Source organism: Peromyscus californicus, unplaced genomic scaffold (assembly GCF_007827085.1).
Source record: "Peromyscus californicus insignis strain IS unplaced genomic scaffold, ASM782708v3 Scaffold_4__1_contigs__length_199733344, whole genome shotgun sequence".
Classification (NCBI taxonomy): domain Eukaryota; kingdom Metazoa; phylum Chordata; class Mammalia; order Rodentia; family Cricetidae; genus Peromyscus; species Peromyscus californicus.
In genome coordinates this window covers 55,770,081-55,838,812 of record NW_026294562.1, presented here as the reverse complement: position 1 = coordinate 55,838,812, position 68,732 = coordinate 55,770,081, and the positions used below count along the sequence as shown (strand labels likewise).

At 49.2% G+C, this 68,732-nt stretch overlaps 4 protein-coding genes, 2 long non-coding RNA genes and 1 other non-coding gene across 8 annotated transcripts; 4 read left to right on the top strand and 3 right to left on the bottom strand.

The window, feature by feature from the left end:
• Positions 1-4,429: 4,429 nt before the first annotated feature.
• LOC128094961 (uncharacterized) lies at positions 4,430-12,252 on the bottom strand. Of its 2 annotated transcripts, XR_008213120.1 has the most exons (3): positions 10,072-12,252; positions 6,809-7,049; positions 4,430-5,272 (listed from the first exon to the last, which is right to left on the bottom strand). It is a non-coding gene; the product is annotated as an uncharacterized LOC128094961 (long non-coding RNA). The 2 variants fall into 2 exon arrangements; XR_008213119.1 differs by having other exon boundaries at positions 6,809-12,252.
• A 13,908-nt stretch (positions 12,253-26,160) lies between these two features.
• Slc29a2 (solute carrier family 29 member 2) lies at positions 26,161-34,498 on the top strand. Its single transcript, XM_052712767.1, has 12 exons — positions 26,161-26,968; positions 27,218-27,299; positions 28,505-28,665; positions 28,821-28,960; positions 29,515-29,649; positions 29,864-29,961; positions 30,521-30,605; positions 31,391-31,533; positions 31,729-31,834; positions 31,918-32,003; positions 32,766-32,965; positions 33,477-34,498. The coding sequence occupies exons 1-12, from the start codon at positions 26,940-26,942 to the stop codon at positions 33,586-33,588; spliced, it is 1,377 nt and encodes a 458-aa protein (XP_052568727.1). The 5' UTR covers positions 26,161-26,939; the 3' UTR covers positions 33,589-34,498.
• Positions 34,499-41,722: 7,224 nt separating this feature from the next.
• On the bottom strand, positions 41,723-46,091 carry LOC128124585 (uncharacterized). Its single transcript, XR_008222904.1, has 2 exons — positions 45,842-46,091; positions 41,723-43,331 (listed from the first exon to the last, which is right to left on the bottom strand). It is a non-coding gene; the product is annotated as an uncharacterized LOC128124585 (long non-coding RNA).
• Positions 45,673-45,754, bottom strand: Trnas-gcu (transfer RNA serine (anticodon GCU)). The gene has a single exon. It is a non-coding gene; the product is annotated as a tRNA-Ser (tRNA).
• A 123-nt stretch (positions 46,092-46,214) lies between the features above and the next one.
• Positions 46,215-48,527, top strand: B4gat1 (beta-1,4-glucuronyltransferase 1). The gene is made up of 2 exons (XM_052761029.1): positions 46,215-47,393; positions 47,674-48,527. The coding sequence occupies exons 1-2, from the start codon at positions 46,338-46,340 to the stop codon at positions 47,863-47,865; spliced, it is 1,248 nt and encodes a 415-aa protein (XP_052616989.1). The 5' UTR covers positions 46,215-46,337; the 3' UTR covers positions 47,866-48,527.
• Positions 48,528-48,650: 123 nt separating this feature from the next.
• Positions 48,651-57,452, top strand: Brms1 (BRMS1 transcriptional repressor and anoikis regulator). Its single transcript, XM_052761030.1, has 10 exons — positions 48,651-48,883; positions 53,138-53,276; positions 53,399-53,489; positions 53,637-53,764; positions 53,909-53,988; positions 54,068-54,164; positions 54,728-54,820; positions 55,855-55,919; positions 56,366-56,405; positions 56,770-57,452. The coding sequence occupies exons 2-10, from the start codon at positions 53,138-53,140 to the stop codon at positions 56,775-56,777; spliced, it is 741 nt and encodes a 246-aa protein (XP_052616990.1). The 5' UTR covers positions 48,651-48,883; the 3' UTR covers positions 56,778-57,452.
• Positions 57,453-57,577: 125 nt separating this feature from the next.
• On the top strand, positions 57,578-64,274 carry Rin1 (Ras and Rab interactor 1). The gene is made up of 10 exons (XM_052761028.1): positions 57,578-58,448; positions 58,590-58,770; positions 58,869-58,983; positions 59,073-59,145; positions 59,255-59,346; positions 59,465-60,205; positions 60,403-60,708; positions 60,991-61,122; positions 61,243-61,394; positions 62,232-64,274. The coding sequence occupies exons 1-10, from the start codon at positions 58,294-58,296 to the stop codon at positions 62,679-62,681; spliced, it is 2,397 nt and encodes a 798-aa protein (XP_052616988.1). The 5' UTR covers positions 57,578-58,293; the 3' UTR covers positions 62,682-64,274.
• The last annotated feature ends 4,458 nt before the right edge of the window (positions 64,275-68,732 follow it).

Below are 68,732 nucleotides of genomic sequence, written 5' to 3'. Positions count from 1 at the left end.
CTATAAATTCAACTTCTGGTCAGTTGAGCCCATTACTCCCCATATCTTGTTTTGTCAAGTCCAGGATACATAGATTGATTGTCCCAGACTTATAAGTTCAACTTCTGGTCACTTCTAAAACTGCTGGACAGCAGATACCTTTGGAGGAGGGGAGGGGGAAGCATCTCTCAAGATGGCTACTGATTTTTCCCTTTCAAAGGAAACAGCATAGAAAATAAAACAGAATTGAGTCTTCCTCCTCCTAGTTTAAGATCTCAACAGGAAGAGCTGTGAAGAGCTAGAAGAAGCTAAAAACAGTGGTATTGTCTGGATGAGTCCATGTATTGGATGCTTAATCCCAGAGGTGTTTGAGCTGTGGGAATTATGGGAAGTGTTAATATTCTGACCTGCTCCTTGAAATCCCTCCCCTTGGTGCAGCCCTGAGTCCTGATGTGAAAGCCTCACTTTAAGGAAAACCCCTCCCCTTCCTGTCTCTCTTTCCTCTCCGACATGAGGTGCACACACCTCTGTTTTTCCTCTTCCTCTCTCCTTTCTGTCTTTCTGTCTCTTTATCTTATGTTTATCATACCATTGACACTTACTCTGGATTCCAATGGACATCTGCCTTAAGTTCTGAAAAGGCAGATTCTATAATTATACATTATTAAAAATAATGGCTGTAATGGGCATACTGGTACAAATTAAGACTGATACACAACCTAAGTCAGAAGCTCATTTTTTAGTAAAAGGGGGACCTGTAGGGCCCTGGCCCCCGTTTTGGGTAACTGTTGCCTTGTTTGCTGACCGTGACCTTGATATCCTCCCTATGCTAATTCCCTGCCGGGTTTCAACCTCCTGAATGCTTAAGGGAAGTTCCTTGTCTGTGTATCCTACATAAGGGTGTTAACAGCTTAGATGCAAGATTGTAAAACATCGATAGCAAACTTCTGCCCTCCGGGGTTCTCCCATTGTGCTGTAAGCCTGTATTTAAGACCTTCTCCCAGCTGGGCAGTGGTGGCACACGCCTTTAATCCCAGCACTCGGGAGGCAGAGGCAGGTGGATCTCTGTGAGTTCTGGGCTACAGAGTGAGTTCCAGAAAAGGCACAAAGCTACACAGTGAAACCCTGTCTCAAAAAAACCAAAAAGAAAGAAAGAAAGAAAGAAAGAAAGAAAGAAAGAAAGAAAGAAAGAAAGAAAGAAAGAAAGGAGAAAAAAAAAGACTGATAATACCCTAGCTTACGTTTCCAGTAAAATGAAGCAATTTTTTTTGCACGTTACAACATAAAACATGTTACCAGGATGCCATACAATCCTACAGGACAAGCAATTGTTGAGAGATCTAACCTCACCCTAAAAGAGATGCTTGTTAAACAGAAGGGGGATATGAGGACACCCAGAGATAGACTGCATAATACCCTACTAACTTAAAAAAAATCTTTTTAAGTGCTAATGAAACAGGAACAAAACTGAGTTATGGGAAGAACTGCTGAATCAAGTCAGCCCATGTACTATAAATATTTTAGCATCAAAGTAGTCCAGGGAAAGTGTTGAGTTAGGGCCGAGGTTGTGCTTATGTTTCCACGGGAGATAATAAATAAATCTGCCATGAGCAAAAGACATCTCCAAGATGCTGCAGATGCAGGAATGTCTCTGCCAAAGTTGAGACACAGGAGACCTTTACAACAAACAACTAATCCTCCCACCTAGGGACAGCTTAAGAGTTTGTGTGATAAAGGAGAGATGGTACTTCGCATGACTCACAAGCCTCCGAATGCTACAAACTTATTTCTAGCCATGCTTTCCGTGGTAACAGTGCAGATAAAAGGGATGGATCATAATTATTGGGCTTATATCCCCAATCCTCCAATTAACATAGCAGTAAGTTGGGGAGATATGAATATTCCTGTAATGGTTAATGAATCATCTTGGCTACCTGGTCCTTATGACAACCGAGGTTCCGCTCAGCCAATGAAAGAGGGTAAAGTGATTGACAATTAAAGTGTTGGAGTACAAGGAATACCTATTTGCATGGAAAATGGAATTCAATGCCAAAAAATAACCTCTCAAGTATGACTATCCATAGTCAACACTACCCAAGATTATCATAATAAGATTTATATGCTTCATGCATCCAGTTTTAAAGGACAAGAGATTAATGCTACTAGTTCCATAAATCTACTGTTCTGTGAGATGAGAGTTACCAACAAGGAATCTGACTGGGTACACTGGCAACAGTGTAAGAGAGAAACCCCGAATGCTAATTAATACCTCCCAAGGAGACCTCATTGATTGGAACCCTTATGGCTCCCCTCAAGGGAAATATTCTCACTCAGAGTTAAGATGGAAATGGTATAATATAAATGGAACTGTGAAAACCAGTGCTTCTATTGATGAACCTATTCAGTGGCATAGAGTTGGAATGGCAAGTCCTCTCCTGCAATTTGATGACTCAGTTCAGACTAACTTGTGGAAATTAGCAAATGCCTTCCACCCTCTTAAGGCATGGGAAGGAAAATTAAACATTAAGGATGGTAAGTACACTCTGTCTTTTAGACTAAATCAAAGCCATCCTTTTATGGCATGTGTACCATTATCTTACCTGCTATTAAAGGGGCCTGTACAATGGCACCCTAATAATTACAGCATCATTGTGAACGGTGTACCCTTCATACCTGTGTTAATTCTAGTATGTTTTTAAATATGACCTTTGAATGTTTATATATTCTTAGAGCAAGGCCAGCAATCTGGATATCAGTGAAGTCGTCAAGGCCATGGCAAGACTCTCCTGTGATGATCCTGGTACAGAAGTTCGTTAAAAGAATACTAAAAAGAACACATCATATGGTTGGACTGGTGATTGATTGATTTATTATGGGAGTCGTTGCATTGATGGCTACAGCAGCAACCACTGGAGTGACACTTTATAAAGAAATCCAAACTGCTGAATTCATTAGAGGCTGGCATAGACATTCAGAAGAACTTTGGATGGCTACAGCAGCAACCACTGGAGTGACACTTTATAAAGAAATCCAAACTGCTGAATTCATTAGAGGCTGGCATAGACATTCAGAAGAACTTTGGATTGAACAAAATAAGATTGATAATGAGATAGTAAATGAATTAGCTGAAATAAGGCAAGCTGTTGTATTGTTAGGGGATCAGTTAGAAATTTTGAAGGAGTAGATGAAATTAAAATGGGATTGGAATGTTTCTTGTTTTTGTATCACACACTTAAGATTTAGTGAAAGCAAGTATGATTGGGAAAAATTAGGATGCATTTGTTGGGTCACCCTAGTTCTTCTCAAATAGTTTTTGATTTACAGAAAGAAATTAAAGAAACATTTGCAAAAAAGTTACCCGATATGACAGGAATAGACATTATGGAGAATCTAGCAGACCATAGCCTCATTCAATCCCATGAATCACTTTAATAGATTTCTTATCCTAGTAGGTGTTGCCCTTGATCTAGCAATAGTAACTTTATTGGCTTTAAAATGTGTTTTGGTATACTTGGGTAAGACTGTAAGACAAACAGATAGAAAGATGGCTATATTTGCTGTAAGGCTGCATAACCTACAAGATAATTGATTATATATATATATATATATATATATATATACATATAGAGAGAGAGAGAGAGAGAGAGAGAGAGAGAGAGAGAGAGAGAGAGAGAGAGAGAAAGGGGGATCGGTGGCTGCATTCCTGCTGAGCTACACCTGACCTGGCTCCAGAGCATAGCTCCTAGCCCTAATCCATCCTTTGTTTAACCAATACCTTTTGTTGCTCTAGCCACCCTTTGTGATTCTTGTCTGAGAGTCTCCTAAGGTTACAAAACCTATGCAAAACTTGGTTCAGGAAACCTAGAAACCCATGGTACTTGAGAAATCGAGGAATTTGCACTTGGCATTGTATCTTTGGGAGCTCCTTTCAGGTTGTTTTGAGCATATGGAAATTAACTGGCTAAACTGTAAATAGAGAGGAAATAAAAATGCTCTAGGCAAAGGGAAAGTGCTTCAGTCCTTAGAGGCTGGACCCCCCACCCCTTGCAGCCACCAAAGGCTAAATTCATTCTTAAGGTGCCTCTGAGTCTTCTTTCCATGGACCTGCATGTACCCACACACCCATGCCACAGCAAACAATGACAAGGAGGAAAATCTGGGAAGGAGGAACAAACAGTGAGAAAAGGAGGAGAGGAGGATGTCAGGGGCCAGCCACCCAGCTACACAGCCAGCCACAGAGTAAAAAGTAAAGAGAGGTATGTAGAACAGGGAAAAGTAAAATTCTAGAGGCAAAAGATAGATGGGACAATTTAAGAAAAGCTGGATAGAAATAAGCCAAGCTAAGGCCAGTGTGTTGGTTATGCCGTGGCGCTGCCCCTCGTGGCTGGTCACCGCCCGCGGCGGCCATGCCCGCGGAGGAGCGTGCTGATTAAAAGAATCATAGCCATGGTTACCTTTTTAGAGCTTTATTGGGGGGGGGTAGAGACAGAGAAAGACAGAGAGAGAGAGAAAGAGAGAGAGAGAGAGAGAGAGAGAGAGAGAGAAGGGGGGAGAAGAGGGAGAGAGGGGGACCGACGGGGGAAGGAGCGCAAAGGAGAGGGGACAGAGAGCCCACAGAGGGCCCACCCGCTTTTTAGGCTGGGAAGCCGGGGAAGGCTGATGACGTAATTAAAGGACGTAAATAAGGACCAAATCCTTACATCCCAGACTTTCCCTTATTATAAAAAAAGCAGGTAGATGGGACTAGGGGAGTCGTTCCTCTCAAAAACTGCTTCCAGCTGACTTTTGGATGTTGGTTGGCTCTTGGGGGAATGGAGAAGGGGAGTCTTCCGAGGTAGACAGGCGTTGTGGGATGCTGTCTGTCATCCGTTTGCTCTGGAGACATGTATCCCTCTTGGCTGTGGCTGGGAACTTTCTGTTTGACAAGATGCTGGTGACACAGAAAAAACTTAGAGAGATAAAAGAATCATTATTATTTTATGTTGACATTTATCTGAGGTAGATCGGCCTGTCCCTATGGATTTTGAAACATGTTAAGCTTTATCAGAGACAGATTATTTTAAAGTACCTGTTTCCTTTACTGGTTCAGCATCTAGGAGACAGGTGATCAATTGTTAAAAGCATCTCATAGTAATAGATGTTTACATTAAAGTCTTTTTGTAGCACCCAGACGCTTTTGGGTCTGGGGGTGTAAATACCTTTTAGCTGTTACAGTTTCTTATTTGATGATCTCTGGACTCCGGTTCTGTGGTGGTCCTGTACCATTAGCTGAACAGTGAGTTAGAACAGGGAACTGGGAAGAGAAAAGCTTGTGGTGTATGAGAAAAAAAAACTTTTTTTTTTTTGAATTAGGGACAAGGCAAAGATTAGGGCTCTGTCTGAATGCACATGAGAAACACAGGCAGTGGATCTGGAGTGAAGCAATGAGCTCTTATTTTAGGTGGAAATCTTTTTTCATTAAGTAACTCTGAAAGTGCAATTAAATCTGGTGAGGTGGTAAGGCTGTCCTCTGTACCCGACAATAAAGGAGAGGTGGCATCCCAAAACTCCCAGGACTGAGTCAGTGGCTCTGGTGTCCAGAAGGAAAGAAGCAGATCACTTCCCTGCTGCGTTCTGGGTCCCCTGCCATGTCTGTAGCCAAGCCTAGGTCTGCTGAAGGTCTTAGCTTGATGTACCCATACGTCTTGGCGCCTGGGGGCAGTCAGCTGACTCTGTCTTTCTAGGCGGCACTTTTAACAAGGCTGTCAATGGCCTGGCAGGGCATTCGCTAGCCCGTGGCCTTTTCCTCACTTAAAACAGGGACCCAACAGCTTTTGGGAGTCAGCGAGTGCCAGCACTTGGCAATTTTGTTTTTGGACGTTTATCTTTTCCCTGGCACACCTTAAATGCCACAGATGACTCTTTTGCCTGTGGGGTCAGGAGCCTTGCTCTCCAGATGCTTAAGTTTTAGTCGGGGAGGTCTGGGGAACAAGAGATGAATTTTACTCTATGTCCTGAATATTTTTTTTTCCTGCTGATTGATGGCTTAAGAACAGCTTTTGGAAGATCTGCCAGTAGGCAGACTATAAACCGATCCTTTCCGGAAGACTTGTCTGAGGCTATAAGCTGGCTTTTTTTTTTTTTTTTTTTTTTTGGCTTAAGAGCCATCCTGACTACTGTAAACTTATTTGTATGGATCTTAGCCGCTTTTAGACTCATCTGTGCTTCTCAAGGCAGTTTGAGAATGAGTGGGTGGAGTTAAGGTGAGTTAGGGCGAGTCCTAGAAGCTGCCCAAGCCCGCCCATTTGAGCCCGCCCACCGCCGGCGGAAGTCAGACAGAATAGGTTGCATGTGGCAGATGCAGAAGTGGGGAGGGAGAAGGGTTTCAGAACTTTAGCAGAAAGCTTGGAGATAAAGGAACTCTTATTTGCCCGTTCTCTGGCAGAAGTTCCCGTGACTCTGTTATGCGGCCAGATTTACGCTGTTATGAGGCCAGGTTTACCGGTGCCCGCCCCATCCACCAATATATCCGCCCTTTTGTCGCATGGCTGTAGCCGAGAGAAAAAATTAAAAATTAAAATAACAAACTGGGATCAGACTACAATCTTGGGCGTCCCCATGGAGTGGAGAGAGATCCATGAATCAGCTCAAGTTCACCATCCTCTTCATCAAGGGATGTGAAGGGCTGCAACTGCACCACAGTTGATCCACCCGGTAGACCAAGACAGCATTTACTTTCTCATCAGAAATGAAAATGTGCCGTTGCTGGTGCAGCTCGAGGACAACCCCCGGGGTGTCTGTCGCAAAGAACATAGCTCAGACAACAGCCGCGCAAGAACAGCGGACTTACTGTGGTGAAGAATCATGGCGGTGGCGGTGTGGGGGTCCAGCGGAGGCGGCGAGGTACGCGCGCACGCACTCGCGGTCTCACGGTCTCTCTGGATGGGGGAAGAGGCGGCAAGCAGCAGCAGTCAGCAGGTCCTTGGTGTTCAGTGGTGTATCCGAGTCACGGCACCAATGTTGGTTGTGCCGCGGCGCTGCCCCTCATGGCTGGTCACGGCCCGCAGCAGCCATGCCCGCGGAGGAGCGTGCTGATTAAAAGAATCATAGCCATTGTTACCTTTTTAGAGCTTTATTGGGGGGGGTAGAGACAGAGAAAGACAGAGAGAGAGAGAGAGAGAGAAGGGGGGAGAGGGAGAGAGGGGGACCAACGGGGGGAAGGAGCACAAAGGAGAGGGGACAGAGAGAGCCCACAGAAGGCCCAACCACTTTTTAGGCTGGGAAGCCGGCGAAGGCTGATGACGTAATCAAAGGACGTAAATAAGGACCAAAACGTTACACAGTGGGCATTCATAAGAAAGAATAAGTCTCCATATGATTTATTTGGGAGCTGGGTGGTGGGCCACCAAAGAGCCAAAGAGTAAAATAACCAACTACAGCGATTACATCTTTATATAACTGCTTGCCCTACAGGATTATGTGGTATACCTGTAATATGATTTATGTTGTAATATGCAAAAAGCTGTTTCATTTTACTAGAAACTTATGCTGGAGTATAGTCAATCTTAATTTGTACAGGTATTCCTCTGGTGGCTATAACTTCTAATAAATGTGTGATTACAGAATCAGCCTTTTCAGAACTCACAGCTGCCCATTGAAATCCTGAATATGTATCTATGGTATGGTGTATATGTTTTAATTTTTCAAACTCTGCAAAATAAGACACATCCAGTTGCCAAATTTCATTTCTATGAGTACTCATAGGACTACTTCCTGCAGGTAGTGGAGTTTGGTTATACAAAGAACAAGTAGGACATTTCCTTATAATTTCATCAGCTTGTTACCAAGTGACAGAATAATTTTTCTTTAAACCCCTGCTGAAGCACAATTCTAATTAACCTTATCAATTAAAATCAGGAGTCAGGCCAGGCAGTGGTGGCACACGCCTTTAATCCCAGCACTCTGGAGGCAGAGCCAGGCAGATCTCTGTGAGTTCGAGGCCAGCCTGGGCTACAGAGTGAGTTCCAGGACAGGCACCAAGGTTACACAGAGAAACCCTGTCTTGAAAAAACAAAAACAAAATCAAAAAAACAAAAAACAAAAAAAAAAAAAATCAAGAGTCAGATATCAGGGTCGCTGGGCGGTGGTGGCGCACGCCTTTAATCCCAGCACTTGGGAGGCAGAGCCAGGCGGATCTCTGTGAATTCGAGGCCAGCCTGGACTACCAAGTGAGTTCCAGGAAAGGCACAAAGCTACACAGAGAAACCCTGTCTCGAAAAACAAAAAAACAAAACAAAACAAAAAATAATAATAATAATAATTACATTAATAATGTCTAGTCCATAGCATTTGATGAATTCAAAGAAAAATACTCCATTATCTATCCTATCTTGGTGAGTTGAAATTTGTACCTAATTCACTTTATATCCTAACTTGCATTACCAACCCAAAGCTATCTTTTTATATCTCTCAACCTTATACACTTTACACCTCTTTTGTGAGTTTCTTTTCTGAATTTGTTAACAAGGAAATTATAACTATCTAGTCTTCATCTCCATTAGAGACCTGAGAAGGATATACTATTACCTGAATAAACAGGAAGTGCAGGGCAAACAACTTCCAAAACTATGAAATGGCAGAAACAGAATGGCCTCTGTACCATTAGGGCATCCATATTTGGCCTGCAGGCTTATAATATCTGACAGACTTTTCTGTGAAGCAGGAATTTTAAAGACTGTCCTACCTTGTCTTGGCAAGTTTCAGTATTCACTTTCTTTTTTGTCCTGCTTGTCCAATTTGGACAGCATACTGTCAGCAGTTGAGGCAAGGGCACTTTCTTGCTCAGTGGCTAACTTTTGCCACCACAAAAAAAGTAAACTCCATATGGAGTTCCTTCAATGCCCATCATCTTCTCTGAACTAGATTGGTGCTGCCAGGAGCAGACATGTCTCATAAAAACATGTCTCATGTTGTCATTAAAAAAGAAACTTATGGGGAGCTGGAGAGATGGCTCAGAGGTTGAGAGCACTGGCTGCTCTTCCAGAGGTTCTGAGTTCAATTCCCAGCAACCACATGGTGGCTCACAACCATTCGTAATGAGCTCTGGTGCCCTTTTCTGGCCTGCAGGCATACATGCATGTAGAACACTATACATAATAAATAAATAAAATCTTAAAAAAAAGAACCTTATGTTATTAAAACATCTTAAATGCCATATTGTGTAGATCTCTGAAGTGTTTGAAGACCATCTGTCTATCTAAAATATATCTCTGTTTGACCTTGAAAACATATCTAACATGACTACAAGTTTGATTATAATAGGTAACTGACTATTAACCTGCATTCTTTATTATCCTAAATAGTTTGTAATAATAACTTTCAAGGACTAGAAATTTACATTACATTGTTAAATGAGCTGCATAGGTACAATACCTTGAAAAAGAGTAGAAACGTAATATACAGTATGTTCTAACAAAAATACCTTAAATTTGTATCAATATACACAAATACCTTAAACAAGAGTAGAAACATATGTACAGTATAACAAAAATACTTTAAATTTGTATCAATAAACAAACATTCATATCAATGTAAAATATTTAAAACTACTAGTTGCTTTTTTGGATTAAAAGTAGATTCAATAATTTACCCTTTTATCCTATTATTTCTACATCCCCATTTTTTTTTTCAGAACAAAATTTCTGAATCTAATATCCTTTGCTCAGTCTTTTTCCTGACCATTATCAATAACAACTTGTAACCAACAGCCCTAAATGATGACAAATATCCATAACCCATTGAACAACCAAAAACTACCCACCCCACCTCTTGGGAATATGGGCATCGTGTTCTTAAAATTACTTCTTTTTGTCTGGTGGTAATGGCACCTTTAGAGGACCCTGAAAAAAATGGGATAATTGTCAAGTCCTGGGAGAGCTAGCTGTATCATCTGTTGTCCAGTCTGTGTGATGGGAAAGTGCAGGGCTTGTCTCAAGTCCTGGCTGGAGTAGTCTATGAGGCTGGACCATCTCAGCCCACCACCTAAAATTGTCCTGAGCAGTTTGTAGTTCAAACCCAATCTTCGGGTGGTGTTTGTCAGCTTAGTGGCATTACCATAGTCCCAGTGGAATCCTGGTTGTGGGGCCCCATTCTCCTTTTGAAGACTTCAAAGGTCACTGTTAGGCATGGTCATGGTTCACTGCGGAAAACATAAACATTTTAAATGTCATATGCACCAGATCTCAAAGAGGTTAAAGGACCATAATTTGTTATATACAGAGTACAAAAATTTAATTCCTATTTACCTGACTGAGATTCAAACCCCCAATCATGTATAGGAAGCTAGAAGAAGTCTTTTTCTAGAATTAGTACTCTATATGACCATTAACATCATGACAAAAAGTTTAAACTATATATATTAATTTTATAAATTTTGAGATAATATTTATACCTTAAGAAAAGTTTTAAAGAGTCAAAATAAAACTAAAGGATTGTGAGATTAGTGGCAATAGAACAGTCCCTTATTTTGGTTTTTCTTCTGTCCCACATCAGGTGGCTCTTCTGACATGAGACAGAGATTTTGGATTTTCCTTTAACAAGGATGCTTGGGTTTAGAGGACAACTCCAAAGCCCACTTTAATTTTTAATTGAATTGGGACTATAAAAAGACCATTTGTATAATGTGTCTGTAGAGACAGCAGAAACAAATGTTTAGGAAGATTTATGAAATTTTATCCTGTTGGAGATGTGATATACCAATAGGCCAATTTACTCTTTTTCTTGGGACATTTTCTCTGGATGATTCATCTCTTCAGATGTCTCATTTGTCTGGTGGTCTTCAGATTCCTTAGTTGGATGCCTTCATTCTCCTGGAAAGACAAAAACAAAGCCCTGCCCCAACCCTAACTTTGGGGAGTTTGGGGCTTGTGGACATTGCTGTAGAGAGGCTGCAACAGGAAAATCCCAGACTTGCTCAGAGGGCTTAGAGAAGAGAGGGAAAACCTAGCTGATGGTGATATGACTCCACCAGGTGCAGCTCCTGTATGCAGCTCCAGCGGGTGCTAGTGGCTGCAAAGCCATGGGCAAGCAGCTATCTCATGAATTAGTGCCCCAAAAGTTGGACACCAGATGAAGTGTAATTCTAATTAATCTTACCAATAAAAACTAGGAGTCAGATATCAGAGTAATAACCAGAAAGATTAGAGAAGCAGAACAGCCACCAGTGACTTCCTACCTCTTCTGTTCCTCTGACCAAAAGGGCCAAGATCCTCTCTCTGTCCCACCTTATCACTTCCTGTCTCCTTGCTGTACAGACCTCCACACCTTTATGGTTAACTAGTGGCTAGCCCAGCCCTCTGACTCCAAGCAAACTTTGTCAGAACACAAACAAAATATCATACAACACCTTGCTATTAACATGGTGTTTCTTATGAAATTCTGAGGCTTCTAGCACATTTCCTATGAATAGCCAATCAATTTCATCATTACCTCATGCAAGAGGGCCTGGTAGACCCTGTGCGGGACCTGAAAGGTGTTATATACAAGGGATGATTTCTATTTCTGATTATTTCTTGTAATTGAATAAATAACAAAGTTAATCCTGAATCACCTGGAACAAGTCCAGCAGTTTCAATATGTAAAACAACTCTTTCTGCATATTGAGAGTCAATAACTATATTAAGAGGTTCTGGAAAATCTAATAATACCATGAGAATAGCATATAATTCTGACTTTTGAACAAAACCGTAAGGGCTTTGAGCCACTTTACTTAAATTTTCTCACTTATAACCTGCCTTTCTTGATTGTTTGCATCAGTATAGAATGTAGGGGCTCCAAAAACTGGTGTTCCCCATACAATGTGAGGAGGGATCCAGTTAGTTCTCTTTATGAACTGAAGTCTCTTGTTTGGGGGATATTTGTTGCTAATCTCTCCCAAAAAATTACTGCAAGCTCTTTGCCAATATTCATTTTCTGCCATAATGAGGAAATTTCAGCATTAGCAAAATGTACCACAATTTCTGCTGTCTATTCCTGGTAATTGACAAATTGATTTTCCTTTTAGAATTTATTCAGAAAAGTTTTCTACATAAGTCTTTAATTTGTGCTCTGTTTGTATTGTAAAAATATCCATTCTAAGATACTACCTTCTCTCTGCCTAAGAATTCCTGTAGGAGCCGGACGGTGGTGGCGCACGCCTTTAATCCCAGCACTCGGGAGGCAGAGCCAGGCAGATCTCTGTGAGTTCGAGGCCAGCCTGGTCTCCAAAGCGAGTTCCAGGAAAGGCACAAAGCTACACAGAGAAACCCTGTCTCGAAAAACAAAAAAAAAAACAAAAAAAAAAAAAAAAAAAGAATTCCTGTAGAACATACAATAACTAGGATACAATCAAGCTCTGGATCCAAACGATCCACATGTGCATCCTGTAATTTATTTTCTACCAAAGCCAAATCTCTCTCAGCCTCAGCTGATAATTTTCATGGAATATTTAAATCCTTATCATCTTGGAAGGTTTGAAATAAATTACTTAGTTCTTGAGTTGTCAATCCAATTGTAGGCTGTAGCCAGTTAATATCTCAGCAATTTTTGAAAATCATTAAGAGTTCATAATTGATCTCTTTTGGTTTGTATTTTCTGTGGTTGAATTTTTTGTAAACCTATCTTATATCCTAGATAATTAATAGAATCTCCTCTTTGTATTTTTTCAGGAGCAATTTTTAATCCCCAACAAGGCAAAATTTACATCTTCAAACATTTTCTCTAAAGTATCTGCATTTGAATCAACTAATAAGATATCATCCATATGATGGTAAATTATAGATTGAGGGAACTGATTACGAGTTAGTTCTAATGACTGTTGTACAAAATATTGACATAAGGTGGGACTGTTTTCCATTCTCCATTTTCCAGATTTCTTTTTAATGATAAATATAGGAGAATTCCAAGGACTGGTTGATTCTTCAATATGTTGAGCATTTAGCTGCTCCTGTACCAACTATTGTAATGTCTGTAAATTTCCTGATGCTAAAGGCCATTATTCCACCCAGACACTTTACCAATTAATCATTTTAAAGGTAGGGCTGTTGGTACCTTTGAATGATCAGCAGCTGTTGTGCCTTGTTTTCATACAACCTGAGGGTCAGTGACTGTTTTTGATAATACCTTTTAATATTTTTCTCAGAAACATATATTAGTTTATGGTTTGTTTCTGATGGTCATCCTTTAATGGTAAGATTGATTTTCAAATAATCTTGGGCCATTCCTCTTCAGCTTCATAATGCAATGATGAAGTAGGTTCTGCTCTAAACTCCTCTGTCTGTGTGTGAATATTTTTCTCTGGTTCATTAGTAGGTTTTTCTAAGGATTGGATCTTACCAGTCAATTTTTCGTATTTGGCACTGACAACAAACAATTTTTTAAGAATAAAACATGAATTACAAGACTGATAATGATTATAATTGACATTATGTCAATCCCAACTCCATTGATTATCCCTTCATTTAATTGTTCCATTTTCTTTCTTTCTTTTTTTTTTTTTTTTTTGAGACCAGTTTCTCTGTGTAGTTTTGGTGCCTGTCCTGGAGCTCAGTCTGTAGACCAGGCTGGCCTCAAACTCACAGAGATCTACCTGCCTCTGCCTCCCCAGTGCTGGGATTAAAGGTGTGTGCCACCACCGCCCGGCTAATTGTTCCATTTCCAAGCCATCCATTGTGGAGCTATATAGAGACCTAACTCCCTGCATAATACTGTTTCTCATTTTTAATGTGGGGAAAAACTTTAGAAAAAAAAACTAATACCCTGCTCCCTTAAGAATTCCCAGGTGTCTCACCAAATCTGCTGATGATGACAGTGAAGTGTGAGGCTGACTGTCGCTGCATAGCGTGGTTAGCCGGAGAACACAGGTGGTGTATGGCCGGGCTGATGGCAGCTGCAGGTGCTTGTGTGTAGCTGGGGTCTGAGAGTGTGTGGCAGTAGCAGCAGTAAAAGCTGGACTGGGTGTTGAGGCAACCGACCAGCTGTGGCAGCAGCCCCTCTATAGGAAGCCTGCAACCCAGGGAGTGAGGGAGTCAGCTGCCTGAAAAGCAGACACAGGGGGATGTATGGGAAGTGAGGGCACAGGGCCACCTGAAGGACACAGCCAGCTGATGGTGGGCAGCTAACCCAGAGGTATTTGGAGCCCAGGGACCTGTGATGCTTGGGGCCTGTGGAGTTTGGGGCCAGAGATGGGTGGCAGCTGGAGGCTGTTGTGGAGAGACTGTAACAGGAAAATCCCAGACTTGCTCAGAGGGCCTGGGCCAAGGAGGAAAAACCAACCAGTGGCAGCTCTGATGGCTGCAAAATTTTGTGCCCCAAGTTGGACCCTAGATGAAGTGTTTATCTAATTATTCTTTATCAATAAAAACTTGGGAGTCAGATATCAGGGTAAGAGCCTGAATTATCAGAGTAGTGGTGAAGTGACCAGTGACCTCCTCTCTCTCTCTCTCTCTCTCTGTCCCTTTCCTTGATTCAATGAATGCTGAGACCCTCTCTAAGCCCCACCCTACTACTTCCTGTCTCTCTATCTGTCCACAGTCCTCCAAACCCTCTGTGATTATTAATTTTCGTCATGTAGTAGCTCTGCCATCTGATTCAAAGCAAATTTTATTGACAGTCTTGGGAGCATCAGAATGTGATCAAAATATCACATAACAGCCTGGGCCTCTCCGCAAGCACTCGTAGTCAGCTGCTGCTCACAGGGACTCTGGAAAGTGGACTCAACAACTTCCCAGAGCTGAGACAGTAAATGTGGCTCCTACTGGCGTGAGGCTACACTCTCAGGGAAACAGGGTGGGACCAGCTGCCAGAGATGCAAGGCAGAGGGCCTTGCCTCTGTCTAACAGTTTAAGCTTTGGCTCCTGTGGTCAAAGAATGCTACATATGGGTTTGGGAGGGTATGTGGGGGGTGGTAGGGGAATGAAGGAGTGGGGAGGTTGGGGGGTGGAGGGTGGGGAGCCAGATCCAAGCTGAGAAAACCTCTGAACAGATTACAATGTGCTTGAAAATGAGCTTAGGTGCTAAAGAAAGAAAAAAAAATGGATATAGACTGTCACAAAAATAGATAGATAGATAGATAGATAGATAGATAGATAGATAGATAGATAGATAGATAGATTAAAAATAATAAAGTATTTAAAGAATGAATAAAGTAATATAAAAAATAAGCCACTTAAGGATGGGAGAGACACTGGGCGCCTGCATCCTGAATGTTGCTTTGTTGACTTTGAATTTTTTAAGTACTGCTGAGTGAGCAGCAGCTGCTGAGAGACATTATTTTGTGGAAGGAACTACTGAATTAAACCAGCCTATATCTTTTAGGGATGTCTTGGATGCAGAATGGGAGTCAGGAAATGTGTTGCCTTTGGGGAGGGGCTGTGCTTTTGTTTCCACAGGAAATGAAAAGCTATGGATCCCTTCAAAGCTAATCAAGATCAGATTTGACCTCCTGAGGATCTTGGCTGCAGATGTGAGGGAGGAAGCCAGGAAAACTACAGGACAGGTGACATATATGCCAATCCCTCTACATGGGAACAGCTCTGAGGGATGAAACGTGATAAATCCTGTTGGCTACAAGGTCCTCATAACAGTTTGGTTATACAGTCTAAATGGACTTATAAAATTGACAGATGTCTTTTACCTGCTCAAACATAAAACAAATCATCTTTAGCTGACTTGTGCACACCACATATTCCATACTTGTATTAATACAAATGTGTATGTTACCTTTAAAAGTCTGTATGTTCAGAACAAAAGGACCGGACACAAATAAAGATAAGTAGCCCAGGTGACCCAGCCTCTCAGAGTGCCTCAGTTACAGTTTCCTCAAAAATCTACATCCAGAACAATTTCAAAGCTGCTAGCTGAGATGGTCCAGCTTCACAGACTACTCCAGCCAAGACTTCAGATAAGCTCTACACTTTCTTATCACACAGAGACTAAACAAAAAAATAATACAGCCAGCTAGCTCTCCCAGAACTTGACAATTATGTCAGTTTTCTAAGAGTCCCCTGGAGATGCTGTTGCCCCCAGACAACAGGAAGCAACCTAAAGAATACAATACCCTCATTCCCACAAGGTGGGGTGGGTGGTTCCCGGTAATTCAGTGGATGTTTGTCATTGTTTAGGGGGGTTGGCTACAGGTTGCTATTGGTCATGGTCAGGGAGGAAACTGAACAATGGAGGTTAGATTCAGGGATCTTCTTCCGAAAAAAGGGGGAGGGGAGGGATAGAGCAAAGGGTAGATTATTGAATCTACTTTTAAACTAAAAAAAAAAACAACTACTAGTCTCATATTTCACATTGGTATTGATTCTTGTATACTGATACAAATTTTTGGGGTTTTTTGTTTTGTTTTGTTTTTCTTTTTTTTTTTTTTTTTTTGGTTTTTTGAGACAGGGTTTCTCTGTGTAGCTTTGCGCCTTTTCCTGGATCTCGCTCTGTAGACCAGGCTGGCCTCGAACTCACAAAGATCCACCTGCCTCTGCCTCCCGAGTGCTGGGATTAAAGGCGTGCGCCACCACCGCCCGGCTTGTTTTCGAGACAGGGTTTCTCTGTGTAGCTTTGGCACCTTTCCTGGAACCCACTCTGTAGCCCAGGCTGGCCTCAAACTCACAGAGATCCACCTGCCACTCAAAAACCAAAAAAAAAAAAAAAAAAAGAAAGAAAAAGAAACACACCTTAAAATAATATTCCACAGCAACAAACTGCCAAGGTTCCACCCACAGCCCTGGGGCTGCCCACCTGCCAGCACATAGCTTTCAAAATACACCTTTAGACACTAGGAGGATAGATGTGTGTCACCCAGCACATCATAAAAATCACAGATGGACAACACCAGGAGGGAACCCCAATCTAAGCTGCAGACTTTGGGTAACACTGACTGACAGGGCAGTGCAAGTTCACTGATCAAAACCGAGGCACCACTGATCACAGGAAAGACTGCTGTGGGCAGTGCTCTCACTCGGGGTGAGAAGTGGGGGGGATTCTTTGTATATTTCCATTCTGTTGTGAACCCCAAGTTCTACAGAAATGGAAAGCTTGGGCTGGGAAGAGGACTCTGTGGTTAAAGCATTTGCTATGCGAATGTGAAGCTGAAGTTGGGGTCCCCAGCACCCACATAAACACTGTTTGGATGTGGCAGCCCACATGTAACTCAAGCCCTCAGAAGGCAGAGAAGGGATCCCTGGGGCAAGCTGGCTAGTGAGACTAGCTAAATTGGTGAGTTCTGGGTTTGACTGAGAGACCCTAACTCAAAGAATAAGGAGAGTTATTGAGAAAGAGTCCTGACTTCAACCTTGAACCTCCATATACATGGGCACATGCATGCATGCATCCCCACACATACATGTACACCCACACATATGTATATGAGAAAAAAAAAAGCAAAGCTTCCTAATTCTGAAAACAAGCTAACTGCTAGGAAAGAGACCAGTTCTGAGAGAATGAAGGAAATTACACAGGCATGAGGCTTATTTTTATTTTCATAGTTTTTTATGTGTATGAATGTTTTCTCTGCAAAACAGGAGGGAAGAAGAAGGCATTGGTCCCACTGGAAGTGGAATCTATGAAGATGTGAGCTGTCTGCTGCGAATGCTGGAAAAGGAATGAACCTTAATCCTCTGCAAGAGCAGCAAGTGCTCTTTCTTCTTTCTTTTTTTTCAAGACAGGGTTTCTCTGTGTAGCCCTGGTTTTCCTGAAACTCCTTCTGTAGACCAGGCTGGCCTCAAACTCAGAGCTCTGCCTGCCTCTGCGTCCTGAGTGCTGGGATTAAGGGTGTGTGCTACAACAAGTTCTCTACCTCCATCATTCCAGCCCCACAGGCATGGGATTTTTGGAGGAATTGACCAGGGTTCAGTTCTCAGTACTCTCATCAGGCAGTTCACAACCATTCATAACTCCAGTTCCATGGGATCTGTCAGTGTTCTATTACTGTGAAGAGACACCATGACCAAGGCAACTCTTATAAAAGGAAGCATTTAATTAGAGCTCGCTTACAGTTTCAGAGGTTTAGTCCATTGTCATCATGGTGAGAAGCATGGTAGCATGCAGGCAGACATGGTGCTGGAGACGGAGCTGAAAGTTATACAGTTTGATCCACAGGTAGCAGGAAGAGAAAGACATTGGGCCTGGTTTGGGCTTTTGAAATCTCAAAGCCCACTCTAAGTGACACACTTTCTCCAACAAGGCCACACCTATTCCAACAAGGTCACACCTGCTGTGGGATAGTCTTTCTGTATGCTGTGAATATGTGTTGCTACCATTTGTTAATAAAGAAGCTGCTCTGGCCTATTGTAAGACAGGTTAGAGCCAGGCGGGGAAATCCAAGCAAAGATACAGGATGAAGAAGGGTGGAGTCAGAGCAGACGCCATCCAGCCTCCCAAGGAGTAAGACGCCAGCAGGCCTGTAATGCCATGGCCACATGGCTATATATAGTTTAATAGAAATGGGTTAATTTAAGATGTAATAGCTAGCAATAAACCTGAGCCATAGATGAAACAGTTTGTTATTAATATTAAGCCTCTGAATGTTTTATGAGCTGCTGCAGGCTGGGCGAGACACAGAAAAGTCTTCAGTCTACACACACCTCCTAATCCTTCTCAAGTAGTGCCACACCCCAATGACTAAGAATTAAAATATGCCTGGCGGTGGTGGCGCACCCCTTTAATCTCAGCACTCAGGATGCAGAGCCAAGTGGATCTCTGTGAGTTTGAGGCCAGCCTGGTCTACAGAGCGAGATCCAGGACAGGCATCAAAGCTACACAGAGAAACCCTGCCTCAAAATACCAAAAAAGAAAAAAAAAATCAAATATATGAGCACTTGAGGGAGGGGGCATTCTTTTTCAAATCACCACAGGATCTGACACCTTCTCTGGTCTCCATAGGCAGTGCATACACATATACACATACATACACACAGGCAAAACATTCATACACATAAAATAAAAATAAAATCTTAAAAAAAGAAGGTATTACCAAGTGCAGCCTAGACCTATTCTGATAATCCAAGAAGATCATGAGTTCAAGATTAACCCAGACCACATTGTGAATTCTAGGCCAGCTTGGGCTAGAGTGACATCCGGTCTTTTTTGGGTGTTTGTTTGTTTGTTTTGGGAGTGGTTTTCGAGACAGGGTTTCTTTGTGTATCCTTGGCTGTTCTGGAACTAGCTCTGTAGTCCAGGCTAGACTGAAATTCACAGAGATCCATCACCTGCCTCTGCTCCCCAAGTGCTGGGATTAAAGATGTATGCCGCCACTGCCCAGTGAGATCCTGTCTTTAAAAAAAAAAAACAAAAAACAATGCAAGCTGGTTGGTGGTGGCACATGCCTTTAATCCTAGCACTTGTGAGGCAGAGGCAGGTGGATCTCAGTGAGTTCGAGGCCAGCCTGGTCTACAAAGTGAGATCCAGGACAGCCAGGACTGTTACACAGAGAAACTCTGTCTTGAAAAAACCAAAAACAAAATAAAAAAACAAAAAACACAAAAACAAAAACAAACAAAAAAATAATGCAAAAAAACAAGCAAGCAGAATGTACGACAATGAACTGTAAGGTAAATTAGTTACTTCAGTTAACAGTGTGTCACAGGGCTCATTCACTGTCATGGATGAACCACATTAATGCAGGATTTAAAAAAGGGAAGTTGCAGCTGATATGTATAACTCGTCCTATTTGCTCAAGAATTCTGTAAATCTAAAACTGTACTAAATATAAAACCAACTACTTATTATTATTATTATTATTATTATTATTATTATTATTATTGGTTTTTCGAGACAGGGTTCCTCTGTGTAGCTTTGGTGCCTGTCCTGGATCTCACTCTGTAGACCAGGCTGGCCTCGGACTCACAGAGATCCGCGTGCACTACCACCACTCGGCTCAACTATTTATTTTTAAAAACCCTGCAGATAGTTTTCTGAGCCTGGGCTGTTGTGGGAGCCTGTTTTCAGGTTCCTCGTGGCTTTACCCAGCAGGTCCGCATAGAGAGGATGATTGGACCACGGGTCTGAGTGCAGGTGTCTGGGATGGTCTGCACTTGGCTGTGCTGGGGGAGGAGGTCTTTTGCTCCACCCCTTGGCGTTTCTATAAATACCCTGGGGCAGAGACAGTCAGGGCCCGTTGGAATAGGTTCCAGGCACTCTCGAGGCTATCCTTTATTTTCTATGTTTATCTCCACAATCTAAATCCTTCTAATATTTCCTGCTGCTTGAACTCAAGAAAACTCTGGGGAACTGTGGGGTTGGTGGGTAATGTCCCGCAGGCTGTAAGTCCATTTGACATGCTGACACAATGTATTATTTGTAAGGTTTCAGTATACACAGCATTTTCCAGTACCTCAGGCACTAAGTGTCTGCAGAGGGAGACAGCTGCACTGTCACTTGGCATTTTGCCAAGCCTTGGTCATCATTTCGGAATAGCACATTACCAAAACACACTACTGGCCTCTAAGAGTCAGCTTTGGGGCCTCTGTTGAGTGTGTGTAACTGGTTTTATAGAGGGGCTGAGCATGTGACTCTTCCTGTGTTTGAGCACTAATCTATTCCCATAGTTATTATTTTATTACTAAGTTCTATCCTTTCTTGCCTTCTATAATACCCTTAGGATATCACAGTGCCATCAAAATGCTTCATGCCTGGGTTTCTTTACACACACAATTTCACCACAGAATAGAAACATAGGTTGTTAATAGAAATATTGGTTGTTAATTACAAGGATCCCCCAGTCTGAGCTGAGAACCTGAAGTGAAATCCAACCCCAGGGAGACTCTGCCTTCTTCTCCTAGCCAAAGGGATCTATTTGTATGTCCCACAGTGAGCCAGCACTCCTGTCCCCAGTCCTGGAACAGGCTGTTCTTTCTCTGAAAGGCCTCATCCTCTTCCACCCCAGTCCAAACAAGCAGAGTGCACTGCTCCCTAGACCTCCATTCGACACTTTCGCCTTGGGGACTGTGCCAGGGCTATGTCCCCAACCCCTGTCCCACTATCAAGTAGGAAAATGGCATCTGCAGCAAAACCTTAGCCAGCTGGTTAGGGACTCCGGCCCACGTGACGTGGGCCTGTAAGGCCACAGGCAAGCGACTTTTTTCGTGAATTCGTGCCCCACAATTTGGATACCCGATGTTGTTCGAATCTTAGATGGTCTTTTAATAAAAAACCCAGAGCCAGATTGTGAGACCAAAATGAGCCATCTTAGAAATAAGACCAAAATGCTTTCACCCTAAAATTAAGGCCTAAGATTTCTCCTTTACTCAGTCCCTTGCATATGTTTTCAGGGTTGAGCTTGAAACAAGTAATTAGAAACAAAGTTTGTCTATTCAGATATACCTGGACAGCCCTCATACTTCAGAGATCTGCAGAATATGGCATTTAAATGTTGATCTAAAAGCTTATTATATCAGACAGGCTTCCAGATCCTAGCAGTGACCCAAGGTCTCCAAAGAAGATTACATACGAGGCACCACAACGTCTCTGCCTGAAATATGACAACGCTGACCACAGGGCAAGATGCCCCAATGCAACGCCTGCCGCCAGGACCCAGTCCAGACTGTGGACAAGCAGTAGGACACTGGAATTGATTGCACCCTTTTGCCTGGTCAAGGTCAGTCTTCCGTGTCCCTATTCCACACGAAAAATACTCTGCCTTATGGGCCTGATGGCAGAAAAAGATTGATGCTGTTCTGACTGGTGCCTCCAATGCTATGGAGACCTGGGTAGGGATTGGTCCCTGTAATTTATAGGATTGGAAGCTTCTTGGTCTGCACTCAGATATAGTTTATCCTTCTCAGATTTCTGATAGTACTGATGGCTAGGCCAGATCTAACTTTGTCAGTGTGGCAGCATCAGACAACCAGATCCTTCTGCAAGGCCATAGCTAGCTTATTAGCTCACTTTTTAAAAAATGTTCTAAGATATAAAAGTTTAAATAAGTCATAAAGGTTCACATATGAGTCTAAAATGAGATATGTTTCAGATTACTCTCCTGTTCTATGGTTCAGAGCTTAACATTTAGGAGCCCTGATGAGCTGGTAGAGCAATGACTACTTACTGTTCAGTCACAAGCTCAACATTTTAGATTTGTTTTAGATGTCATCTAAATATGTCTAAATGTAAACCTAAAAGTGCTTCTGATCAGGCCAAAAATCTCTGTCCAATTTATAGATGGCTTTCTGGACAAAAGAAAAATGCACAAGCTTTTAAGCCAAATCTGTAGATCTTGTTGGGATTCAAAGGTATGAGTCCACTTCTGCTGTTTTAGAGATACCCATTACCTGCTTTGTCTACAATATGGATCTCAGTACAGATTGGTAATACTAATGTATATAAAACTTGTATGTCATTTTGTAAGTAGGCCTCAAAGGATCAAAAGAGTCATAAAAACCTAGACCCACTTCACAGAGGTTGAAAGGACCCCAGATAAGTATTCCTATTTTTCCTCTCTCCTGGTCTTGGGACTAGTGCTTTTCCCATTACTAAGGGTATGGACCTAAGGGTTCCAAATAAGTTCATAAATTTTAACTTCTGTTCCTAGTTTAAATTTGTCTCAACAGATTTCCACTTGGCTGGCAGTCACCTCCAAGCTTCAGTTGCTGACTACACTGCTCCAGATGACTGTGAGCTCCGGACTTGCTAAAAGCTGATGTGGACTAGCCCAGCCTATGTGATTGTTCCTTGTCTCTACAGGGTCAGAGAGCCACACACTTCTGACAATTGCCCCTTTGCCCAGTCCTTGACTAGCTTTTTAGCCTTTTGGGGGCCCTGACAACGGCGCCCCAATGCCAGCTCGAAGCAGTTCCAGAAGAGAATATGTCATCCCATGTTCCCTGCTCAGAAAAGGCTGAAATACTGGGTCAAAAGGAAACTCCCTGGCATAGAGACAACATGGCTAACTATACATGACCATTATTAGAGAGGGATACTTACGAGCTAACTGCCCAAAACCCATGATTGGGTTTAATTAGGCACAGGAGAAGGGGGGAATGTGAGACCAAAATGAGCCATCTTAAAAATAAGACCAAAATGCTTTCACCCTAAAATTAAGGCCTAAGATTTCTCCTTTTAAAAATAGGCCATTAATTACTAAAACCAGTCAGTGCAGATTCCAGAAACCAGGAAATGTAAAAGTACAGAGTCACAAGGTAGTCACGAGGTAATGACTGCTGGACTATAAAATGTCCTCTCCCTGGTTTCCAGGGTAACTGACCACAGAAATGTCCCCACCTGAGGACAGCCAATGAGAAATGGTGACGGGTAACCACTCCCTTAAAAGTAAGATTAAGCCATGATTTCTAGAAAGCCCCTAGAAGCAAGCCAATCAGAATTGTACCCATACTAGCACCCCTAAATGATGTAACCTTATGGCTTTTGCCTTTAAAAACAGAGCTTGCAAGCCGGGCGGTGGTGGCGCACACCTTTAATCCCAGCACTCGGGAGGCAGAGCCAGGCGGATCTCTGTGAGTTCGAGGCCAGCCTGCGCTACCAAGTGAGTTCCAGGAAAGGCGCAAAGCTACACAGAGAAACCCTGTCTCGAAAAACCAAAAAAACAAACAAACAAACAAACAAAAACAGAGCTTGCAGACAGGGGGACACTTCCTCCAGCCTCCTCTGCGTTGGATGTATTGCACGAAGTCCCTGCCTAGGCTTGTATTGCTTTTGGATATCCAGAATTAAACCTTGCTTTTGCATTCCAGCATACTTGTCTTTGGTGGGGGTTGCCATCTGGGCACAACAAGATATCAGGGTGAAAGCTGAAAAATCAGAGAAGCAGAACAGCCAGCCACTAGTTCTTACCTCAATGAAATCCTCAGCCTAAAGAGAGTGAGTTCCCATTTCCTCACGACTTATATTCCTTTCTCTGCTCTGCCATATTACTTCCTCGGATTAAAGGCGTGTGTGCTTCCCAAGCAAAGGCATGAGATCTCAAGTGATAGGATTAAAGGTATGTGCTACCACTTCCTGGCTCTATGTCTAATCTAGTAGCTGGCTCTGTTCTCTGATCCTCAGGCAAGTTTATTAGGGTACACAATATATCACCACAAGTATCAACAATAATTATTAAAATAAGTATGAGTAAAAAGTGCATATGTAACCAGGCGGTGATGGATGTCTTTAATTCCAGCACTCAGGAGGCAGAGGCAGGTGGATCTCAGTGAGTTTGAGGCCAGCCAGGCCTACAGAGCTTGAATTCCAGGACAGCCAGGACTGTTACATAGAGAAACTCTCCCTCTCTCTCTCTCCTCTCTCCTCCCCCGCTCCCAAAAAAGTAGATATGTAAAATTGCCAGGAGATGCCCCGAGGCCAGTTCTGGGTGCAGAGAGGATTAAGGGGCTTTGAAAACATGTTGGAACTGAATTCAGACTGTCTCTCTGCATATTGGAAGGCTGAAAAGAAAGCCGAAGAGTAACTGTCTTTTCCCATGTAATTGAATGCTGTCTCTCTTCTGCCTAAAGTCTCCGGCTAGGACTATGGATGCAGCTCAGGGGTAAGAATGTTTGCCTGGCCAGGTGGTGGTGGTGGTGGCGGCAGCAGCGGCGGTGGCCGCAGCCGTGGCACACGCCACTGATCCCAGCACTCGGGAGGCAGAGCCAGGCGGATCTCTGTGAGTTAGAGGCCAGCCTGGTCTACAGAGCGAGTTCCAGGAAAGGAACAAAGTTACACAGAAAAACCCTGTCTTGGAAAAAAAAAAGTGTTTGCCTGACATGCACAGGTTCTGGGTTCAGTTCCTAGCATCACAGAGAGTCAACTGCAGACCACCATGATCCAATCCTTTATTAACCACCTTCAATGAACCAAGCAGGGGCAGAAGCATGGTCTGCCTGGTGCATAGGAAAAACCACCTGAAAATAACATCATTTTCCCTTTGGTTTTTCTTTTCTTTCTCACTTTTTTTTTTTTTAAAGATTTATTATGTATACAGCAGCATGTATGAGTGCAGGCAAGAAGAGGGCACCAGATCTCATTACAGATGGTTGTGAGCCACCATGTGGGTGCTGGGAATTGAACTCAGGACCTCTGGAAGAGCAGTCAGTGCTCTTAACCTCTGAGCCATCTCTCCAGCCCACTTTTTCACTTTTTTTTTTTTTTTTTTTTGGTTTTTCAAGACAGGGTTTCTCTGTGTAGCTTTGTGCCTTTCCTGGATCTCGCGCTGTAGACCAGGCTGGCCTCGAACTGACAAAGATCCGCCTGCCTCTGCCTCCTGAGTGCTGGGATTAAAGGTGTTCGCCACCACCACCCGGCTTTTTTCACTTTTTTTTTTGTTTTTTTGTTTTTTTGTTTTTTCAAGACAGGGTTTCTCTGTGTAGCTTTGCGCCTTTCCTGGAACTCACTTGGTAGCCCAGGCTGGCCTTGGACTCACAGAGATCTGCCTGGCTCTGCCTCCTGAGTGCTGGGATTAAAGGTGTGTGTCACCACCGCCTGGCTTTCTTTTGGTTTTTCGAGGCAGGGTTTCTCTGTGTGGCTTTGGCTGTCCTGGAACTCACTCTGTAGCCCAGGCTGGCCTCGAACTCACAGAGATCTGCCTGCCTCTGCCTCCCAAGTGCTGGAATTAAAGGTGTGCGCCACCACTGCTCAGCTAATAACTATATCCTTTAAAGACTCATACATACATAGACACACATTACATGTATTCATGGGGGTGGTACAGGTGTGCCACCATGCTTGTGTGAAGGTCAGAGGGCAATCTGCAGGCGTCACTTCAGTCCTTCCACTATAGGGTCCTCGGGCTTGAACTCAGGTTATCATACTTGGCAGGAACACCCTTACCCTTCAGAGCTGTCTTGACAGCCCATTTAAATATACTTTTTAAAAATATATATAATAGGGCTGCCCTTCCAGGGGTCCTGAGTTCAATCCCAGCAACCACATGGTGGCTCACAGCCATCTGTAATGAGATCTGGCGCCCTCTTCTGGCCTGCAGATATACATGCAGGCAGAATACTGTATACATAATTATAAATAAGTCTTAATAGATAGATAGATAGATAGATAGATAGATAGATAGATAGATAGATAGATTCTTAACTTAGGAAAACAGTAAGTCTCACTTCCTCATCCTAGAGAAACCACACCCATGCATAAATTATAAGACTCTAATTTGCAATCTCATCGAAGTTTTCACTGGGTGGGGGTAATAGTGGAAGGTGAATGCACCGTGCCAGCGGAGGCGACTGCTGGGCAGGGAGCTGACCATCACTTCCTGGGCCTCAGTTCCCTCCAGAGCCTTTGTTCAAGCCCAGCTGGACCCAGGTACTTCAGGAAAAGGGCCCGTCTGTCTTTCATATCCGTCTGCAAAGACACCTGGCCAATTCCTCAACCTCTGGGGAAACTTCCTCGGAGCATCTCGCCGGGACCCTCTGCGACAGTAGGTGACACCAGCTTCTCCCACCTGCCCGGCCAGGCTTGCTCGCTAAGCTGCCGACTGGGTAGCAGCAAGCTCAGAGGACTCCAAACTTTAAGGGGTGCAAGCGAGGCTTCACCTCGGAGAGTGCCAAGAGGAAGAATCTGCAGCCAGTTCGGCTGTACCCAGCCACCGACGGACCCCTTCCATCTGGCACTGTCCTTGTCACCCTCCCCAGATTCCTGGACAGATGCCCACAGAGAGGACCGGAGCCTGTGCGGAGGGGCGGCGGTAAGACCCAGCAGCACAGGTGTAAGCAGCGGGAAAGCGGATCCCAAACCCTAAGCACAGCTGCCTGCCGGGGCGGAGTCTGGAAAGCCAGCGCTAAGGGGGAGGGGTGCATGGTCCTTTGTCCCCGCCCCGGGGGCGGAGCCGAGGTTCGAGCCTGCAAAGCGTGGTCCTCGCGGTAGCCCAGCCTGGACCCTTACACTCCCTACGGCGCCCCGACCTTGGGATTCCGGAAGACCGGCCCCCGTCGCTGTCCTTCGACCTCCCAGCCCCGCATAGGCTCAGGTGCAGCCGCCCCCCACCGGGCCTGGCGCACTGGGCTGCCGCAGCCATGGCGCGGGAAGACTCCCCTCGGGACAGGTGAGGTGGGAACCCCATGTGGTGCGTACCGGGGCACCCGTAGCCATAGGCCTGTGAATTCCCGCTGGTCTAGATGCTTCTAGACTCCCAGACCAACGGGAACTACAATTCCCATCAGCCGATTCCCTTGGCTGCTTGAATGGAAGTGATGGGGGTTGTAGTCAATTCTACCGAGGGGCGGCCTCGGAGTCGGCTAGGGCGGCCCAGGCGTGCGTCCTCGGGGTGACCTTCTGATTAATCCCCCCACAGCTACCACCTGGTCGGGATCAGCTTCTTCATCCTGGGACTGGGCACCCTTCTCCCCTGGAACTTCTTCATTACCGCTATCCCGGTGAGACACGCGGCCAGTGAGCAATCGCATGGCCACAAACGTCCATACCTCCAGCCGCCTAGGACTGCGGTTCCCGAGCTGCTTTCCTCACCACGCCTTCTATGTCTCCCCTGTCAGCGAAGCACTGAGCCTCACAAAAGGAGCCGCCTTTCTCCTGGCTAGGCATACTTTTAGGAATGTCCAGATCTCCGAGGGGCAGGGCCATCTACACAGGGAGTCTAACCAGCAAAGGAGCTACCAGCCCATGTTCTTTGTCGTTATTTCTGGCCAGTCGCTCCAAAAGCGGATTTTCCAATCCTTTAACTTTCTTTGCAATGATATGAATTGCATTTATTCAACTAATATTTAGTGTGCAGCTACTGTGGACCAGGGATTGCATGCATTTTTTTTTTTTTTTATAGAAAGGCAAAAATGTGTAGCTTGCGTTTTCTTTGGGACATGGTTATTCAAACATATTCAGTGGGATAACTTTCCAGGTGCCTGTGGAGTGCCTGTGTCAGTGCTGACCCTGGATACCCAAAGATGAGTCAGCTACTGAACTTGAGAGCCATAGGGCCAGAGTTATTAATAACGTAACATGACATTCCATTCCAGCCTGAAGCAGAGTGCTAAAGGTTTGCTCGCAGAAGAAATAACTTCTGCTTCATAGAAGAGATCTGTAGATTGGGATCTGAGCAGGCAGAGGATGGAGAGAGGGAATTCAGAGTGCAGGCTAAGAAGAGCCTATTTAGAAAAGTGTCTAGAGCCTGGAGCTTACCAGGATGGCACAGAAGGAAGACATGAAAGGGAGTCTGGGATCAGATTCGGGAGTCCTAAAACATGAGATCTGCCTTGCAGGCCGTGGGGAGCTAAGCAGAAGAGTGGTGGGATATGTGTGCCAGAGAGGATGTAGTTGCTTAGCACCTAAGCTGGGGCCTGGCACACAGTAGGTGTTCAATAAATACCCATGGGATGATTAAACATAGAGGCTGTTGCAGGTGTGGGAGTGGGGCTGGAGCCAGGACACTGAAGCGGAGATGTGACCCAGACATGTAGCAAGGCCTTGGACTCAGTCCCAGAATTCAGCCATTTAATTTAGTGCATAGCCATCCTGCTCCACTTGTGTGCCAGGTGCTGGGGACAGTGCAAAGCCAGGCCCCAAGACTTCAGTCCGAGTGTGGAAGGGGAAAGTGGTCCCTGACTCTCCACTATCTCCCATCTGGCAGTACTTCCAAGGGCGGTTGGCAGGGGCCAACAACACAGCTGAGACCCCGAGCACCAACCACACCGGTCCCACAGACAATTACAACTTCAACAACTGGGTGACGCTGCTCTCCCAGCTGCCTCTCCTGCTCTTCACACTCCTCAACTCCTTCCTGTATCAGTGGTGAGAGCCAGTTGTTGGACCCCAGCCTCCTTGTAGAGACAGCCTTAGCGGCCAGGAGCACCCACCTCCTGCTGCCTGTCTTCTCCTGTCCACTGCCCTGCCCCGTGCTCTCTTCCCCTGCCTGGCCATCTGATGTCCTCTGCCCTTCTGAGCAGCATCCCTGAGGCGGTGCGCATTCTGGGCAGCCTGCTGGCCATACTGCTGCTCTTTGCCCTGACGGCAGCGTTGGTGAAGGTGGACTTGAGCCCCGGGCTGTTCTTTTCCATCACCATGGCATCCGTCTGGTTCATCAACTGTAAGCACATCTGCCTTTCTGCTCCCCCTTCCCCTCCTCCCACTTCTTCCTTGTGCTGGAGCAGCCCAGCAGATCTGTGAAGGAAGACAATGCCATTATCACCCGAATCCCCCCAAAAACAAACTGATCCCAAAGAGAAGGAAATCACTTGTCTCAGACCCATAGTGACCTAGGAGCAGGTCATAGTCAGAAGTCCCACAGACCTATGGTTATCTCAAAAGAGAAATAGGCCGGGTGTGGTGGCACATGCCTTTAATCCTAGCACTTGGGAGTCAGAGGCAGGTAGGTCTCTGTGAGTTCAAGACCAACAAGGTCTACAGAGTGACTTCCTGGCTATCGAAAGCTACATAGTGAGACCCTGTCTTAAATAAATAAATAAATGAATAAAAGAGAGAGAGGGAGATGGGGGATATTCTAGCAGACTGCCCTAAATCCCCAGGAAACCCACGCCTGCCCAGCCTGGACCAGAGTTTCCCATGCCCCTAATGGACACTTCCTCTCAGATGCCTCCAAGGCTGCCTCGGAGTATTGGTTCCTTCTCTGTCTGTCCACAGCCTTCTGTGCAGTGCTTCAAGGCAGCCTCTTCGGACAGCTGGGCACCATGCCTTCCACCTACAGCACCCTCTTCCTCAGTGGCCAGGGCCTGGCTGGGATCTTCGCGGCCCTTGCTATGCTCATGTCCATGGCCAGTGAGTTCACCTGGTGGCTGGAGGGCTGGGTAGCCTCTACAGTTTGGGGAAGAAGGGATGGGACACAGGAGGAAGAGGCCAGGGTTCTGGGGTGGAGACAGAGGAACAGGGCTCTTGGGCTTTTTACTAAGGGAGAATGACCAGGCAACACTACAGGAAACCATGTGGGACTGTGGCACTTGCATCTCCTCTGCAGCTGAAGTTTCTGTTACAGGTGGTGTGGATGCCCAGACCTCTGCCCTTGGGTACTTCATCACACCCTGTGTGGGCATCCTCCTCTCCATTGTGTGTTACCTTAGCCTGCCTCATCTGGTAAGCCTGACATTCGGCTAGACACCCCCACCTTAGGGAATTTTGGACAAAGCCCTGGGAGAGTCCAAGGGAGAGAGATGAGACCTCAGTTAATGCCGATCCCCCCAAAGGAGGTGTTGACTGGAGTAAAGTCCTTAGGTAGGATTTCTGTTGCTGTGAAGAGACACCATGACCACCGCAACTCTTTTAAAGGAAAACATTTAATTGGGGTGGCTTACAGTTTCAGAGGTTTAATCCATTATTATCATGGTGGAACATGGTAGCACACAGGCAGACATGGTGCTGGAGAAGGAGCTGAGAGTTCTACATCTTGATCCGCAGGCATAAAGAAAGTGAACTGGGACACTGGGCATAACTTAAGCATAGGAGACCTCAAAGCCCACACCCAGAGTGACACTTCCTCCAGCAAGGCCACACTTCCTAATAGTACCACTCCCTTTAGGGGCCATTTTCTTTCAAACCACCACGGGGACCCCAGCCTCCCAGCCAAGGGGGTGGGGGTGGGTTGGGGGGTTACAGACAGGCCTTGGGCAGGCCTGACTTGCTGATTCTTCTGCAGGAGTTTGCCCGCTACTACCTGTCCAAGAAGCTGTCCCAGGCCCCAGTTCAGGAGCTAGAGACCAAAGCTGAGCTCCTCCAAGCTGGTAAATCCCAGAACCTTGCAGGGGAGGTGGGAGAGAGAACAAGTCCAAGTAGACTCCTGGGAACTAGTCCCTTCTGTCCCCGTGACAGCCCCATCTCTTTGAGCCTCGTGTGAGCAGAGGCAGGTCACAAAGGGAAGCCATCCCTGCTACCCTGTGGGTCTGTTTCCTCTTGAGCAAAAGGGAGGAGCCGCAGAGAGCATTCTGGATCCACAGTCTCTAGGCTCTACAGCCTTGGGCAGATCAGTGAATTGCTCCCTTTCTTTCTTGTTACTTTTGTTTTTTGGCAACAGGGTCTTTCTGTGTAGGCCATGCTGGCCACAGACTCAGACTATATGTCTCTGCTTCCTGGGTGCCGAGACTAAAGGCATTTGCTGCCATGCCCAGCTTAGCCTCCATTCCTTCATTGCAAAGAACAATGAGAGAACCCATCCAAAATGCTTAACTCATGGCCTGGCACATGGGCAGGATAGCAAGTCAGAGGTCTAGGTAATAGAGTTCTAGGCCAGCCTGGGCTAGAAAAAGATCCTATCTTCAAAAACAAACAAAACAAAAAACATGTAAGTGCTGGGGTGTAATTCAGTGACACGTCTAACAGCCCATGAAACCATGGGCCAATCTCCAACACTGCAATAAATAAACAAATAAATTAGTAAGCAGGCTGGTAACACCATTAATCCCCTTCTCCTGCACTTTGGCTGGAAGAGACGCTTTTTTCACCACTGGGATTTCCTTGTTTTTGGAAATTTGAGCCATGGGCCTGATCCTCAGCCTTCCCTCTCCCCTAGATGAGAAGAATGGGATTCCCATCAGCCCCCAGAAGGCAGACCCAGCTCTGGATCTTGACCTTGAGAAGGAGCCGGAGTCAGAGCTGGATCTAGACGAGCCACAGAAGCCAGGAAAACCTTCTGTCTTTGTTGTTTTCCGGAAGGTTCGTTGTCTTCCAGAAGGTTCAGCTAAGAGATGGCTCCTAACCATTTTCCCAGGGACATTTTCCCCAGCCCCGGGCTTTGGTGCTTACCCCCTAATATCACTGGGTCACGGTGGCTTGGGGGTGCAGTGGGTAGGGCTGTGGCAGCGGGGTTGGGACTACCCTGCCCACTCACACCCTGCCTCCGGCTCCCAGATCTGGCTGACGGCGCTGTGCCTTGTGTTGGTCTTCACAGTCACCCTGTCCGTCTTTCCTGCCATCACAGCCATGGTGACCAGCTCCACCAGCCCCGGGAAGTGGAGTGAGTGTTGGGGTGAAGAGGGGCTTGGGGAGTGAGGGGGAAGGACAGATGGGGATCGGGGTGACTGGCTCTCTCTTCCCTAGGCCAGTTCTTCAACCCCATCTGCTGCTTTCTGCTCTTCAACATCATGGATTGGCTGGGCCGGAGCCTGACTTCCTACTTCCTATGGGTGAGCTTGTCAGGGCTGACCCAGAGGGTTAGGAAGTACCAGGACCGAAGGGTCCACAGGAACATAGAAAGGTGACCTTCAGTAGTCCCCCTGACCTGACATTGGAACAGCCCCCTCACTGGCAGCAGGTGACTGGCCCCTGGAATGAGTTCCTCCAAAGCAGAAGCCACCAACCACATCTAGTGGAGTCTCATGCCCCCAGCCCCAGCCCGGCACTCTGCTTCGTGAGGATTCTTGTAGCTGCTGAGAAATTGGATGTGGTTCTTAGTTAGGGGATTGCTGTCAGCGGGGCATTGTGTCCTTATGTGAAAGCTTCCTGGGAAAGTAACAAATACAGTAGCAGCAGCCTAAGTAGGGACATAACCTAGAGACCCAGCCTCCCACTTGCTTGGAATCCCATCTGGGAGAACGGCCAGTAGGTTCTGGTTGTGGTTAGGTTGGAGAAATACATGCTGGCGCACCAATACACACTGACTATAGACCTGCCTTACCTTCCTCTGCCTCCCCAGTGCTGGGATTAAAGGCGTGTGCCACCCCCATCCCCTGGCCTAAAAGCTCGTCTTATAAAGAAATGATCAGGGGCTGGAGAGAGAGCCCAGTGTTTAAGAGCAGTGGCTGCTCTTCCAGAGGACCTGAGCTTAGTTCCCAGCACCATGTGACTTTGCTCACAGTTGCCTATAACTAGCTCCAGGGGCGTCTGCACATGTGTGGCATGCCCCCCGCTAGCTGCAGGGCCCACACTCACCTGAACCTCTGTCACAGCCAGATGAGGACAGCCGACTGCTGCCCCTGCTGGTGTGCCTGCGCTTCCTGTTTGTGCCACTCTTCATGCTCTGTCACGTGCCCAAGCGTGCCCGGCTGCCCATCATCTTCAGGCAGGACGCCTACTTCATCACATTTATGCTGCTCTTCGCCATTTCCAACGGCTACTTGGTGTCTCTCACCATGTGCCTGGCACCCAGGTCTGGGAAGCAAAGGGTTGGGTGCTGGTGATGGGGAGGGCCTAGCTCAGGACCAGTATCTGCAGAGGGAGACCATCATCCCTAGGTAGCTGTCTTCAGACCTCTGCGCCACCCTATGGGACAGGCCTTCACTGTGGCACTCACCCCAGGCTAGGAACAGGGGAGGTTACCTGTCTAGGTAGCCCAGCTATTTTTGACAGGGGCAGTAGAGCTGGGACTCTGAGAAGAGTCAGCATGGCAGGAAGAACCAGCTGGGACACTGTGTTGAGAAATAAAGTGATGGGATCTAGAACCCTATAAAGTTGGACCCTAAAGGTCCAGAGAGATGTTCCTTTTTGCCAACTTTTACAGAGGAGGGAACTGAAGCCCAGAGAAAGACCAGGGTATAGTGGCGGAGGGTGGGGTCAGACCCAGACTAGAACCCGCGTGCAGAGGGACAGCAGAGAGCCCAGAAGCTGTCCTAAGGTCGGGCCTGGCCTTCTCTATATAAGCTTCTGTTTGTGTGTTCTAGGCAGGTGCTGCCACATGAGAGGGAGGTGGCTGGAGCCCTCATGACCTTCTTCCTGGCCCTGGGACTGTCCTGCGGGGCCTCTCTCTCCTTCCTCTTTAAGGCTTTACTCTGAGGCCCACCAGTGCTCCCCACAGCCCTCCTCATCAGTGCTCCCACAGCCCTCCTCTCAGCGCTGCTTCTGGAGCTGAGACTTTGCCGAGGGAAGGACCTCTGCTTCGCTGGGCCTCTTGGTCTGTGGGTGCCAGGAGGGGTCAGAAACGACCTTGGCTCCTAGCCACATTGCATATGGTGAGAAAGAATACACCGGTGGTCATTCTGCTCCTCACCCAGGAGTGAAACGGGACACAGAAGGATGGACCTCACTGAGACGCACGAAAGAGCATATTGGAAGGCAATAATCAGGAGAAAGGGTGCAGGGCCAGGGCCTGCCCTGCCACCAGAACTTACCTGTTCATCCAACTCCGAGGGAGCAAAGCCACCTGCAGGCCTTGCTAAGGACACCCTGATGGCCTCTACCTCAGCTCAGAGTGGGAACTGGGCCAGCTCCAGAACAACGCTTCCACCCACCCACCCCCCAAGGCCCATGGGTAGGGCGTGAGGTGCCATAGAAGTTGAGGGGAAGAGAAAGCTCAAGCGAACAACCCCTGAGCCTCCAACAGTGTTTTCATAGCCGGTACTCCCTGGAATCCAGATGGGCCTGTCTAACAGAAAGGCAGCTAGTCTGCATGTGTCGTGCACTGCACTTTACAGTTAGCAAAGGTGTTCAGCACCCACTCTCACAGAAACCTCAGTGAGAGCTTTAGAACAAGCTGGGTGGGGATTGTGCCTCCCTGAGGCGTGATGTGACTGGTCAATGGAGAGTGAGGCTACAGCCTCCTCCTTGTAGGTGCTGACCTCCAGCCCACCACTGGCTTCTTTCCTCAGAGGTCACCAGGCAGGTGCCCTGGGCACTTGCTACCATCTTTTCACCCCATTTTTCCTCTGACCCTGTTCCTGAGACCAATAAAAACTGTTCGTTTTTATGATGGATTCCCGGAGTGTTTGCTTCTAAAGTCCTGACTGTTATGCCCAGATTGGGACCCCAAGGATTTCACCACAGACCTTAGGTTCAGAATGCAATAGCATGGTTTATTTCTGTTTGTTTACAAGCCGCGGGCAGGGAAGCTCGATCCAAAGCACTCACTCGTAGTCGTGAGGCCAGGAGGAACTTGCTTTTTCTTTGTGTGGCTAGCTTTTTAAAGGCAAAATCCACAAGCCCTTCAGGGGGGTTGGGGGAGTTTTGCACGGGTGCAACTCGGATTGGTTTATTTTTATCTTTGTTCTCTTTTAATTGGGTGAGGGTATGTAACCTTTGAATTTACTGGTTGGTGGTTACAATTTATTACTTTGGGGACAGTCCAGCACAAGTCCCAGGCTTTGTCCTTGAGCCACCATGGGGGCTGGCTGGCCAAGCACGTACTGCACATAACTCTAAGTTGGTGAGGGGCCCCAGAAAGTAAACATCTGGCTGAACTTTGAGCAGTCTTTTGTTCATGGCCCTCCCAGAAACTGCTTGCTCAAGTCTCAGGAAACTGAAATTGAGGCCTGATCTCTGAGAGAAGACTGAGCAGCCTGTTATGGCATCTGCTTGGTCCTTTCACTGACCACTCTGTTGGCTTCAGTAAACTAGGTGGGGTAGGTGTGGTTGTACCTGCTTGACAGATTGAGGTGGCAGATTCTGAGATGGGCAGAGGTTTTTGCACTGCTCTTCTGGCTCTCTGGACCTCATGACACCTGAGAAGGCCAGATGGGTCTGCACGAAGCTCTGGAGAGATGGCTCAGGGGTTTAGCTGCTCTATATCACCCAGGTTTGATTTCCAGCACTCATGGTAGCTGGGAATGCTGCAACCCCAGTTCCAAGGGATCTAACACCCTCTTGTGGGCTCTGTGGGCACCAGGCACACATGTGGTGTACATACATACATGCAGGCAAACACTCATGCACATAAAGTAAAATAAATCTAAAATGTAGGAAGCAGTGGCTCTGCTCCTGGGCCGAGCTCTAGGCTGAATAGTAAACTATCGCTATCCCCTCTCTTGAGCCCAGCACTCCCTTGTATCTGCTTCTTTCCCAGTGTTGCTCATTCCCAGAAATCTTAACCTCAAAGAGGCAGTCAGCCTGAGCAGGACTTCAGCACCCTAGCCAGGGTCCCTGATGGGTGCAGAAGAGGGCTACTTCATCTTTGTACACATGTACCGCCTGCTCTGCCCAACAAGGTTTCCTCACTTCTACCTTCCATGAACATTCATGGAGCACATCACATACTGCTGCATGCTGCAGAAATATGAAGTAGGAATTCAGCTGACAATGGCAAAAGCTATTACCTGGAAGAGCAGTGCTCTTCCAGAGGATAAAGCCAAGACCCAAGGAGTATTGGTGATATTGGCTTTTGAATATTAGCTGTTTCCTGCAGTGAATCTCTTGTGTCTGATTGTAGCTTTCCCATTTGATTCTTTTCCCAAGAACTTCTAACAGAGTGATTGATCATTCAAACTGGGCACAATTTCCCTTATACACTTTGGGATATTTGGATAACATCCCCCAACTGTGTGCCTTTCTGTAGTTATCTCCATTAGTAAGTATCTGGCCAGGGCCATCTCCAGACAAAAGCATTTTATCTGAGATACTCCTCAAACATCCAAGGACAGACTGCAGATATATAAGCATTCAGACTACCTACTAGTCTCCTGAAATAAGGTAAATATCCACACTGAGACAACTGCCAAGGCTAGGCGGATATTAAGTACAAAGCTTTGTCCTTGTGCAAATTAAGCTTAAACGCTCCTTTCTCCCATAGCTCATGTCCGCCTTTAACAATTAACTCGGAACAAAAGGGCTTTTGCATACCAGGTACGTCAAGCTGTGACACAGGCGATCTAGTACACTTCCCCCGCCCTGCCAGAAAACAGCACAGCCAAGATAAACTGGGATAGATTCGGCTCCAAAGGGAAAAAAAGGCAGTTTTATTTTACTCATGACTTTCAGTGACATAAACTCCTAATATTTTACCTCACCACTTCTTTTTTTTTTTTTTTTTGGTTTTTTTGAGACAGGGTTTCTCTGTGTAGCTTTGCGCCTTTCCTCGGACTCACTTGGTAGCCCAGGCTGGCCTCGAACTCACAGAGATCCGCCTGGCTCTGCCTCCAGAGTGCTGGGATTAAAGGCGTGTGCCACCACCGCCCCGGCCCATACCTAACCACTTCTAAGAATATAGTTTGAGCACATAAATCCCCTTTTTTGATCTATTAACCAATTTTAGCCCTTCGTTGACCCCACCTTCTTTAATCACTCCCCTCTTGGGTTGTAAATGAAGCCGACAATCCCCGCTCTTTGTGTGGATCTTATCACCTCTCTTTATGACCCTGAATGCCTCACATTGCATTGTCAAAGTATTACTGCTTATAAGTGTATATTATACCAGTGCCCCACAGCACTGGGAGATTTTGAACTTAGAGCAGGATGAAGATGGAAGGAACTTAGACAGGACAAGGAGAGGACAGTAGAGGAAGGGACAGAGAGGAGCTAAGGATGAGAACAGACATGAAGCTGTGTAGATGGATTTTGACTTAGAAGAATAAAGTGAATGGTCTAAAGAGCTCGGTGTACTTAGATTCATTCAAATCCCTCAGATTAATTCTTGCCGCTGGTAGCATCTCTTCTGGAACTCTGGGAAAAGACCATAAAGGGCTGGACCCCTGTAGTCTTTGATAACGTACCAGAGACTGAGCCAGTACAGGACACTTGCTTAGAAGCTACAGGCTCTTGATATCTTAGAGGATGGGAAGGCAAGCTATGACTTTGGAAGCAGAAATAAGCCACCAGGCAGACCTCAAATAAAGGTTTATTCCTTCGACTATTGTTGGTAGATACCTGCCCTGGTTGGTCTGGAGACTGAAACAAAGAGGTTCACGACCCAAGGCCATAAGAGAGGGAAAGTAACCATGATACAGCTTGTGAAGGTCTGCAGAAGCATGCGGTACAAGACTCTAGAAGAGGACGCCACTGACCTTACCTGGGAGGTCAGGGTTGGCCTTACCCAAACTAGACTTTGAGGAATGAACATGAGTTTTCTGGGCAATAGGGGAAGAAGAGTGTTCCCCTCAGCGGTGCCAGAGAGTGGAAGACACAGACAACGGGACTTTCTGAAAGAAGCCTAGAGGAGAAGGGGAGAGAAGGGGAGAGGATGAGGTGGGCATAGAAGACAGGACAGGTGAAGACCTGGCTTTATGTAAGTGATCCTTTAGAACTTTGTCCTACAGTTGAAGGACAGCAACCACAGGGCTTTCTTAGTGGAGTGTCATAGTCAGAGCTGTATGTGGACAGTGACTTGGGACACAGGGACAAGAAGCAGAAAGACCACAGCCAAGTGTCCCTGTAGCTGGGGAACAGAGCAGAGTGTGGCTGTTTCGTATGAGGCTGCTTCATCCCATGGCTAAGTGCTTTAAGGCTGGCCTCGCATCTGTGGCTCAGATCCGACCCTTTGAGTGCTGAGCTTGGAACTTAAGGAGTGTGGCCCCTGATGCAGAGAGCAGAGGCAGGCAGGCCTTGGACCCAAGCTGGGAAAGTAGCTGAAGTCCCAAGGACTCTTGGCAAAGACCTTCTGACTGAGACTGATAGTCCCAGATCCCAGTTCCTTCAGAGAACTCTCAGCCTGGCAGACTCTCCTGGGGCCAGGAAGGTACCCCCTCCATCCACTTACAGGCCAGGCAGTCTCAGAAAACCCACAGGGGCCACTGTCACCTGGAGGAAGCCACGAGTTGGGCTGAGCCGTGGAGGATCAGTCCCAGAAAAGAACACTCACGGTGCAAAGGTCCTGATATCACATCTTGAATGTCCATCTTCCCACCAGGAGAAGGCTGGCTTTAAAATATATATATTTAAAAAATCTTATGTGTATGAGTGATTTGCCTACATGTATGTATGGCTCTGCCTGGTGCCCACAGAAGCCAGAAGAGCATCAGATCCCTTGAAACTGGAGTTACAGGTGGCTGTGAGCTGAGATGTGGGTGCTGGGAACTGAACCTGGGTCCTGTTCAAGAGCAGCCAGTGCTCTTAACCACAGAACCATCTCTCCAGTCCCTATTCTCCCCGTCTGTGTTTGGAGCTAAGGGTCTCACTGTGTAACTCTGACTGGACTGGAACTCAGAGAGCTGCCTGCTTCTGTCTCCCGAATGCTGGGGCTAAAGTGCATCACACCCAAAGGAAGCCGGCTTTCCATTGGAAACAAATGCTTGAGCGGATGGGTGGCACCTGTCTGTCCCTTTCCTGATTCTCCGTCTCCTGCTCCTACTACCTCCTTGGCCCTGATACAGGCCCGACGCAATCGGACACTCTCTCTTTTGAAACAACCAGTAACCATCAGCAAGCACTGGAGGTATCAGTGTGGAGAGGACTGTTATGCCCAGATCGCGGGGACCCCCAACAGACCACCACAGAGACCGAATCCCGCATGTAAAAGTAAAGAGCCTTTATTTCAAGCTCCAGAGCTTGGTCCCTCTGTCTGTCCGACACAGCAGTGAGAGCAGAGAGCCCTGAGCTCAGGTGGGGGCAGAGTTTTTATCATAGCAGAGGTTGGGGTGAGGGGATTTCCAGGGTCCAGGACCCTGCTTGGCTGACAATTGTCTAGGGGTATCTGTAAAACAAAAAGTAAGTGTGTGCTAGATTCAAAGACATCTGGCCACCTTATCTAATGGTTGGAATGTTTGGGATGTCAGGTACTTCCTCACCTCTGAGTGGATCCCTGGGTGGTATCAGCTTAAGGCTTTTCCTGGATCTGGGTGTTGCCCTCCAGTAAGCCTGTCACAGAAGCTGTGTCTAGGCCCCTAAGCCTGTCATGGCTGCTGTGTGGTCAAGCTATTTTGGGGCCCCTCCACAGGACTGAGCCAGCTTAATGCGAGGGACACAGACATTTGAAGCTCAGTCTTGCCCCTCAAAGTGCTGACTCTTTTTATAAGGAGGCTGGGTAGTACTGGTTAAAATTCTGCTAATGAGAAGCATTTAGCAGTGGGGAAGGTACATGCCTGTAATCCCAGCACTCAGAAGATGCAGGCAAGAGGATCAGAAGTTCGAGATCATCTTTGGCTACATAGGGAGTTTGTGGCCAGCATGGACTACATGAGGCCTTGTCTCAAAAAGAAACAAACAGGGCTGGAGAGACAGCTCATGGGTTAAGAGCACTGGCTGCTCTTCCAGAGGACTCAGGTTCAAGTCACAGCAACCACATTATGGCTTGTAACCGTCTGTTAACTTCAGTTCCAGGGGACCTGACACCCTCTTCTGACTTCTACATGTGATACACAGACATACATTCAGGCACACACACACACAAAATAATAGGTCAAAATGGTTAGAAGGTGGATTTTAAAAACAACAACAAATCAAGTCGGTGGTGGCGCTCGCCTTTAATCCCAGCACTCAGGAGGCAGAGGCAGGTGGATCTCTGTGAGTTCGAGGCCAGTCTGGTCTACAGAGTGAGTTCCAGGAAAGGTGCAAAGCTACAGAGAGAAACCCTGTCTTGAAGAATCAATCAATCAATCAATATAAAAATAAAACCACAAATGAACAATAATAGCAAAAACAACAGAGAAGTCTTGGACACCTGCAAATTTGTGATCTCCTTCCCTGGCCATCCACCACAGCCTCACTTTCTGCTTTGGGTGGCGCTGAAGCCTTGGTCTAGCTAGAGTCACTAGGCCAAGGCTGTGTATGGGTGTTTTGCCTGCATCTATGTCTGTGTACCACATGTGTGCCTGGTGCCCTCAGAAGTCAGAAAAGGGCATCATGCCAGATCCCCTGGAACTGGAGTAATGGTTGTGACTATCATGTGGGTGCTGGAAGCCAAACCTGAGTCCTCTAGAAGAGTAGCCAGTGCTCTTAACTGCTGAGCCATCTCTACAGCCCTTGAGCTGAGTTTTGAGTAATGAGCAGTCACCCACTAGCTAACCAGAGGCCCTATGCTATGGCCTAGTCCAGCTTCCCTGGTGAAAAGAACCAACCAGCTCTTGCCTCTTGGGACAATGCAGCCCCATCTGAAGTGTGATCCTAATTAGTCTTAACAGATGAAAACCCGGAGTCAGATATTAGGGTGAAAGCTGAAAGATCAGAGAAGCAGAGCAGCCAGCCACTAGTTCTTACCTCTTCCAGTGCTTAGGCTGAATGGGGAAGATCCTGTCTCTACAAATCCTCAGACTGAATGGGCACGAGATCCTAGCTCCATCTGCTTTATATTCCTGTCTCCACCTCCCTAGTGCTGGGATTAAAGGCAAGAGTCACCATCGCTCTGTTTCTCCTTTAGACTGGTTCAATCTCGTGTAGCCCAGGGTGGCCTTGAACTCCTGATCTTCCTGCTTCCTCCTCCCAAGTGCTGGGATTTAAGGTGTGTGCCACCACGGCCTGCCCTCTATGGTTACCTAGTGGCTAGCTCTGCCCTCTGATCTCCAGGAAAGCTTTATTTGTCAGAACACAAAACATCACACAACACCATTACATGGAGGCGATGCCTTGAGGTGATCAGCCTATTACAAGGAATAGGTGAGGGATGGCAGTGCATGACAGAACAGGACATTCCTCTGTAGTCGTAACTGTTGCCATGATACTGTAGGATGGCCTGGTTCTTTCTCAGCGTTTCTCAACAAAATCACGGTTGACTGAGGTCACCTGACTGGACTTATATTTCCTTATGCTCTAAAGACTTAGTCAAGCTTCTCCCCTGTTTTACAGAGTCAACTGAAGTTCTCCAGAGCAACGGAAGCCGTGACCAGCAGTGCATTCCTCGGGAAGAGGCTAGAAGGAACCAGGACTGTGTTCAGAAGGGAAGCTTCTGAAGGTGGCAGAAGCTGGGACTGAGTTGTGGAAACTGAGACAGTTGACAGATGAATCTGCAGGTGCTAACTGCCTCTGAGCCCTGATACCGCCATGCTGTTTTGTTTTGTTGAAACAAGGTATCTCTATGATGTATATCTGGCTGTCCTGAATACTCACTCTGTAGCCCAGGCTGGCCTCGAACTCACAGAGATTCCCCTGGCTCTGCCTCCCAAGTGCTGGGATTAAAAGTATGCGCCACAGACAGCCATGCTTTTTGAAGAAGGCTTTGTGTGACTGAACCCCAAGTTGGTCTGCTGTTGTGGACTTCTAGTGATAGACCCCAGATTCAGGGCACTATCCTCTCAGGTGGGTGCCCCAGAAACCCGGATTCCAGACCAGTTGATGCAATCACATGAGGCTTTATTTTAATCGTTTGCGCAAACGGACCCCCCTACACAATTCAGTGAGAGGAGCCCCAAACAATAATTGCAGGCATCTTTTAAAAGCGAAAACCATAATATTAGCATAGCATTCGGGGCAATACATAACTGGCTAGTTTAAAGATCAGCACTGGGGAGGGGGAGTACAGCTATGGGGACTTTCCATGGGGGCTGCTTTTCTTCCTAGAGTAGCCACAGGAGGTTCTGCTAGACCCAGACAATGTCACAAGGTTATTCTGCTGATGCCACAAGAAATATGACAAGAATATTTCTGCTGAGGCTAACAGTTTGGGGACCTGGTTTAGGGGCCTGAGGCTGGTACTCGTTCCTCTTTCTCATGTTTAATTCTTTCACTAGGACAGTGGAATGAAGGCACCAAAAGACAAGAAAGGTCGGAAGTAAACTTTAAGAAAACTGTTTCAGGTTGGAGACGATACCTCGGTGGGTAAAGCGCTTACTGGGTAAGCATGAGGTCCTGACTTCAGATCCCTGCACCTGTGATAAAGCCAGGCATGTCAGTGCTTGCCTGTAATCCCAGCACCGAGGAGCACAGATCCCAGGTCTGCCATCTAGCCACATTGGTGAGCTCCAGGTTCAGTGAGAGATCCTGTCTTGAAAATAATGTGGAGAGCGACAGGGAAAAACACCTGAAGTCAATCCCTGGCCTACATGTATATACACACTCGTACACACACCTGCACACACACACACACACACACACACACACACACACACACACACACACACGCCTGCAGATACATACACAGATACACACAAACATACACACATATGCACACACACCTACACACATGCACATACACATACATATACACATGTACATATACTCACATGTACACACACATACCTGCACACACACAGATGCCCATATATACACACACATACACAGAGTAGAGACAGAGACAGGTTTTAGCAAGGAGCAATGCTGACTTCTGTTTATTTTTTTCAACCTTTTGTTCTGCTTACAGGTTTGAGTTTTTGCTTTCTATGTGGTTGTTGTGTATGTGTGTGAGTGCAGCTACACACATGTCACAGAATGCACATGGAAGTCAGAGGAAAACTTTTGGTTCTCTCCTTCCACCATGTAGGTTCCAGGAATCAAACTCAGGTCATCAAGCTTGGTGGCAGGTGCCCACACCGTTTTGTGTTTGTTTGTTATGTTTTAAGTTTTAAGGACTTTTGTCAATAAATAATAAAAGAAACAAGTTATTTTTTTCTGGCAAAAATTTAAGGCAACTAAAAGTGATAGCAAACCTTTGTAGTATTTTACCTGTCCTCGTCCCATCCCCTCCTGCGGTTGGTGGGTGGCTGTTTCAGTTTGGGTCTTAAATATTTCCAAGATCATGTGTTGAGTCTTTGGGTTTGTTTTCTGAGACAGGGTCTCACAGTGTAGCCCAGGCTACCCCGGAACTCGCCCTGCCTCAGCCTCTGGAGTGCTGGGCTTCAAGCCCTTAGTGCTGTCAGAGGTGGTGAAATTGTTGGGAGGAAGTCAGGTCACTGCGGCCATGTCTCCAAAGGGATCTTGGGACTCCAGCTTGCCTTTTTGCTTCCTTCCTGTCAAACAACAGCATATTTACCTCATCGCAAGCACCGCTGATGTGTTCCCTGCCACAGGCCCAAAGGGCTGGGGCCAAATGACCAAGGAACTTCTGAGACCTTGGGCCAAAATGAACTCTTCCCCAAATGAGATTCGCCTCAGGGGTTTGGCTATAGCGACAGAAAATCAGCTCACACAGTGGTGGCCGTGAGGACCCAGGTCACTGGCTCCTAGGAGGGGAAGCCGACCTTGTTCTAAAAGAACTGTCTTTATGTTTTCATTGTCTAGGAACCCACCCAAGGGACTGATGCCAAGCACGGGTCTGTGTTTCCCCTAACTCGGAAATCTCACCAGGGAAAGGCTCTAGTCAAGGGCAGCTCTCTAAGACACAACAGGGCAAATTAATGCCCCATTCCCGTCTGGTAAACAATAGCTCAAAGTCTGGCAGGAAGAGCTGGAAGGGACCTTGGTGGCAGACTGAAAAACGCCCTCAAATATCCAGGAATGTAGAAAGCCATGCGCACACGCGGCGAGGTGCCTGTTCAGAAGCAGCCTGAGAAGACCCTAAGCTTTTGCCCCAGCAGGTGGCTAGAGTGGGGAGTGAAGGCTGAGGCAGAGCTGTAAGCAGCTTGGTCGCCACTGAAGACAAGCTTCAACACAGAGTGAGAAGCCATGCTGCCTCTCTGGACAGAAGGTTACCGGTGGGAATGTGGACCATATCTTTCAAACTTTAAAACAGATTTTGAGCCAGACATGGTATACACGCCTGTAATCCCAGCACTGGAAACACAAAGCAAGAGAATCAACGTGAAGGCAGCCTTGGGTTCCATACTAAGACTATCTCAGGCCAGACTTGGCGCATACCTTGAATGCTAGCACCCAGGAGGCAGAGGCAGGGGGAATCTCTGTGAGTTGGAAGTCAGCCTGGTCTAGAGTGAGCTCCAGGATTGCCAGGACTACATAGAGAGACCCTGTCTCAATACAAACCAACAAACAAACCACAAAAAGAAAACCTCTATCTCAAAAACACAAACAGTAAAATAATAATAATAAAGCAGCCAGATGTGCTGGTGCAAACCTATGATCCCAGCACTCCAGAGGCGGTGGCAGGAGGTTCACAAGTTCAAGCCCATCCTGGACTACAATAGCGAGATACTCTTTAAAATAGTAATAAAATAAAACAGGAGTAGAGCTGCAGCCAGTGCCCACTCCACCACATTCTCATCTCATTTCCCTTCACTGTAGCCCCTTCTCAGCACACAGAAGCTACCAGAGGTTTCCTTTGTATACAATATTTATTGTGAAGCTCTAATTTAATAGTATTTATTTTGCAAAGTTTATTATTCTAAGAGTTCTGTTTGTGAAGAAAACGAAGTTAAAAACAGAGGCAGGCAAATCTCCCGAGTTTGAGGCCAGCCTGGTCTACAGGGTGAGTCCCAAGACAGCCAAAGCTACACAGAGAAACCCTGTCTCGAAAAACAAAACCAAACCCTCACAGTGCACCAAGTCTGATTTCTGAGTTCCGTGTCTACAAAACCTGTGCTGAAAGTTCTGAACTGTCCCCCTTTCTCCTGAAGCCTATCTTCAGTGAAAAGGACAGAACCCGTATGTGCAGGGTCTCCTGCCCCAGTGCCCAGCACAGCCTTGGCAGAAAGCTAGCACTCCCGAGTACTATGGCACCAATCTGAAATATAGGTCTCCCGAATGTTTGAAACCCTACAGTCTGCGGAAGCCCCCTACCCATCCCAGCCAACGCTCTCACTCAATGCCTTCTCCAGTCTGCCCCAGTGCTCCTTACCAAGACTCACAGTGTTCTGCCCTAAGGAAACAAAAAAAAAAAAAAGTCAAGTATTTATTAAGTATGAGTGATGAAGCAGTTGAAGTGCCTGCCCTTCCCACACACTTCTGCTAAGGATTTCATGGTTCCCTTCATCCACAAACACTAAGTGCCTTCAGTGTACAGTGGCTGGTGTTGGACAAGCCTTCTGCTTCGATGTGTGTTTGGGGACAACTGTGTGTAGATAAGATGTTTCCATCCTGGGGTAAGTGAGAGGAAACAGTAGCGCGGAAAAAGTAGTCATTTAAACAGACACTACATCCCCGCAGACAACGTCAGGCCAGGTGTCCGGGTACCAGTCTTGGATGGTAACCACCCCTGCGCTGTCGCTTTTAGGAGAAAGAAAATAGGAGTCTTGACCAATTCCATAGCACGTTCTGAAAGCTGGAAATTGACCAGAAACACGGTCAGTGGGCAAATTCGGTGGAGAACACCGAATCGGACCCTAGATTTCTTCACTTCACTGTTAAGGAGGGGCAGGATGTAGAAAATTAAGAAGACTTCTCCCTATAAAACAGGACCGACGAGGATGGGATTCGAACCCACGCGTGCAAAGCACAATGGATTAGCAGTCCATCGCCTTAACCACTCGGCCACCTCGTCCCACACGCGATACCTCTTTCCACATTCCCATATCTCTCATCTCATGCGCACCTCAAGCACGCTTCCATCCACGTCCCTATTACCCACCTGGAAAAGTTCAGAGAAAGAAGAAACAGTGTGACAAAGAGGTTTTTTTAAATTTCCTCTCCGAGGGCTTCAGCCGGGAACCGCGCCATCAGTGACTGCGCTGCAGCTGAGCTCTGCACGGGTTCCCCTCCCGGCGGTCCCGCCAGCGCACGGGGGTTTCAGGACGCGCTTGGTCGAGGGGTCTGCGTCCCGATCCCAAGGGAGAAGGGCGCGTCCAGGGGTCCGCGGCCGCGCGACGTGACCGCGGTTAAGTACGGCGTTTGCAAAGCGCGCGCCGGACAGCGACCGCTGCAGTAGCTCCTCCTCTCGCACAGAGGGCGAGCTGGCACGCACCTAGCTCGCGGCGAGCGGACGGAGGGCGGGGCTGAGCGCTGGGCTCGGCTGGCCTCGGTTGGCCTCGGCTGCGCTCGGCAGGCTGCGGTAAATCTGGGCTTGCGGTGGCTGGCAGAGGCTACGGCCCGGTGGTCCCCGCTTCGCGCCGGGAGCCCCGAGAGCCATGCAAATGTCCTACGCCATCCGATGCGCCTTCTACCAGCTGCTGCTGGCCGCTCTCATGTTGGTGGCAATGCTGCAGCTGCTCTACCTATCGCTGCTCTCGGGACTGCACGGGCAGGAGGAGCAGGAACAGTATTTCGAGTTCTTCCCGCCGTCCCCTCGATCCGTGGACCAGGTAAAGTCTCAACTCCGCACCGCGCTGGCCTCCGGAGGCGTTCTGGATGCCAGTGGCGATTATCGCGTCTACAGGGGTCTACTGAAGACCACCATGGACCCCAACGATGTCATCTTAGCCACGCATGCCAGCGTGGACAACCTGCTGCACCTGTCCGGACTTTTGGAGCGCTGGGAGGGTCCACTGTCCGTATCAGTGTTCGCGGCCACCAGAGAGGAGGCACAGCTGGCCACGGTGCTGGCCTACGCGCTGAGTAGCCACTGCCCTGAGATGCGTGCCAGGGTTGCCATGCACCTCGTGTGCCCCTCGCGTTATGAGGCCGCTGTGCCCGACCCCCGGGAGCCTGGGGAGTTTGCCCTGCTGCGGTCATGCCAGGAGGTCTTTGACAAGCTAGCCAGGGTGGCCCAGCCCGGGATTAATTATGCACTGGGCACCAACATCTCCTATCCCAATAACCTGTTACGGAATCTGGCTCGAGAAGAGGCTAACTATGCCCTGGTGATTGATGTGGACATGGTGCCCAGCGAGGGGCTGTGGAGAGGCCTGAGGGAAATGTTGGATCAAAGTAGCCACTGGGATGGCATGGCCCTGGTGGTGCCTGCGTTTGAAATCCGCCGAGCACGCCGGATGCCGATGAACAAGAACGAGCTAGTGCAGCTCTATCAGGTGGGCGAAGTCCGGCCCTTCTATTATGGGCTGTGCACGCCTTGCCATGCGCCCACCAACTACTCCCGCTGGGTCAACCTGCCAGAAGAAAGCTTGCTGAGACCTGCCTACGTGGTGCCCTGGCGGGACCCCTGGGAACCATTTTATGTGGCCGGAGGAAAGGTGCCCACCTTTGATGAGCGCTTTCGGCAGTACGGCTTCAATCGAATCAGCCAGGTGCCTAAAAGGGAGAGGGCAGGTGGGACTGGGGCTGGAGGTGTGTCAGGGATGGGGTGGCCATTGATAGAAAGGAGGCCATGAAACAGGAGGAAAGTGGCGGCTGGATAGTGTAGAATTCCCAAGAGGGGGGTGGGTGGAGTGAAGCTTTAGGGATGACTATTTGGGCCCTGGAGATGTCATTAAATTATTGTGATTCTCTCTCTCTCTCTCTCTCTCTCTCTCTCTCTCTCTCTCTCTCTCTCTCTCCCTCCCTCCCTCCCTCCCTCCCTCCCTCTAGGCCTGTGAGCTGCACGTGGCAGGATTTAATTTTGAGGTGCTGAACGAAGGTTTTCTGGTTCATAAGGGCTTCAAAGAAGCATTGAAGTTCCATCCCCAAAAGGAGGCTGAAAACCAGCGCAATAAGATCCTTTACCGCCAGTTCAAACAAGAGTTGAAGGCTAAGTACCCCAACTCTCCCCATCGATGCTGAGTTCTTTCTTCCCCTGGTCTGAGAATTTTCAGCACCTGGCTCCTCAGGCCTGACTGGGGTAAGAAACATCCCTCCACTTTACAGAGGTAGCTGTGGTTTTGAAACACTGGACTTGACTATGGGGTGCTGGGATCAAGTCTTAGCTTTACCACTAACTAGCTGTGTGGCCTTGAACAAATCCTGTTACCTCTCTGAGCCTCCATTACCCCGTCTGTAAAAAGGGAGGTGAAAATACCTACCTCACAGAACTGTTGGCTCAGATGAGAGGCTGTGTGTGAAAACATCCTGTAAGTTTCGTACAAATGTGAAGTATTATTAATATTATTACAGTGTTACTATTGTTATTATTATATTGTTATTATTAACAATGTTGGGTGGATAGCAGCAGAGCAAAAAGTATGAATGGAATAAATCTGAGAATCCCGAGTACTTAATAAAATGAGCCTTTTGGAAAGAAAGACGAAAACATAGAATGTAGCGCTCAGACTGGGTAGAATGTAAGCTTCCTGGTTCTCTCAAGCCTTCGCCCTCCGAGCTCCCTAAAGGAGGGAAGGGTCTGTGGGTCCCGGGGGTTAAAGTCTCAGCTCTTGCCCTCCAGTAGGTTGGGCTGTGCATTTGCCTTCGTATGACAGTGTGTAAATAAACGAGTGTTCAGACCCACAGATGGCTCTGTTACTCTCCTGAGTTGAAGGGTTGTGGGCAGGAGCATCATGTTATCCGCAGTGGACCCAAGGGCACAGACCACAAAAGCTAAGGCAGGCTGGAGGCCTCGGAGACTGTGGGCCGGTTGCTATGGAGACCCGCCCGCGGTATCCCGGCATGCCTGGACACCAGAGGTTCAAGTGTAAGCTCCGCAACCGGCGCCTCTTGATGACGTACACGGAAGCGTCGGCACCTCCCGGAGAAAGAGGGACCTGCGCAGCTCTTTCCGGGAGGCGGGCGGCGGCGGCGTTTACAGCCCGGGTCCGACAGCTCTCGAGGAGTCCCCGACGTGAGGCCGGAGGCCCCAGCCCCTACGGTGCGTATGGTCACGCCTGGCGCTAGGGTCTGCTTCCCGGGTCGGAGCCAAAGCAGAGACTTAACCGGTCCGGCTCGCGCGCTGCGCGGTTCCCTGGCCTGCGCTGGTGAATCTGAGGGTGGATCGCGGCTGAATGCTCCCGGAGCGCCGCAGAGAAACTGAGTTTGTCCTCTGCGTCTGTAGGGAGGGGTCTGCCTTCCCTGGAGGCTTGCTCTGGAGGTGCTTATACGTCTGTAAAGATAAATGTGCACCGCGCTTTACAGTGTGCCTCTTCCACTTCTTACAACCTCCAGCAGTGATATATCCCATTTATACCTGGGCTAAGGAGAGACGGTTGTGACTTCGTTTAATGAAGTCAGGATCAGCTGGAGGAAGGAGAGCTTTAAGACTTGACGCTGCGTCTTAGGAAGTACATACAGTTAACAGTGAAGAGGAATTGCAGCGCGGAGATCTGAGGCCTGAGAAGGGGAACAATCAGGTTGTTTTGGAGACCTGGGTTTTCAGAGCAGGAGGAAATACTTCTAAACTCTCCTGCAGGCCCATTACTATAATTAGTTGACTGAGTGGCCACCACTGTAAGTAGTATTACCAAGAAGAGAAGTAAAAGCCAATTCCTGCACTGCAAAGGTTCATTTTGTTTAATTTGTGTTTAGAAAAATCAGTCATCAAGTGAGCTGGTATTGCATTGGGTGAATAAGACAGTGGTGCAGCCCCTGCCCTGGTGAGGCTCCCACATTCGCTGGGTGGATGGACATGAAAATGGGAGAACAGGAAATGGAAACCAAGAAAGCTTCCCGGGTGGAGGGGAGTGTGGTCTACCTCACTGGGAAGACTTACAGAGCAGCAATTGGAGATGTAGGAATAACATCAGCATGAAATAGAAGCCCCCACTTGGCAGGGAAAGCATCTGCCTCCAGGATGGCTTATTCTCTCAGGTGATCTGGCAGCGTCAATCTCTCATGTCTCCTGCATTCTGAAACTCTCTTCCTCCCTGACGTTGAGTTTTTTCAATCTATTTCTATAGAGATTTCTCCCCTGCCTCTTTTGTTGACCTTGGGAGTTACATCAGACTCCTTCTCACATTTCTGCTTGAATAGTCACTACACAAAGCCTAAACAACTTGCCATATGTAGATAACTGAGTTCCTGAAGCCTGGGTTTAATGGGAGCTTACATGCCCATGTCACTGGTCCCTTTTCTCATTTCTAGGTCTTTATATTTGCTCTTCACCCTGCCAGGAATGACCCCTTTCTTGTCTGCCCAGCCCTCACCTAGTCTGTCGTCCCCTGGAAGCTGTCACTGCTGCAGCAAGCTCCATATCCTGTCTCGACACCTCTCCCATAACACCCTAGTTTTCACTCCCTTCCCACCATTATAAAGGTCTGTTTCTTTGTCTTTCTCTCCTGGGAACTTGTTTCCTTGAGGCCAAAAACTATGTCTGTCACAGCTGTACTCTAGCACCTGCCACAGTGACTGTTGGTACCTGTAGGTGCTTAGTAAATCTTAGATAAGTAAGGGAAGAAGGGGGAAAGCTTAGCAGTGTTTAATGTTTCTGAAAGGTCACCTGAGGCAAGCACTGAAAAAATGCTGGCATTTGCTTCAAGGAAGTGTTGTGTAATTCTGCCGGAGTAGTTTCAGTGTGAGTGCTTGATATCTAAACAGTGAAAGAGTAAGAGGTAAAAGTCAGAACAGCAAGTGTGCACAAGGCCTGGAGAACTATACAAGTTAAGTGAACTGGACCAAGTTCCATATGCATTCATTCATTTACCGATTTACTTATTTGGGGTTTTTTGGCATAGCCTCACCAGCTATTGCCAGCCTGAAACTCACTCTGTGTACCAGGCTAGGCTTGAATTTGTAGTAATCCTCCTGACTCTGCCTCCTGAGTACCATCACACCTGGCTTTGTTTATTTTTTTTATTTGTATTTATTTTTCCACAGGGCAGAGGATCTAATCCAGATGTGTCTGTAAGCAGCGACTCTACCACTGAACTACATCCCCAGACATACTGCTTCTGTTTGTTTTTATTTTAAGACAGAGTGTCACTATCTAACCCAGAATGGCCTAGAACTTGCAGACCTCCTGCATCAGCCTCTGGGGGCTAGGGTTACATATGTGTATCACATCAGGCTCTTTCTTTTTTATTTTTTCCTTTCCAGTACTGGGAATTGAGCCTAAAACCTCATGCATGCTAGCAATGTGCTCAGACTTCTCTGCTTTTTCAGTTTTTTGATTCTCTTTTTTTGTTGTTGTTGTTGTTGTTTTGTGGGATTTTGTTTGGTTGTTTGTTTTTGTTTTTTTTTTTTTTTTTTTTTTCAAGACAGGGTTTCTGTGTGTGTATCCCTAGCTGTCCTGGAACTCACTCTGTAGACCAGACTGGCCTTGAACTCAGAGATCCGCCTGCCTCTGCCTCCCGAGTGCTGGGATTAAAGGCGTGCGCCACCACTGCCCGGCTCTGCTTTTTCTTAATGGTAGGAAAAACCTGAACACATCTAAACTTCTGCATAGGACGGTTCTTTTTGTCCAAGTCCTTAAAGAATCCTGGGGGTTGGGATATTGCTCAGTGGTAGAGTTAAGGCTTAGCATTTATGAGAACCCAAGTTCAATCCCCAGTCTTTCACCAAAACAAAATAAAAACCTGAGACTGGGTCATTTATAAATGAGAACAGAGATTTTAACTGAGTGTAGTGGTTCAAGCCTGTAATCCTATGACATCAGCCGTTTGGGAAGGTGAGGTTCAAGGAGTTACTGGGTTGAGGCCAGCTTGGGCAACTCAGTGAGACCTATTCTCAAAAAAGGATGGGGACGTAGCTCAGTAGTAAAATGCTGTCTTTCCCAGCATGCTTAAAAATCTGAGTTTAAGCCAGCAGTGGTGGTCCACAACTTTAATCCCAGCACTCATGAGGCAGAGGAAACAGTTATCTGTGAGTTTGAGGCCGAGTTCAAAAAAAGTCTGAGTTTAGTTGGATGGTGGTGGTTCACGCCTTTAGTCTCAGCACTCAGGAGCAGAGGCAGGTGGAGTTCAAGGCCAGCTTGATATATTCAGAGCGAGTTCCAGGATAGCCAGGGCTACACAGAGAAACCCTGATTCAAACAAACAAAAAAGAATTGGAGTTTAATCCCCAGTATCAGAAAATTTTAAAAATGGTGTTGGTGTTCTGGAGAGATGGCTCAGCAATTAAGAGCATTGGCTGGTCTTCCAGTGGCCCAGGTTCCATTCCCAGCCCCCATATTGTGGCTTAGTTACATGTCTGTAATTCCAGTTCTAAGGAACTATGCCTCCTCACAGGCACTGCACACATATGCTGCAAAGACACAGTGCAAAACACTCATGCATCTAAAATAACAACTTCTCAGAGTCCTGGGTCTGGGAGGACCAAGGTTGAGGTGCCCGTGTCTGGCAAGAGCCTCTTTGCTGGAGCAGTTCATTTCAGAAGGTGGGGAGGAAAGACTCATATCTTATCAGCAGTCCTCTGCTGATTAGGCGTCAGTATACTGAGGGTGGACCTAATCACCTTACAAAGGTCCCACCTTGGGCTCACCACTGGTTCAGCAGGTAAGGCACCTGCCACCAATGTCCAGTGTTGATGGTAGAAGAGAACTGACTCCTACAAGCTGTCCTCTGACCTCCATACATGCTGCATGGTGTGCATGCATGCGTGCATGTGTGGGTCGTGTGTATTAAATGAATAACAAAAGAAAACCCTGACAGTCTTGTCTCTAAACACCGTTACATTGCAGAGTAAGCAATGTAATATGGGCCAGAACGGAGGAGCCGAAGGTAGGCAGGGAGAGGGAGACACTGAGGGTGGAAGAAGCAGGTGATAGGATTTGATCTGGAACACAGGAAAGACTACAGAGTTGTGGGACAGTACCGGGAAGAAAAGCTGAGGACGTTGTAGGCAGAGCGCTTACATGGGCAAAGATATGGGGTAGGAGTGTGAGAACTGGCCATTCCGTGAGGTGAAGGAGATGGACTTACAGTTCAAGTGCAGTCCATGAAGGGTCTTCTAGGGCCCAGTCAGGAGCTTGGGTCCAGTCCCATCAGCAGTGGGAAACCTTTCCCATTGTTGCTCATTCCTGTGTACCCCAGGATTCTGTCAGGAGCAAATTCCACCAAGTACATGTTCAGTGTGGTGCCAACAGTCACTTCCCCTTGGTTCACTCGAGGCTTCTGTTTGGTCACCTCCCTGTTCGGCTGCTCTGATGTGGACGGGGTGAGTGACGGCCCATCCTCCCTCTCCCCGAGCCCAGATGCCCATCCAGCCTCCAGGCAAAGAAACAGAAGAGATGGAGGCAGAAGGCGACTCAGCAGCTGAGATGAACGGGGAGGCGGATGAGAGCGAGGAGGAGCGGAGCGGCAGCCAGACTGAGTCAGAGGAGGAGAGCTCAGGTGAGCCCCTGCATGGGTGTCTCACACACACGCACACACACACACACACGCACACACACACACACACCGCACACGAAGCTGCCTGCTCCCGCAGAGCCAGCACTCACTGGCCTCTCCCTCAGAGATGGATGACGAGGACTATGAGCGGCGTCGCAGCGAGTGTGTCAGCGAGATGCTGGACCTGGAAAAGCAGTTCTCAGAGCTGAAAGAGAAGTGAGCTTGGGAGTCTTGGGGCAGGCCTTTGGGCAACTGGGGTACAGGTGCCCATGGTGATGTGCAGCAAGAGGGGCTTAAGGGGACCGGTATTTGGCAGGCATCACTGAAGAAGCCAACGGTACGCAGCTGCCTTCTTGCCTTCAGGTTGTTCAGGGAACGGCTGAGCCAGCTGCGCTTACGACTGGAGGAAGTGGGGGCCGAGAGAGCCCCCGAGTATACAGAGCCTCTTGGAGGGCTGCAACAGAGTCTAAAGATCCGCATTCAGGTGGCAGGTGTGTAGCTGCCCTGTTCTCCCAGAACCAGCTTTCCGTCCCCTTCCACTTCTGTCCCTGCCCTGCCTCTCCCTGTTCCTGTGGATCTCCTTTTGGGGGACATTAGGGCCCCCAGCCAAGCAGATCTCTTCTCTCCCTTTGCAGGAATCTACAAGGGCTTCTGTCTGGATGTGATCAGGAATAAATATGAGTGTGAACTTCAGGGAGCCAAACAGCACCTAGAGGTGAGCCGGCAAGTGGGCCTCTGGGAGGGAGACTGAGGCACAGCAGTGCCCTGGCTGAGTGGCTGTCCCTTCCTCCCAGAGTGAGAAGCTGCTGCTGTATGACACGCTCCTTGGGGAGCTGCAGGAGCGGATCCAGAGGCTGGAGGAGGACCGCCAGAGCCTGGACATCAGCTCTGGTGAGGCGAGGGCCCAGTCCTGCGATGCTCCCCTCCCCCGTCTGCAGCTCAACTTCCCAGGCTGCATAAAGGGAGTCAAACAGCCTTCTTGGGGTCCCTGTGAGGACTGAATGAGACTTCAGGAAAGGGTCTAGCTCAGTATTTCACATATAGTGGGGACTCAGGCAGAGTGGGTCCCCTGCCTGCCCCCATTCAGAATGGGGCATATCCAGCTGACACATGGATGCATATAAAAAAAAAAACAATAGTCCTCTCCATGATGGTGGCATCTGTGTTCACGTGGGGTCCAGGAATTACCTTCATCCCCTGTCTGCTAAGCAAACAGAAAAATTGAGACTTCACCAGGAAGGGCAGAGTCATCTTGCCAGGCTTGCAGCAGTGTGCAGTCAGAACCCGAGTGATCGATCCCAAGAGGCTGCCAGCCTCAAGCCCAAGGTTGGGGCCACTGCCCTGGGGGTGATGGAGAAGGGAGAGGAGGCCAGGCTGGTCCATGGTGAAGCCACAGGGATGGTGGGAGTTAGCTGTGGGCAACTGTCCTGACCCTGACTCTGGTCTCTGGGCAGAGTGGTGGGATGACAAACTGCATCCCAGAGGCAGCTCGAAGACCTGGGACTCACTGCCACCCAGCAAGAGGAAGAAGGCACCTCTCGTTTCTGGTATCCTTCCGCTCAAGGTCGCCTGAAACTGGGCAGGCCAAGGCAGGCCATGGACTCCGGGAAGTTAGAGGGATTGTGTGGGACAGAGTCAGACTAGAATCATTTATGGTCATTTGGTGTCACATGAAATGTCCAGCTGTCAGGATTTTCTTCTATGTCCCAGGTCCTCCTGAGCTCAGTGGACCCCAAAGAAACAGAAAACTCAGCTCACTGACTCCTAGTAATTTCCTGAGTAAGGAGCAACCTTTGAAGCCCTTTTGCTTTCCCTCAATGTCCTGGTGTAGGCCGCATGCTGTCTCAAGCCTTGCTCATCCCTCCTGGAGCTATTGCTTGTCTTGGAGGTGGTGTTATGTGAGATGCCATCTCCTGTGAAGTCTCTCCTGATCTCTGTGTCCCCCCAAGCCCCATGCATGTGTTCTCTTCTGTATTGGGCACCCCAGGAACGGTCTTTGACCCTCCTGTGCTGCAGAACATAACACTTAGCTGAGGTCTTCCACATCCATGGTGTCAGCCCTGGGACCACCTCAGGATGGAGGTGGGATGGAGACTTTATTGAACCACTGTGGGTAAAGGTAGATTTCAGATACAGAGCACAGTGCTATCAGGAGGGAAGAGGCCAGGATCCACCTTTAGGTGAGGAAGGGTCCAGTGAGCCAGTTCCTGACAGAGCCAGACAAAACAGGAGGAGCAGGACCCTCAGGATGGGATGGGCCTTGGCCAGCGGACCTGGAAAAAGCGTGAGAGTGAGTGAGGGAAATGGGTAACGTCATGTCCAACACAGCCCCCACACTCACCAGGAACTAGGTTCTTAAGGCACTCAGGAGGCAGAGACAGGTGGATCTCTGTGAGTTCCAGGCAGCCAGGGCTACATAGAGAGACCATGTCTCAAAAAAACAAAAAGGCTCTTAGCACCCCGCCACACTGTCCATGTGCCACCTTTGCTAAGTGGTGGGTGAGTGGCAGTACCTCCCGTGTCCTCCTGTGGAGCCTTGTTGTGTGGCTCCTGTTGTCCTGCTTCCTTAACCCCTGTGCAGGCCCATACATTGTCTACATGCTGCAGGAGATCGACATCCTGGAAGACTGGACGGCTATCAAAAAGGTAGGTCCAGTGCTGCCCATTTCCCCATCCTGCTGGGCCACACACACACACACACACACACACACACACACACACACACACACACACACGTGTGCCAGCTCTGGTATCTGAGGTAACCAGGCAGTTTGCTGCTTGCCCGTCAGCAACATCTGCCTCAGCCCTGGTGCTCCAACTTTGTGTCAGCTTGTAGTCCTCCTGCCTAAAGACTGACCTGAGGAAAGGAAGTCTTCTCCTTAGCCCTTGTTCCAGGCAGGTTTGAGGGAAGGAGAGGGAAGGCTGCTTGACTGGTCCCTGCGAAGAGGGAGCTTGATGTAGAAAGTTCTTATAGTTCATGCGACTTGACTCAGCAGCTTTACCCTGGGCTGTGTGTGTGTGTGGGGGGGGGGGGGGGAGCTTGTCAGCAAGTTAAAGCTGACTCTAAGAGTCCCTTTGTTCTCCCCACCCAGGCCAGGGCAGCAGTGTCCCCTCAGAAGAGAAAAGCAGATGGTAAGAACCAGGGAGGTGGCCCCCTCAGAATCTGTAGTTTGATCTCACTTGGAGGGTTTTGTGGGAGTTTGGGGAATAGGAACCAGGTTGGGGAAGCTCTTAGCTGATGGAGCAAGGGCATGTCAAGGTGGAATGGAGGAGCCAGTGGTAGAGTGCTTGCCCAGCATGGGCAAGACCCTGGTCCCAAGCTAAGCACCACAAAAGATAAAGAAGAAGTGGAGCCCTCCCGCAGCAAGGTGGGCCAGAGGGCAGGAAGAAGAAACCCTGTGAGTGAGGGGAGAACGGCGCTTCCCTCGGTGCTCTCAGGAAGTGGTTATCAACTTGGTCAACTTCCTTTCAGTGATTTTTCCCATGTGCCCCATAGGCCCCTGACCCTGTGTTTACACTCAGAGGGTCTTTGGAGCAGCTGGTACCACACACGGGACTGACATTTTCTGCAAAGGCAGGGGTTGCCCAGTAGCTCTCCAGTGTTACTGCTGTCCTCTGACCCTCTGCCAACACTGGCCTGGACTCTTCTGCTGTCCTTGGGATCGCCATAGCTGTGGCCCTGAAGCTGACCTGGCCAAGCAAGACTGTTATCTCCAATCCCTGACCAGCCCACCACCTCCCCCTCCTCAGTGTCCCCCAACAAAGAAGATGGGCTTCATCCAAAGCAGCAACCCTCCTGACTTTCAACCCTACCCCCAGCCACTAAGCCAGGAGCTGGGCCCCACTGCAGGAGGAACTCCTAAAAAAAAAAAAAAAAGCCGGGCGGTGGTGGCGCACGCCTTTAATCCCAGCACTCGGGAGGCAGAGCCAGGCGGATCTCTGTGAGTTCGAGGCCAGCCTGGGCTACCAAGTGAGTTCCAGGAAAAGGCGCAAAGCTACACAGAGAAACCCTGTCTCGAAAAACCAAAAAAAAAAAAAAAAAAAAAAAAAAATTCTATCGGAGTCTTGCCCATCCTAGCTGCTGCTGGAGATGCAGCCTCCCAGTCTTTCTCAGGGCCATTCCTGGTGTCTGCCTCCAAGATTCCAAAGACTGGAATAAAACTCATCCTGATACCTTGACATGACCGATGTGTGTCTGCTGTTATCTTACAAGGGAATCGAGGCATTTATGGGAAACACCTGAGACAGGCTCCTCTGGGGTCCTTGTAGTTTGGGACATTGTGACTTAGAAAAGATCTGGGCTCAGAGCTGGAAGCTACACGTGGCACAAGCAAACAGGTGAAGCACATGGCCTTGAGTGGCGAAGGAGCTGTTGCACGTGTGTCGAGGCGGGTCATGTCTGCACCTGCCCCAGGCACTTGGCAGATTAGCAAGGCAGGCTAGCAGGGCCTGTGTGTGGGAGGCAGCTAGCAGCAGCACCATGTGCCGACGACCTCAGCCACACTCCCCCCTGGTTAGCAGTGAGTGTCAGAACCACCCCCAGAACCTCAGTTAAGCAAAAGGTTTAGTTTCCATGGAGACACAGCATCCTTTCTCCATAGCAACCTGAAATTACAAAACCCAAGTTAGGTTCAGGAATGAGTCATCTGTGACCAGTAGGGGGTGCTCTCCCACAAGGCTGGCCCCCTCCACAGGCAGGAGCAGATGAGCAAGTGACCGCAGACTTCTTAAGGTGACCCAGGGGTGAGGCTTGGGCCTATGGGCACTTGGTCTGCCCTGTGTAACTCCTCCCTACCCAGCTGCATAGTGTGAGGAGGCTGTCGGAAGCACTGTATGGAGGTGCTCCTCCCACAGCTGGAACCCCAATAGTGACCTTAACATGGAGGGGGGACCCTGCCATTCAAGGCTGGACCCGGAACAGAAGAGGTGGACACTGGCCACATGGAATGGACATACAAGAGTTAACTGGCGGGGTGTGACAGGGTGAACCGCCTTCAGGAAGCGTTACTCACCGCCAGGAATGTGCACGCCTGTGCCTTGGGGGTTGGATTCTCTTCCTGAGTCCCAGGAGAAGCTGAAGGAGCTCCCAGCCATGGAGGACCCTGGGGAGACAGGAGCACACCCTCTGGGAGCTACCAACCTCAACTTTGTTCCTGGGCACCAACAGAAAGAAAAGTTAGTGAAGTTGGGAGGGCAGCCGGGCACAGGGGGCAGAGGGCAGTGACGGGATGGGGCGGGGGGAGCCCAGAACGGGGGCGGGGGGGGGGAGCAGTGCTCACCCCAGACCCCTGCTCAGGTCCGGGTGTCTGCCCCCAGGCCATCTCCAGACCCGCTGTATGACACACCTGATGCCCGCGGGGCCCAGGCAAGTGGGTCCCAACAACCAGCTCGCGCTGTGAGCCTGCGGGAGCGGCTGCTGATCACCCGGCCCGTGTGGTTCCAGTTGCGGGCCAACGCTGCGGCCGCACTGCACGTGCTGAGGACAGAGCCTCCAGGGGTAAGTTTTGCCCGTCCTCCAGGACTGGCCGGCCGAGGGTGGGAGAGAAAGGGCCTGGACATGGGAGCACTGAGCCTCCTAGTCTTGCTCTCTTGCAGACCTTCCTGGTACGGAAATCTAACACTCGCCAGTGCCAAGCTCTGTGTGTGCGGCTGCCAGAAGCCAGTGGCCCTTCCTTTGTCTCCAGCCACTATATCCAAGAGAGCCCTGGCGGTGAGGGGGCTGGCCTGGCGGGAAGGGGCTGGAGACAGGAGGGGGAGGGAGGTCCCCAGAGAACAGCCTCAACTCCCAATGTCTCTCAGGCGTCTCTTTGGAGGGTTCAGAGCTCATGTTCCAGGACCTGGTCCAGCTCATCTGTGCATACTGCCACACCAGGTGAGTCTGCCTGCCAGGCACCTGGTGACCACAGGGCCTGCTCCCTGGTGCCGCCCACCCCTGCGCGGGAACACCGCTTGCTCCTGACGGCTCCTTGTTCTGACCTTAGGGACATTCTTCTCCTGCCGCTCCGGCTCCCCAGATCCATTCATCAGGCAGCCAGCCACAAGGAGCTGGAGGCCATCTCCCATCTGGGCATGGGTAAGGGTTCCCTGCAGCCCATTGCACAGATGAACTCATAGAGGTCAAGGGGGAAGAAAGGGCAGCCCGGCACCCTCCTGAACCAGCTCTGAGGCCCCCGTTGGTTTCTGATTGCTAGAGTTCTGGAGCTCCTCCCTCAACACCAAGGCTCAGCAGGGGCCTTCTGAAGCCCCATCGATACCCAGGCTGAAGGCTCGCTCCCCTCAAGAACTGGATCAGGGCACCGGTGCAGCCCTCTGCTTCTTCAACCCCCTCTTCCCAGGGGATCTGGGCCCCACCAAACGGGAGAAATTCAAGAGGAGTTTTAAAGTGCGTGTGTCCACAGAGACCTCCAGTCCTCTGTCTCCACCTGCTGTGCCGCCTCCTCCAGTTCCAGTACTGCCAGGGACGTCTTCCAGCCCAGCAGAAAGACAGCCCCCTGGACAGCTGCTGCAGAGGGAGAGCTCAGTGGGGTATCGTGTGCCAGGGAGTGCTTCCGGCCCTAGCCTTCCTCCCCTGCCTTCACTTCAGGAGGTGGACTGCTGCTCCCCCAGTAGCTCAGAGGAGGAAGATTCTGCAGGAAGCCCCACAACCTCCCCATTCCTGGGCCGCCCAAGGCAGCGGCGGCCTCTGCTTCGGTCCATGAGTTCCGCTTTCTGCTCTCTGCTGGCACCGGAGAGGCAGGTTGGCCGGGCAGCCACAATGCTAATGCAAAACCGGTACACAGCTGTGGGTCAGCTAGTGCAGGACCTGCTGACCCAGGTTCGGGCTGGTCCCGAGCCCCGGGAGTTGCAGTACATCCGGCAGGCCTTAAGCCGGGCCCGGGCCATGCTGAGTGCAGAGCTGGGCCCCGAGAAGCTGCTCTCACCGGAGAGGCTGGGTAAGGCCCTGGCCTCCACGGGTTCAGTCTCTGGCTCTCCATCCTCTCTCATCCACCTCTCTCCTTGCCTAATGATGAGGTGCTGCTTGCCCTGCGCCTCGCTTGTCCTCTCACCACCGCCCCCTCCCTACCTCCTTAACCGGGGCTTCTGCTCGTCCAGCCCCCGTCTCCTGACCGTGTCTGCTCTCCCCTGGCAGAGTTGGTCCTGGAGAAGTCCCTACACCGCTCTGTCCTCAAGCCTCTTCGACCTATCCTAGCTGCCCGCCTGCGGCGCCGGCTTTCCACAGATGGTTCCCTCGGCCGCCTAGCTGAGGGCTTCCACCTGGCCCGGACCCAGGGCCCTGGAGCCTTGGGGTCCCACCTGCGCCTCTCCTCCCCAGTGGAGACAGAGCAGGTGCGCCAGAGACTGCTTCAGCTGCTTGGCACCTATTCGCCCGTCGCCCAGATCAAGTGGCTCTTGCAGGCCTGCAAGTTGCTCTACACGGCCCTGAAAACCCAGGCGGGTATGACCCTCACCCCGTTCCCCGCTTCGCCTCGTTCTGAGTAGAGGGAGAAGGTCCCAGGACCCCAGAACTGCAAACAGGGCCGAAGGACCCAGCCCTCTGTCTCAGCAGCTCTAGAGAAGAGAGTGTCTTCCCTCCCTGTAGCCTTCCCTGTGGCTCCTGACAGTCCCGTCCCATCTAGGAGTCTAGCAGGTGGGGGGGGGAGGGGTCACTGACTAGGATGGGACTGGACCCTTGGGCCTCTGCAGAGGCTGGGACGCCCTTCTTCCCACCCCTCCACAGGGGAGAAAGCTGGCGCGGATGAGTTTCTGCCTCTGCTGAGCCTTGTCTTGGCCCAGTGCGACCTTCCTGACCTCCTGTTAGAAGCTGAGTACATGTCGGAGCTGCTGGAGCCTACCCTGCTCACCGGAGAGGGTGAGGGTCCCCTTACTTCCTGTCTGGGTGGAACTGGGGCTTCTTAGCTGAGGAAGGGAGGAAGGAAAGCAGGACGCCCTACCCCAGCCTGAGCTGCATTCTCTGTACCCTGTGTCCTAGGTGGTTACTACCTGACCAGCCTCTCAGCCAGCCTGGCCTTGCTGGGTGGCCTGAGCCAGGCCCACGCTCTCCCTCTCAGCCCGGCACAGGAGCTCCAGCGCTCTCTGGCCCTCTGGGAACAGCGCCGCCTGCCGGCCACCCACAGCCTCCAGGTAAAGGACCCTTTCCACATGTCTGCCCCAAACTGGCCTTTGCTCCGAGGGACTCTGACATCACCCAGCCCAGTTCCTCTAGCCCTGCATCACCCTACAATAGAAATAGAGGCCCATCTGAGTATCAGAATAACCCTTCTAGGAAATGTGTTCCGTGGGACAGGCACTGGGCTGTGAGCTCCACGGCAGCCTCTCTGAATCTTCAGGGAAACTCTGAAGTAGGGCCGTTGTTTTCCCCATGTTACAAATGAGGAGGTAGAAACTGACATAGGGCGTGACAGCAACTTCCTGGCCCCTAATACTGACCGAGGCTCTACCTTCCTTGTCCTCCAGCTTCAATCTGTGCTCCCATTCGGGCCTGGCCAGGGTGCCCCGCCTTCAACGTCAACCTTCTCAGTCTGGCTATGAATCCAGACTTTGTAGCCAGGCCCCAGATTTGTCCCAGCTCTATCACTTTTTTCCTGTGCCTTGGTTTTCTAGTCTCTAAAATGGGCACCTGGCTGCCATGAAGATTAGGCACACTGGAACGTTGAGGGTAGTTCTAGGCAATTTGCCCCAGGAACAGTTAGGGAGAGAGCCCTGCACACTGTGGACTCCTCTTGGGCATCTTTTCAGGGTTCTGAAGTTCCCTCTTGGCTGGCCTTGCACCTCTACCACCATGACAAACACAGTTCTCTCTGCCCCAGTATCCCCTCGGGGCTCACAAGGGTTCTGTCAGTTCATTCTAGCATGGGTGTGTACCACTCCACCCTGTCCTTGCACAGCTTCAGCCTGTCCCTTCGGCTTTGGAGGTGACCACCCAGCATAGCTGAAGACTTGTTCTTGTCTTCTGCACAGCATCTCCTCCGAGTAGCCTACCAGGACCCCAGCACAGGTTGCACCTCCAAGACCCTGGCTGTGCCCCCGGGGTCTTCGATTGCCTCCCTGAGCCAACTCTGTGCTACCAAGTTCCGAGTGACCCATCCTGATGCATTTGGCCTCTTCCTCTACAAGGACCAAGGCTACCATCGCCTGCCTCCTGAAACCCTGGCCCATAGGCTTCCCGCAACTGGCTACCTTGTCTACCGCCGGGCAGAGAGACCTGAGACCCAGAGGGCTGCAACAGAGAAGGCAAAGGCAGGCAGTGAGAGGCCAGAGGAAGGAGCATGGGAGGGGGAGAGGGGGGGCCTGAACAGTGAGGGGGAGTCTGAGACAGCTGTTAACCAAGGAGGTGAGGATCAGGCCAGAGGAGGTCATGTGCAGCCAGTGGAGCAAAGGGTAGAGGGAAGCCAGGCTGCAGAAGAGTAGCCAGAAAGAGCCGAGAGGGTTGTCTGGGCCTCCAGGAGCCTCTCAATCGGCTCTTCCCAGCTGCCAGCTTCCTTCACCACCCACACCCAGTTCTCTGTTGTGTCTGCCACCACCTCTGACTGGTCTTCATGAGTCCATCTGCTAGAGAACAGGGGGCTGGCCACATAGACTAGGGCAAAGTTGAGAGAGTTGGGAGACTCCAAGGCCCTGTGTCCAAAGCCCGTGGCCTCTGTTCCTCCCTAGCCCAGAGGGATAAATGTGTCTAGTAAGGGACAGATCCATCTAATAGCCAACTCCAGCATAGCGGGACGGGGGGTCCTGGCTTCTTTTGCCTCTCCTGCTGCCCATGGGCATAGACAGGGTTGCCTGAACAGCTCCAATCTCTCTGGTTCCAGGGGTCAGGGAGACGGCAGGGTGACAGCAAAGGTCCCCAAAGGTCCCCAAACACATGGCTCTGCAAAGAGGGGATGTGAGTTCTGTTGTGCAGGGCTCCAGAGCGATCCAGGCCCCAACCAGGATGGCTGGTGGCCGAGACTGGGCAGGCGAAGGGAGGAAAGGAAGGGTGTGAGCAGCCACCAGGCAGGTGGAATCTGTGTCTTCTTCCTCAGTCAGTCCAGAGATGGTTATTGCCCTGGAGGTCAGGTCACAAGAGAGAAAGCACCTATGTTCCAGCCTTTTTTCAAGACCAGAAAGCTACCAAGGCACCTCAGTATTTCTGGGGAATTGGACCCTGGGAAGTAATGCCTGCTAACAGGAAGTTTCCAGAACAGAGAGAGGGGTTCCACAAGCATTGTACTCCTCTTTTGGGGCCCTTACAAAAGCTTGACAATAAGGCACGGCATATAGCTTGTGGACCCCACTGCAAGTAATTCCCAAGAGGTCCTAGCAAACTAGCCCTCAAGGCCAGAGCTGCTGGACCCAGGGGGAAGCCGGCTGCAAATCTGAGCAGAGGAAAATGCCCATGAATAGCCACAAGAGGGCCCAAACAGTCTAAGAAACTGCAGAGGGTGAAACCCCCTCCAGGGGGTGGGAGGGGTGAGGAGAAAGAATTTAAGAGCCACAGAATGTAGGCAGTCACTGGCCTTACAGTCTTACAGCTATTGACAGCCTGGGAAATGCAGGGCAGAGACCACGTGCAGTCGGAGATTCTTAGGAAAGAATCGTTTCCAGACTACCACGGCCAGTGTGAGGTGCTCTCCAGGGCCTCTGAGCACAGGACACCAACTCGTGTCATAGACAGAACAACAGGGAGGTAGAAGTTGTGGACCCTGGCTTTCAGATCCACATCTAGCCAGTGTAGGGCTCCAAACTAGTCACTAGGCCACCACTGTTTTTCCCACTTCCATGCCCCTCCCCGGTAGGGAAAGTGTGTATGATAAGGGACAAGTCCCATCTGGTATCTAACATCTGGCAGAGGGGGAAGGTGGTCCCAGCTCCTTTCACCTCTCTCCACCCCCCAGAGGCACAGACAGGGTTGCTGGGGCTTCAGGTCCTGAACAACATGGCCCCTTATTCCATGATAAGTCTTCCCTTCCCCTAATGCTTTGTGCAGGATGGAGCACTCCACAGTGCTCAATAAATGCTATCCACTGACTGAAGCTTGATAACTAGCAGTAAGAGTGGGGTGGGGTGGGGTGGGGTAGGAAGGCTGTTTCTGGGAGTGAGACACAGGATGTGTGATGCTCAGTCCCAGGGGAAGGACCTGGAATGTCTGCAGAGGATGCTCAGAGAACCCCAGGGGCAGGAGACAGAGCTGGTCTCATGGGAACCAGGTCTCTGGGACCTCCATAGGCCCTTTTTGTGTTCAGTTCTAATTCTGGGCTCCTAGAATTCAGTGTAGATCCAGCTATGGCTTATCCACTTCTGGGTCCTGCTTGCTGTCTGAACTTCTCTTTTTTAATCTGATTACCCACCAATCAAGGCCTAATCAATATGAGCACAGGTTGGGATCAATGGAAGACACACCAGGCAGAGCTGGTGGTAATAAGCCAGCCTGAGATTGGTGTCTCCATTTCATAAACAAGGAACCTGGGGCCTTCTTCAGGAAAGTGGCTTGTGACAGGACAGAAAACTCAACAGGACCTTCCAGAGAGAAAGAATCATTTAATCATACTCTCAACAAACAAAGCCAGGCATGGGTGCACACATCTGTAATCTCAGCACTTGGGAGGTTGAGACAGGAGAATCAGGAGTTCAGGGTCATCCTTGGCTACATAATTGGAAGCCAGCATGGGTGCACAGCAAAATCCCATCTCAAAAAAAAAAAAAAAAAAAAAGGTGTGTGGATTTTTGTGGTACCAAGTTCTGTGATCTAGGGGGTAGCCATAGACCACTGCATTCCAGGGAACTCTACCATTCCTACGTCTTCCATGTCCTAGAAGCCAAGGCGCTGATGTGCTGTGCCTCATCCCGTGTCCACTGCTGCAGTGTCTTGAAAGCAGGCATGTCATTTCCTTGCTTGGCGACATTGCATTTGTCATTTTAAAGTCACCCCAGTTGTATGTGTGAGTTTGTTTACTGTCTGTCCTCCCCACTACCACACCAGAGCCAAGCTGGCCTTCTTCCCAGCAGGCCTTCAAGGACCTAGAACAATGCCTGGGCCGGAATTGGCACTTGTAAAAATACATGTGGAATGATGCAGAACGATGGATCCGGGAAGACTTCATCAAAACCCGCCCTCTCTGTTCTGGGGGTGACACATTCTCTACCCCTTTTCAGCCCCACACCAGGTGCTCGTCTCCCCAGGGGCTACCCCAAAGACTGAATACCCTCCTGGTGGTAGGTGAGCATCAGCCATCACTGGAAAGGGGTCAGGAGTAGATTGAGGAAAGGGCTGCCTGGTTCAGATTCTAGGGCCCAGCTGGGCCAGAGACCAGGGCCTCCGGGATGTCTGAGGGGTGGAGTGAGCAGCAGTCACTGAGATTCACTCTGACCCACCCTCCTTAGCATGTGGCCTTGTGACCAGCGTGCACACTCACAGTTTAGAGCATAGTGACTTTCTGACCCACATTCCAGCGCAAAGGAATACTGCTATCCTGGTGGGTACTACAGTGCCAGGCACCCCCAAGGGTAACAGACACACCCGGATACCACTATGATATACATGGGGATTGTGGACACAGGCCTGTAGGGACAGACTTCCCGACACAGGCCTACCTATGCAAAAGTGCCAACAACACTCACATCACCACTCAGTACAGTCACATCCATGCTCTGGAGACACTACAGCTTCTGCTTCCTAATGCATCTAAACCCTGGAAATGAACACCCCCCCCCCACACACACACACACCACATGTTTTTATACTTTGGAGCATTGAACAGGAGCTCCAACCCCAATCTCCCTAATATATGGCCCTACCCCTGCTTCACTCCCCCACCCAGGCCCTTGTGGGCCCCCTGAGGAGACTGAATTGCTGAGAAGACCCCTGCAAGGGTGTGGTGACCTCGAGGGCTAGGCAAGAGCTGAGGCAGGCAGGCTGGGCGGGGCAGCCTGAGCTCATCAGATTCCAGCCTGATTCACAGGAGAAGCTGGAGGATGGAGGATGGGACCGGAACTAACCCAGGAGCAAGGGGCTCTGGGGGCCTGAGTGGGCTTTGGATCCAAGTGTCATGGTGGTGGCCCTTCCTGAAGGGTGCCCTCTGGGTGGGACTTAGGCCCCTTAGCTGAGCTGTGGGATGAGACAGTCAGCCCCGCGCTCTAGGCTGGGACTCCCCCCCCCTCCCCCGCCTTCCGCCCCCCCAAACCTTCCCTGGCCTTAGCAGCTGGATGTCTTTAGCTGGGGAGGTGACCTTCACAGTCCATCTTGGATCCTCCAGGCTCAGGCTGGCAGTCTGCTGGTAGACTCTAAAGGTCGGGAAAGGCCAGACTTGTCTGGTCCCATGCATGGGACTGACAGGGTTACAGAGCCATGCTGCCCTGCCAGGCAAAGCCTCTGCCAGGAAGTGAGAAGGCATGGACTGCCTCAGTGCTTGGGATGTTTTCCTGCTTAGACTGAGCCTTTGCTCCTGCCATCCCCATAACTCCCTGTGTCCCCAACTGAGGGATGCTTACAGGAGGTGGGGGGACCAAGCTGCCCAGACCCAGCTGCAGGGTGACAGGAAAAATGGATGGGGGTAGGGTGAGGGCACAGGAAGTGCCTTTCTTGGAACTCTGCACCAAAATAGCCCATTCCATCCCTACTCTGGGTCTAGTGTCCCACGGGGGAGGTGTGTGTCACCAAGGAGACCCTCACTGGGGAGGAGCGTGAACTGACCTCAGTCTGGCTTTTGCTTGCCAGCCCCATCCACCCCCACCACAGCCTGGGCTCCACTTTGAAGTCCCAACGTAAATATCATGTCTGCTCCGGTTCTCCTTCCTGGCCTGGTCACAGACCCCAGACCTGGCTTCCACCCCAGCCAGCCCCCGGGATATAGTGCAAGGAGAGAGGGGGAGGCTAGACCACCCAGGGATGGTGGCAAGACAGAGACACTGCCAAAGAGATGGGGAGAGATGGGAGATGTGGAGCAGAGACAGGAGGGAAGCCAAAGCAAAGAGGCAGACCCCAGACCAACAGGGGACAGTTCTTAGGGCAGGAGATCCCTGAGGGCCAACAGGAGAAATGGAGACCCCAGACATGAAGGAAAAAGAGAGGAATTAGGTGAGAGAGAGGGGAGCAGGGATCCTGGGGGTGGTGAGAGAGCCAGGAAGAAGAGGAGCTGTACAAAGAAGGGAAAGTAAGAGCCTCTGCAGCAAGTTCCAGAGGAGGGGTGTGGCGGAGTTCAGAGAGATGGGACTCCAGTAGCTGGGGGAGGCTGTGGCTCAGACAGTGGGACCAGTCACCTTGTTTACCCAGGCCTGGGGGATGTGTGGTGGGGATGAGGTCCTAGGAGTTGGGACTAAAATTAGAAAAGTCCTTAATGAGCGGGCGGGGCGGGGCGGTGGTGGTGCACACCTTTAATCCCAGCACTCGGGAGGCAGAGCCAGGCGGATCTCTGTGAGTTCGAGGCCAGCCTGGGCTACAGAGCTAGTTCCAGGACAGGCTCCAAAGCTACACAGAGAAACCCTGTCTCAAAGAACCAAAAAAGAAAGGAAGGAAGGAAGAAGAGAAGAAAGAGAGAGGGGGGAAGGAAGGAAGAAGAGAAAGAAAAGTCCTCAACAAGCTGGGCTAAGCTGATCCTCCCTTTGAGCAGAGAGCCCACAGGTGCCCTTGCAGGGGCTTCAGAAGGGTTTGCCTGCACAGCTCAGGCAGGGCTGACCCTTCTAGTCAAGACACAGGTTCCAAGATTTCTTTTCTTGAGGGCAGATGTGGCCAGATGTTCAGGTCAGGCATCTGCTAGGAGAGAGAACTGGGCTCCCAGCTGGACCCAGATTGCATATTCCAAGGAGCTGCTTGCTTCCTTCGCAGCTGTGGGCCCAGGTGTGAACTTGTTGGGACACCCAGCTGTGCACATGTACAACCATGCCAAGGCTGTGCAAATCCATGTGTGTGCACATGCCCATGCACATAAACACATTGTCCTGTGTCCACATACACACAAGGTCTTCACTGACAAAGGCCCTGCTCTACTCTCAGCTACCCCCAGCTGTCAGAATTCTTTGGCTTCTGGGATGCTGAGGAGGGCCAACACCCCTTCTTCCCAGTTCAAGTTCTCCAAACCTCTGTCTCCCACCCATCCTGTCCCCAGCAGCATGACCCCCTCCCTGCAGGGCTCTCCTGCCAGAAGCACAAAGGGCGTGGCCCCAACAATGGGGAGGGGAGGAGGTCACAAATGTACCCTTCCCTCCACCACCGCTGCCCAGGGTAATCCTCTCCCACCCACCCACCTTGGCTCCCACCCAAGACTGAGTGCCTCCCGCCTTCTTTCAGCCCTTCCTCCTGACAGCCTGAGAGCTGGGGTGGTTTGAGAAGAGTTTAGACAGGGACTGAGGTGGGGGTGGGGACAGAAGAGAGAGAGGGAAGGAGGTGATTTGTACACAAAGCAATGTGCTGGCTCAGCGGGCCAGCATGCCAAGGCTCTTCAGGATGCCTGCCGGGGTGGGGGGACGCCCCCCAATCTCACCCAATCCCCC

Coding starts and splice junctions, on each gene's coding strand:
- Rin1 (XM_052761028.1), top strand. CDS start 58,294: ATGTGCACGCCTGTGCCTTGGGGGTTGGATTCTCTTCCTGAGTCCCAG. Junction 58,771..58,868: donor TGAGGACAGAGCCTCCAGGG/GTAAGTTTTGCC, acceptor GCTCTCTTGCAG/ACCTTCCTGGTACGGAAATC. Junction 60,206..60,402: donor GCTCTCACCGGAGAGGCTGG/GTAAGGCCCTGG, acceptor CTCCCCTGGCAG/AGTTGGTCCTGGAGAAGTCC.
- Slc29a2 (XM_052712767.1), top strand. CDS start 26,940: ATGGCGCGGGAAGACTCCCCTCGGGACAG. Junction 28,961..29,514: donor ATCCGTCTGGTTCATCAACT/GTAAGCACATCT, acceptor GTCTGTCCACAG/CCTTCTGTGCAGTGCTTCAA. Junction 32,004..32,765: donor TGACTTCCTACTTCCTATGG/GTGAGCTTGTCA, acceptor CCTCTGTCACAG/CCAGATGAGGACAGCCGACT.
- B4gat1 (XM_052761029.1), top strand. CDS start 46,338: ATGCAAATGTCCTACGCCATCCGATGCGCCTTCTACCAGCTGCTGCTG. Junction 47,394..47,673: donor GCTTCAATCGAATCAGCCAG/GTGCCTAAAAGG, acceptor CCCTCCCTCTAG/GCCTGTGAGCTGCACGTGGC.
- Brms1 (XM_052761030.1), top strand. CDS start 53,138: ATGCCCATCCAGCCTCCAGGCAAAGAAACAGAAGAGATGGAGGCAGAA. Junction 53,277..53,398: donor GTCAGAGGAGGAGAGCTCAG/GTGAGCCCCTGC, acceptor CCTCTCCCTCAG/AGATGGATGACGAGGACTAT. Junction 53,765..53,908: donor GATCCGCATTCAGGTGGCAG/GTGTGTAGCTGC, acceptor CTCCCTTTGCAG/GAATCTACAAGGGCTTCTGT.